Here is a 55,243-nt window from a genome sequence, read left to right as displayed (position 1 = left end):
CTAAAGAACAAAGAAGGCCACACACATGTATAGGGCTGTGTGCAGGCCGGGGGAGACCTGAATTCCCACAGCTTTTTTTTTTTTTTTTCTTTTTAAGTAGGAGCCCAGCACAGGGCTTGAACTCACAACCCTGAGATCAAGACCTGAACTAAGAACAAGAGTCAAATACTTAATAGACTGAGCCACCCCAGCACCCTGAATTCCCTCAGTTTTTACCTCTATATGACCAAGAGGATCTACACAAGCCTCCCTGGCATGCCCAAGGCGCATGCGCGGACACACACAAACACACACACACACACACACACACCCTTGGCAAAGACAGGGAGACTTACTGGTCCAAGTGTTTAAGGAAATCTGTTCCAGTCATTAGTTGACCACTAAGCTAAGAGCAGAGACTTCAGTGGCCACACACATCAAAGAATATAAACTTTACAGAATTATTTCAGGAAAGTCTAATCAATGACAACAATAAACCTTGGAGAGGATAGAGTATCTGGTTTCCAAAGTTGCCCCAACATAGTATTACATTTTTCCAGTTTTCAGCATAAATTATGGGACATGCAAAGAAAAAAGAAAGTATGGCCCTTGGAGGGAAAAGGAAATCAGAAGAAACCATCCCTGAGGAAGCCCAGGCATTGGTCTTATTGCACAAAAACTTTAATTCAGCTATTTAAATGTTTAAAGAACCTTTTAAAAGAATGATGAGAACGGTGTCACCAGAGAGAATATCATTAAAGAGATATAAATTGTTTATATAATTTATATATCTATGTCTATAAAAATAGAACCAAGTAAGAATTTTGGATTTTAAAAGTACCGTAATGCAAATGAAAAATTCAGTAGAGGGCATGTAGGTGGCTCAGTTAGTTAAGAGTCTGCCTTCGGCTCAGGTCATGATCCCAGAGTCCTGGGATTGAGCCCTGCAAGTTGTTGGGCTCTGTGCTTAGCCTAGAGCCTGCTTCTCCCTCTGCCACTCCCCGTACTTGTGCCATCTCTCTCTCTCTCTGTCAAAAAAGTAAAATATTTTGGCGGGGTGCCTGGGTGGCTCAGTGGGTTAAAGCCTCTGCCTTCGGCTTGGGTCATGATCCCAGGGTCATGATCCCAGGGTCCTGGGATCCAGCCCCGCATCAGGCTCTCTGCTCAGCAGGGAGCCTGCTTCTTCCTCTCTCTCTGCCTGCCTCTCTGCCTACTTGTGGTCTGTCAAATAAATTTTCAAAATCTTTTTAAAAAAAGGATTATAGGGGAATCCTATGAACAATTTTATGCCAACAAATTAGATAACCTGCCCCAAAAGGGCACATTCCTAGAACGACACGAAATTGATGAACCTGACTCAAGATACAGAAAATCTGAACAGACATAAAAAATGGATTGAAGTAAAGACCAAAAAATCTTTTCATAGGATAAAGTCCAGCATCTATAGCTTCACTGCTAAATTCTACCAAATGTTAAAAATGTAATGTAGCCAGACAATGCATTTTTCTTCAGCCATGAAAGAAAAGAAGTACTGAAACTTGCTGTAACATGGAGGAACCTTGAAAGCAGTGGAGAGATAGAGAGGATGATCCGTTCAGAACTTGTGCTCTGAAGAGGATTCTTCGTAGTTGAAGAGGGACAAGGAATCAGTGAGTTGTTTTTGTATTGTTCTGTTTAACAGCTTTTCCAGCAAATTTGTAAGCTGATGGAAATGGTTGCTCCAACAATAATCCCCTTATTCTCTTGCCTTCAAAGAGTTCCTGACTTGGGGGAGGGGGGACGAAGGAAGAGTTTTCCTTTGAAGGAGCAGAGACATGATAAAACAGGAGGAGGCAAAATGTAGGATGCAGGCGCGCCCATCTCTTTAGGTTTAACGGTGTCAGCATTGAATAGAAACAGAAGATAACTTTTAAAAGTGATACAGGAGTAAGAACTACCAGCTGACCTAGGTAGAGGTAAGACTGACAGAAGGGATAGATTCCCAAGGGGTAGGAGGACACTTTTAGGAGTGGTGGATTAATTCATTACCTTAATTATGGTGATGGCTCCACCGGTGTATACATGGATCAAAACCTATCCACGTGCACACTCTAAACGTGTGGTTTACTTCAAGCCAATTATGCCACAATACAGAATACAACTGTTAAATATACACCCAAAGGATGAAGTTGAAAAACATGTGCCGACATTCCTTGATAAACCCATATCCTGGGGGGAGAAGCGATTCATAGGACTCGCACAAACTCCAAGGATCTTAAGGCTGGAAGTCTCCTCCTCCTGAAGCCTCAGGAATCCGGTCTAGATGGGGGGAGGGGGGGGGCTAGCGAAGACAGACCACCTCTTCACCATCGCAGGCCAGCTTTCACGACTTAAGAGCTGGGTGGTGACAGCGGTCGGTCTGGTTCCCAACTTCTGCTTTTTTCCACAAGTCAGGGTCAGCATCAGGCATCAGCTTCGGAAAGTGATCATGGGAAACAGGAGGGGACGGAATCTCTGAAGACCACTCTCCTCCGGGCCTAATTCACTGCGCGAATAAACATTAAACTCGACGAACCCGGCGCAGAGCTGGCGTGAAGCGGTTCTCGGCCCTCCGTCGGCGGAGCGGGGAACAGGTGGGACCGCCGCGCTCTGGCTCCGTATAGTTCCAGACCGGCCCATTCACTCTGTGGTGTAGGTTTCAGGTCGACCCTGTAAAATCGAAGGGCCAAAGTCCGGCGGAACCGGAGGAACTACATTTCCCAGCAGGCCGTGGGCGCCGGGGTGCCTGCCCTTCTTCCCGGCGCGTGCAGAGCGGTCTCTGGCTGTGGGTGTGCTGGCGGACGCATGGATCCGGGCGGACGCATGGAACCAGCCGGCCGGTGGCAGAATCTGCCCAGCGGGCCTAGCCTAAAGCACTTAACTGACCCGTCTTATGGGATCCCGCGGGAGCAGCAAAAGCCAGCGTTGCAGGAACTGACGCGGGCGCATGTGGAGTCCTTCAACTACGCTGTGCGCGAGGGGCTCAGCCACGCGGTGCAGGTGAGCCCGGTGTCCTCGGCTCCTGTCCGCTCTGCGTTGCCTGGCGCCGCTTGCCCCTGTGCGTCCCGCGACGGGGCGAAGCTCGAGGCGGGCAGAGGAGAGGGGCCCCACGGGCCTGGAGGAGGGAGGCGGGTGGCTGGGTGCGTGTGTGGCTCTGGGGGAGTGGGAGATGAGGGGGGGGAGAGGGGAAGGGGAGTGGGACCTGGGTGGAGTGGGGCACTGGCCTCGGGTAGGGGTCCTAGATAGATGGCTTGGAGGTCCCGATATAATCCCAAATAGTTGTACCCCTCGATCGCGCCAGACCCCGCGCGGGGCCTGGCATTTGTAATCGACTTGACTAGGGGAATACTAGATGTGTTTGTCACTGCTGGATTTCTTTGTGACTGGAACCCGTAGTGTTTTGTGGGACAGGTCCAGCGTGCGGTGACAGCCATGCACAACGCTCGCGCTTTCATATCACTGGGAGTTTTCACTTCTCCGAGAAACTTCCCTGAAAAGGTTCTGAGCCCGTTCACCCAAAGATCGTACTGTGGGAGGTCGTCCTTCCACGGTTTTCTTCGCTCACAGCTTTAAAGGGAGAAACTGCTGGACATCTGTTCTGAATTAGGTGGGTGTTGAGGAAGATACAGATGAGGCGTAGAAACGAGATTGGGTAGCCCTAATACTTGCTCAGCGTTAAGTGATTGATCTAAAGGATAAGGTAGGAGAGTTCAAGTGAGGGTGGTGGTGGGAGGTCGAGTCTCCTTTAGTCAGCATAACTACTGTCTCCAGGTGCTACGCTCTGAGGGTCAGGAGGAGGCAGCCCTGTATGAAACACAGTTCTTCCTTTTGAGGCCTTGGTATCACGTGTTGCGAGTGGAATGGAGGAAAGGGACACATGGAAGCAGTCAGTGCCAGTACTCTGGAAAACTGCTCTGCCAAGCAGTATGGTAGGGTATTTGAGGAGCACATAGGAGGCAAGGCTAATCCAGGTGCTTGAGACAAGGCTGGGTCAGGAGAATTGAAGGGGGGAGGAGAGTGCGCTCCCTCCAGGGGAAGCGGAAGAGCACAACTCAGGAGACACTGCTGTGTGGGTTTATTGGGTAGGATTTGTGTCCTGAGAAGTAGGGGTAGTATATTTGCCAGTTTCTGATACTTGAACTCTCCAAATAACACATGAGCACTGAAGTTTCTTTGAAGATTAATTAATACTCCTTCACCTTTTGGCAACAGGTAAGGCTGATGAGAAATATTTGTGTCATATCTCTGAGAAAAACCATATCTAATTAAAGGTTAATGAGCATTGGGGTTTATTGAGACAGTGAAAAAAAGAGGCCAAGATTCAGATGATCGAGGAAGACTTGCTCTAAAATAAAAATGCACGTATACACAAGACTTTTTAGGAGGAGTCATAGATAGACTGGCGGTTCTTGAACTTTTTGGTCCCAGAACAACCTCCCCCTGAAAATTCTTGAGGGAGCGTTAAGAGCTTTTGTTTATCAGTATTTACTCTGTTAGAAATTGAGGTTGAGAAGTTTTTAGAACACTAATTCATTTAAAAGATAAACCAATTAGATATTAACATTTTTAATAAAAATATTTTGGTGAAGGATGAAGGTGGTGGTTGCCAGGGTGTAGGTCCTGGGAGTCTGATGGCTGCAAAGGGCAGCTGGGACCATGGTGCTGTTGGGTACACAGACAGCCTCCCACAGTACCAAGGACTTGCTCTTGGGGCTGTATCCCAGGAACCCTGTCCCAAGACCCCAGAAAAACCGGCCACTGCTGCCAAGAAGTATAGTATGGGGGTGGAAGACTACCAGCCATACTCAGATGACAGACAACATGGGGTGCAGCAACTACCAGAAGCTCCCTGACCACTCTTGGCAGGAGAGGGATCCATGGTATGACTGGGACCGCCCAGGCCTGAGGTTGAACTGGGATGAACAGATGTACTGGAACCTTGACATGTACTTCGGGAGCCTTGTGGACACATCTCCTTTGCCTGTTTCCTGAAATCTCATGTGTAAGCACCTCTTGGGCTTTGTGGCCTTCATGGTGTTCATGTTTCGGGGTAGGGAAACTTAGGCCACCTACCAGCCCATGGGGTCAAAGCGGTGTCCTTAAAATGATCTGTACCTGGAACAAGGCAGTGATCCCACTGAAAAGCCCAAGCTGGTGGTTCTTTATGAGATCTGAGGAGACTCCATCAGCTTTGTGGCCCCTAAGGGACTCCCCTATTTCTAAGATTTAACTTTAATGAAATCCCTGATAAAACTTAGTGCTATGGTTTAAAAAAATTTTTTTTCTAAAGCAGAAAAAATTAAAGGTTAATGATATTTTTGCACATTTTTAAAATGTCTGGCTTATTAGAAGACAGCTGGATTCCCATTTCTGCTTCTGTATTCAATGTCTTGCAATATGTTGTTTTAATTAAGAGTACATGTAGAAAATGTAGCCTGCCCAGATAATGATGCTGCACCATAGCTGGTACCGTGAGACTAGGAGAAAATGTTGTTGCAGAAAACACAGTAAAGTAAATGACTAACAGAATCCAGGGAAGAATAACCTTTGTCATATTTTTGTTTGTTTAGAGTTTCGCCCAATTTGGGGATGGCGGGGGATGGATTCCTTCATTCTCTAAGTCCAAATTAATACATCACAGTCATCTTTTCAGAATACAGTCGATTCTCATTTTTCAGGAATTCATATTTATTAATTGCCTACTCACTAAAATTTATTTGTAACCCCCAAGTCAATATTCACCATGTGCAGGGGCACCTGAGTGACTCAGTTTAGGTTAAGCCTCTGTCTTTGGCTCAGGTCATAATCTCAGGGTTCTGGGATGAAGCCCCACTTTGGGCTCTCAGCAGGGAGCCTGCTTCCCCCTCTCTGCCTACTTGGGATCTCTCTCTGTCAAATAAATAAATAAACTCTTAAAATATTCACCACATGCAGAGTGGTGAAAAATTTGAATTGCCCAGCAGCCATCATCCCAACTGAGGCCCAAGGAGGTCATGCTCCGCTTTCTTGTTTCAAGCTCTCGTACTATAAATAAGTATCCTTCTCGAAGTCTGTCCAGTTTTTCTCATTCTGTGCTTTTTATTGGTGATTTCACTGTTTAAGATGGTCCTCAAGCACAGTGCTATCTAATGTTCCAAGGGCAGAAAGGCTGTGACGTACCCCTTGGGAGAAAATCTGTGTTAGATAACCTTTGTTCAGTCATGAGTTAGTGCTGTTGGCTGTGGGTTCAGTGTTAATGAATCAACATATATATTGAATAAGGTATCCTTAAAACAAGGTTATCTATTGATCAGTTGACGAAATGTGGTCGGGGACCCACAGGAACCTAATTTTGTCTTTCCCTTCAGAACGGTGGTTCAGTATTCACTAATCCAGTGTTTGTCAACTTTATAGACCATAGCTATCTCAAGTAATGAGATCGTATTGAGATACAGATAGTGCAGCTATGGCTTGAAAAAGTGAATCTTCTCCCTTTTAAAAATTAATGCTTAATTTTAATCCTTAAACAGGACAGATTAAAATTTTGTTTTAGAATAAATTATTAAATTCTAAAGCAATGCCAGCTTTAGATAAAATTGTAAAATTTAGAAAAGGTCTTGGGGTTTTTCAGTGGCTCAGTGGGTTAAAGCCTCTGCCTTCAGCTCAGGTCATGGTCCTTGGGTCCTGGGCTCGAGCCCCACATCGGGCTCTCTGCTCGGCAGGAAGCCTGCTTCCTCCTCTCTCTCTCTCTCTCTGCCTACTTGTGATCTCTATCTGTCAAATAAATAAATAAAAATCTTTAAAAAAAAAAAAGAAAAGGTCAACTGAACTGACATGAGGAGGAGAATCTTTATTTTCTTGGCCCCACTTTTGGCATTCTTGTTCTAACGCTAAGGCTTGGGGTTTGTTCATAATTGATTGTAGGGGAGCTCAGTGATGCCCTTTCCTCAGAAGAGCAGAGCTTCCCCAGGGAGCAGTGCAGAGAAGCAGCTGTTGTGGCAGAGGAAGAACCATGGCCCCCACCTGTGGCTCTGGCTTCAGAACGAGGCCATCATGGAATGAAATGTACAGATATCAAAGAAGGGCATTAGAGTGTCCGGTCCTAAATCAGCGGTGTTTCCATATCCTTGCCTGTTAGGCACAGTCCCATTTGTGTGGCTACGTACTTAGCAGACACCAAGTATAACAGAGAAGGCAGACACTTGGTTCAGAGAACAGCTTTGTTCTGTACATAACTGTCCCTCGAGCCTGCTACGAATCTGACTTGTAGTAGACCGTCATGATCTGAAGTAGTACATCATCGTTTTAGGGACTTGGGGTGTGAGTACAGTGGATGTAGCTTTAACCCTCTTCCTAGATGGGTCACCTGCAGCATGGTAGGCATCAGTGCATGTAGAATGTGTGGGGTTTGGAAGAACCCTAGAGAAAGAGGGTCTTGGAGAAATGCAAGCAGTTAATAGCATGGATTATATTTCAGGCTATCCCTCCCTTTGAATTCGCTTTCAAAGATGAGCGCATCTCCCTTACCATTGTGGACGCTGTCATCAGCCCGCCCATGGTTCCGAAAGGGAACATCTGCAAAGAGCTCAACATTTATCCAGCCGAATGCCGGGGCCGGAGGAGCACCTACCGGGGCAAGCTGACGGTCAGTACAAGTGACAGCATGCGACCCTCACACGGTGCGTTTGTGAGACTACAGCTGGCGCCTCATAAAGCGTATACCAGAATTCTGCTTTCTTAGCACGGTCGTCCAAGAGATTCCATCTTCTAAATTGAAAGCATATGCTCATTTACTTTCCGGCCTTCCTCCTTACTCTCTTAAAATACTTGTTCTTGTAGATGCATGCAGTTTCTTTTTCTTAAGTATTTTTTTTCTCTCCTTTTCCTTTAGGCTGATATCAGCTGGGCAGTGAATGGAATCTCAAGAGGAATCATTAAACAGTTTCTTGGCTACGTTCCCATCATGGTGAAGTCTAAGCTTTGCAACTTACACGACCTTCCTCCCAAAGCCCTCATTGAGCACCATGAGGAAGCAGAGGTAACTGCGGGCGCCTGTATGCTGCAGGGCCGGGCGATGCTAGAGAAGGCCCGAGGTGGGGGCGAGAAGATCTGACACTCATCAGTGGGAGTCAGGTTTTCCTTTTCTGCTTCTGTTTCTGGTTAGGTTAAAGGGGGCTGGCTCCCTTGTGTGCATCTTGTGTTGGGCTCAGAATGAGGCTCAGAGACAGTGTATGAGAAGTGGCCGTACAGTTAGAGAACATTATTATTGTGGGGGAAGATTTCACAGGCTTTTCCCGAATTTTCCAGAGGATACACATTTAGAGATGTTCTGTTTTACCAGCAGTAAGACTGTGTGAGCATATTAAACGCTTCCCTTACCTTCCCTTTGGCGTCTCTTTCAGCCACGTTAGGTGGCTTTGCAGTATTGAGTTGGAGTGATCAGGAGCACAGACTCTGCCTGGGGTGGGGAGACTGTAACATGTAACGTGCCGGGATGAGCGTGATGGTGTCAGATCTGGGTTTGACATGCAGATGCTCCACTTAACCACTTATGTGGGTTTGGGCACATTCCATCTTTCTGAGCCTCCATTCCCTCTGCTGGGCAGAACAACTGTGCTCTCATTATTACGAGGATTAAATGGGATGGTAACATAGAACTCCTAGCATGCTTACACCTGCTTCAGAGTGGGGCTGCCACTGTAGTAGTTTTTGGGTTTTTTTGTTTTTTTTTTTTTACAGAAATGAGATACTAGAACTGTGAAAAAATAGTTTCCTCTTTAGCTAATCTGAATATCTGGTTTTCAGAGGGTTTTGTTTTGTTTTTTTTTTTAAGATTTTATTTATTTATTTAACAGACAGAGATCACAAGTAGGCAGAGAGGCAGGCAGAGAGAGAGAGGAGGAAGCAGGCTCCCTGCTGAGCAGAGAGCCCCACTCAGGGCTCCATCCCAGGACCCTGGGATCATGACCTGAGCCGAAGGCAGAGGCTTAACCCACTGAGCCACCCAGGCGCCCCATCCAGAGTTTTTGTACAAAGTTTTTTTTTAACTTATTTGGGAAACTTTATTTGCCTGGAAGCAGATGGCTATTGTTTTCATCTCTTTACAGTAAGGTTTTTTTGTTTTTGTTTTGTTTTTTAAATATCATATGAAGACAAATCATTTTAGGGGACAAAAGGGCAAGTTTGGTCGAGCCTGTCCAGTGGAAGAAAGTACCCTGATTTTCTTCCATACTTTTCTCCCAGGTCCCCAGAACCTTTTTAATGTACTTGAGAAGACTGTTGGTTCACACACTGACAGATTCCATACAGTTTCCAAGGGATCTGTAGACCCTTTCGCCTCCATGTGCACCTGGCACTATATCTGGCAGGTAGTTTCATGTTTATAACTAATGTATCTTATTTTTTTAAATTAACATAAAATGTATTATTTGCTTCAGGGGTACAGGTCTGTGAATCATCAGTTTTACACAACTCACAGCTCTCACTATAGTGCATACCCTTTCCCAGTGTCCATTACGATTAATGTATCTTTGTTTAACAAATTATAATTCATCTCTTCGGCAGGAAATGGGAGGCTATTTTATAATAAATGGCATTGAAAAAGTCATCCGAATGTTGATTATGCCTCGGAGGAATTTCCCCATTGCAATGATCAGACCAAAATGGAAAACCAGAGGGCCTGGCTATACTCAGTATGGTAAGTTGTAGTGACTTTTGGAATGTTCTTTTAGAAAAGTTTTGTTTTTCTGGGGCGCCTGGTTGGCTCAGTGGGTTGGGCCTCTGCCTTTGGCTCAGGTCATGATCTTGGGGTCCTGGGATCAAGCCCCACATCAGGCTCTCTGCTCGGCGGGGAGCCTGCTTCCTCCTCTACCTGCCTCTCTGCCTACTTGTGATCTCTCTCTCTGTTAAATAAATAAAATCTTAAAAAAAAAAAAAAAAAAGGAGAAGTTTTGTTTTTCTAGTATTCATTTCTGTGCTAAGAATTTATAGTGAAAAACCCTACTTTCTATTATGTGTCCCTTTTTTTCACATTGAAAGAGCACATGTATTTATGGTATTGCTTACAAAGATGGAGGTTGGCCTGACTTTACCAGAGGTTAGTATGGGTCTCAGAAGTCTCCTGGAGCAGGCTGCCATGGCATTCCTCTTGGGGTCCCTGGCAGACAGCCACCTGGACTCTGAGCACTCTCTGTGACCAGGCCTGGCTTCTAAGACAACATTTTACATTCTTGGGCAGCCCTGCAGTTAAATAATTGAGCTAAAAATCAGCCTCTAATGATAGCCCGACGTACTGGGTCTAGAATAACAGCAACTCTGCAAGTCACAATGTCTAGTCATTTATCCTTTTGCATCACTGATGCAGAGTGTCTCAGTGATCTTTGCTTAATGCAAACAAACTTAAAATCTAAAATTCTGCTTTTCTCCATTTGAACTCTTTGATCAAGCCATCATCTCTTGATTGGATTCCACAGGGTATGAGGGATATAAAGTGCTATGTGAGCAGGCTTCACAGGGTGCCAGTGATACAACGTGTTATAAGACACGGACCCTGCTCTGGAAGGAAACTTTGGAGTTGGATTAAATTTCTGTAGCTTCGGTTTTCATCCAGGGAGGTTTTGCACCCTAGTGGACATTCGGCAAAGTCTGGAGACGTTTTTGGTTGCCAGTCTTTGCTGACCTTCGTGATTTGGCTCTATTTTTAAGAGGGTAAATAGGGGCGCCTGGGTGGCTCAGTGGGTTAAGCCCCTGCCTTCGGCTCAGATCATGATCTCAGGGTCCTGGGATCGATCCCCGCATCGGGCTCTCTGCTCAGTGGGGAACCTGCTTCCCCTCCTCTCTCTGCCTGCTGCTCTGCCTACTTGTGGTCTCTTTCTCTCTGTCAAATAAATAAATAAAATCTTTAAAAAATTTTATTTAAGAGGGTAAACGTTATTCAGAAGAAAAAACGACAGAAGCAATTACGATATTACTGAGTTTTTGACTTCTTGCTTTGTTTCAATAGGAGTCTCAATGCACTGTGTGAGGGAGGAACATTCTGCAGTCAATATGAACCTTCACTACTTGGAAAATGGCACGGTTATGTTGAACTTTATTTATCGGAAAGAACTATTTTTTCTTCCTTTGGGATTTGCACTTAAGGTGTGACTTCATGAATATATTTCTTTTGCTATGAAGACCTTCACTGGGGGGTCACATTCTGTGCAGAATGGATGGATAGGGTCTCCTTAGCGGTATTCATGCTGTACCAGCTGTGCACTGCTCCATAACAAATTCTCCAAAATTTGGTGGCTTAAACCATCCATAAACATTTCCCTCTTACTATTTCTGTGGCCGGGAGCTTGGAAGTGGCTGGGACTGGGGGACACGTCTGCCTTGGGATGTCAGGAGGTTGCAGTGAGATGTAGGGACTGCGGTCATTTAAAAGGCTTGACCAGGGGCAAAGGGTCCACATCCAGGGAGGTCGCTCACAGCTGGCCCATCATTATGGGCTATTGGTGGGAGGTCCCAGTTCCTCCGCATGGGCTTTTGGACTGGCTGCTTGAGTTAGCAAGGCTGTACCTGCAGTCCCTTCTATGACCTGTCCTTGAGAGTCACACATCCACCTTTCCACTGTATTGTCTTGGTCACACGGGCCAGTGCTGACTTAGTTTGGGAGGAGGCTGCATAAAGCTGTGAATACCAGAAGGCGAGGCTCACTGGGGCCCTCTTGCCGTCTTATCATATAGCCTCTAATGAGAGCCCTACCTACCGTATCTAGAATAACAGCATCTCAGCAAGTCACAATGTCTAGGCATTTATTCTTTTGCGTCACTGATGCAGAATGTCTTAGCAATCTCTGTTTAACGCCGAAACAAACTTAAAATCTTATCTCGGAGAGTTCATTTCGATTCACCCATATTGGAGTGTTAATTTTTCTTGGATATTAGAAAAATAGAGAATTGTTACTAAACGGGTAAAATGGTTTAGTTATTATGAGTAATTCAAAAGAAAACCTTTTTTTTTTTTTTCTAGGCGCTTGTCAGCTTTTCCGATTATCAGATTTTTCAGGAGCTCATGAAAGGCAAAGAGGAGGACTCTTTCTTTAGGAACTCCGTTTCTCAGATGTTAAGGATCGTCATGGAAGAGGGTTGTTCCACACAAAAGCAGGTTCTTAACTATCTAGGTGAACGCTTCAGAGTCAAGCTCAGTCTTCCTGACTGGTGTCCAAATGAACAAGCTGCAGAGTTTCTGTTTAAGTATGTGTGGTTTTGCTTAAACTGCATTTTCTTTTTTCGTGGGGCGGAAGGTGTCAGTGTTGTAGTTGGTTGTAGTTAGTGCTGGTGCGTCATCTGGGACTCAGAGTGGACCTGTGGGTAGGATTCTGGTCTAAGGAAGTAGGGGCTAGCCCTGTGTTTCCATGGCCATCCTCACCTTTTCCTTTTATGGTAGTTTCATTTTATTTTATTGTACTTTTACACTTTTACTTTGAAACAACTTCGGACTTCTGGAATCGCTGCAAAAATAGTATGGTGGACACTTCCATTCGCTAGTCAGTATCATTTTGACTACATTTGCTTTCGTAATTTCTCTGCACGTGACAAACGTGTTTCTTTGTGCTTTGTGCAACATTTGAAAGTTGTAGGCAGGACGTCCCTTTGTTTCCCCAAGGCAGGGACTCTGGGTTCTGTGACCACTGTCTAGTTCTTAGCACCATCCAGTATGTAGCCACAGGACCCATCAGAAGCCCTTGAATGGCCAGTGCAACTGAGAAACTGAATTCTTAAGTTTATTTAATAATTTTAATTAATTTGGGGTATGGGGTCGGTCAGTGGGTTAAAGCCTCTACCTTCAGCTCAGGTCATGATCTCAGGGTCCTGGGATTGAGCCCCACATTGGGCTCTCTGCTCAGCAGGGAGTCTGCTTCACCCCCCCCTTCCTGCCTCTCTGCCTACTTGTGATCTCTGTCAAATAAATAAATAAAATCGTTTAAAAAATAATTTTAATTAATATAAATGTAAATGGCCACATAGTGGCCATTTACACACCGTGTTGTCCAGCACAGCTCTGGACCTTGTGACAATGTGCTGTCCTTTTGCTTATGTTGCCAGTGAAGATGAAAAGCAATTTTTTGAAAATGAGTAAGCTTTTCTAGGTAAAGAGGAATCAGGCCCCTTGGTCAGTAGATCATCAAGGACTAGTAGCAACAAAATGGTTTTTTAAGCTTTGCTTTCTCTTTTGACAGCCAGTGCATCTGTATCCACCTGAAATCCAATACGGAAAAGTTTTATATGCTTTGTCTCATGACCCGGAAGCTCTTTGCATTAGCCAAAGGAGAGTGCATGGAGGACAGTCCGGATAGTTTAGTGAATCAGGAAGTCCTGACGCCCGGTCAGCTCTTCCTCATGTTTCTGAAGGTAAGCGCCTGCTGCTCTCGCCCTGGCCAGCTGCCCTTCTCGTGGAATACTGTGGCAGTTTCCGGCAGTATTGTTTCCTGCATGGTTATGATTTGTAGTTTGGGTGTGTTACATAGTCCGCCTTTTCTTTTTGTGTGTTTGCTGAGCAGTAAGGGACTTGATCAAAGATCTTAGTTTATACCAAATTCAGAAATGTCCTTCATGGGGCGCCTGGGTGGCTCAGTGAGTTAGGCCTCTGCCTTCAGCTCAGGTCATGGTCTCAGGGTCCTGGGATCGAGTCTCCCATCGGGCTCTCTGCTTGGCAGGGAGCCTGCTTCCTTGCTCTCTCTCTGCCTTTTCTGCCTGCCTCTCTGCCTACTTGTGATCTCTCTCTCTCTGTGTCAAATAAATAGATAAAATCTTAAAAAAAAAAAAAAAGTCCTTCATGTTTCTTAGTGGCTAAGTGAAGACAATAGCAGATCTTGGTTGTAACATTAATGACCCCGAGTGACTGGCCTAACCATGTATCATTTCCTTTTGCACCATTTTTGTTATAAGCTTCTAAACCTCTGAATGTGGGACACAGTAAGAATCTTCAGGAAGGTACACGACAGTGACCTAATCTGAATCACAGCCTTGCATTGGCCATTTCACTGAGTGTTGCTGCAGAGATTGAAGTGTCTGTCATTTCTGTGCTTGGTTCTGAGGGCTAGGGCTTCTCAACCGTGAGGGAGCAAGAGCGAGTGCTGCCGGGCTGCCCTTGCTGAACTTGAGAACAGATCAGGTGGGCGCCGTGCCTCACCATCTGTGACGTCTCCCTTCCCTGCCCTTGGCACCGTCTGCTCAGCCTCATACGCCTCAACCTTTTAGCGGAAAGGCTGGTGAACCTCCCAGGAAGGCTCCCGAGAGGCCTCTCTGGCTTCTCTTGCTGGTGTGTGCAGCCTTTACATATAAGTCCCCAGTCAGCTGGGGACTCACACCCAGTCCCAAAAAGTGCGAGAACCTAAAAGAACGCAATTTGGCAGGAAAAACTGACCTGCAGTGCAGGGGGCTATTTATAATTCTTACTGATTCTACTTAGTGTGACAGTTTGTATGTTTCACTGTAGAACTGTGTTTGATTACAATTCAGTGCCTCAGTCTTTATCAGAGGTGTTAGGTTTGTGCGCCTGCTACCTTTCTAGAGTCTGGAAAAAAAAATTTTTTTTTTTTTTTTTTTTAAGATTTAATTTATTTGTTTGACAGAGATCGCAAGTGGGCAGAGAGGCAGGCACAGAGAGAGGGAAGCAGGCTCCCTGCTGAGCAGAGAGCCCAATGCAGGGCTTGATCCCAGGACCCTGAGATCATGACCTGAGCCGAAGGCAGAGGCGTAACCCACTGAGCCACCCAGGTGCCCTAGAGTCTGGAAAATTCTTAATACTGAAATATGTTTGGCCCAAGTGGTCTTGTGATGCACTGCTTCTTGAGGAAAAGTTTGTTGTGAGGCTTAAGTAAATATGCCAAGGGCCAGCATACAGTACGTGCCCAAGAAATGCTGCTTGCTCACTTAGCAAGTTAACGACAAAGTGACAGGAGGCAAACGTGTGACCAGGGAGCGAGGTTAGCTCCTCATTCCCCCAGTCTCCTCCTGTCTTGGGTTGCAGAGCTGCTCCCCATGTCTCTTGATCCTCGCTTGCGTGACTTTCTCTTCTCTTTTCTTTCTTTTCTATTTTCCATTGTGTTTCAGATTTCTGGGAGAAGAGTCAGTCTTTCCTACTAGTTTGTGAGCCATCTTGTATTTTGGGTGTCATTTGGAGACTTTGACCTCCTTTTAGTTGTTCTAATTGGTAGGACAACAGGCTGCTGCTTGGTCTTAAAGCTTTGTTTTTGTTGCCTGTTTCTCCCTGTAGAAGCTGTTCTGACTGCTTGATAAAAGCCCTTTTTTTGGTTGTTTAAATATTTTATTTACTTATTTGACAGAGACACAGCAAGAGAGGGAACACAAACAGTGGAGTGGGAGAGAAGAAGGAGGCTTCCTGCTGAGCAGGGAATCTGATGTGGGGTTTGATCCCAGGACCCTGGGATCATGACCTGAGCTGAAGGCAGACATTTAATGAGTCACCCAGGCGCCTCCGATAAGAGCATCTTTTTTTCTTTTTTTTAAAGGTTTTTTTTTTTTTTAACTTTATTTATTTGACTGAGCCACCTAGGCACCCCCGATAAGAGCATCTTAATGAAAACACTCTAACGCCAGAGCAAACCACTAGTATTGAGAGTGTTGACTGGCAGTTTTGCCCCACTCCAGGGGACATTTTACGGTGCCCAGAGACAGTTCTGGTTGTCACGGCTTGGGGGATGCTACAGGCCTCCAGTGGGTTAGGGCCAGGGACGCTGCTGGACATCCTACACGCATGCTGGGCCCCTCACCGTGAAGAACTATCCAGCCAAAATATCAGTAGTGCTGAGGTGGAGAAACTCTCATCTACAGGCGTTTATAGATTCTATCTTAATAATACCTGACCTGGGGTGCCTGGGTGGCTCAGCGGGTTAAGCCTCTGCCTTCAGCTCAGGTCATGGTCTCAGGGTCCTGGGATCGATCCCTGCATCGGGCTCTCTGCTCCTCAGAGAGCCTTCTTCCTCCTCTCTCTCTGCCTGCCTCTCTGCCTACTTGTGATTTCTCTCTCTCTGTAAAATAAATATATAAAATCTTTAAAAAAAAAAGAATACCTGACCTATAATAGTGCATGGTTTTCAGGTTTATAGGCCAGACATTTTCCATGTCAAATGTATAAATTAGTGGGCCTTTGTTGCAAACGTACAGATTACATGGGAGTAAATACAAAACGTGAATAATTTGAATGTAATGGCTTAAATTTTATTTCAGGAAAAAATGGAATCTTGGTTAGTATCTATTAAAATAGCTCTAGATAAGAGGGCTCAGAAGACGAATGTGTCCATAAACACTGAAAATTTGATGAAGATTTTTAATCTGGGAACAGACCTTACAAAGCCGTTTGAGTATCTTCTTGCTACTGGAAATCTGCGTTCTAAAACAGGTAAAACTAAACGGATTGGCTTTGTTTTAGTTGCACTGCGTTTGCTCAGTGTAGATTTATATATTGCTAAGAGAGGTTCTTTTTGAAAGTGATCTTGTCCCTTTCAGTAAAGACCGATTTCATGTTGTAAATATGACAAATGTGTTTCGGTCTGAAGGACTTGAGACAAGGCATCCATGGAGCTTAAATCTACTTCTCGCTATCACGTGCATCTCTGTGGCTCTTTCCAGAATACTAAAGACAGCGTAGATCTGTGAGGAGCAGTCACCAGGACAGATAGTCTGGGAGGATTGTAGATGTGTTTCTGTCCCTAAACCAGGTGCTTTAGAAAGGCCTGGAAGACTTATGTGGTCATTGAGAACCCAGAAATATGCTGGTTTTGTTTTTTGTGGGTTTTTTTTTTTTTTCCAAACAGATGGTACTAATGCAGTTTTTTTTTTTTTTTGAAGATTTTATTTATTTATTTGACAGGCAGAGAGGCAGGCAGAGAGAAAGAGGGAAGCAGGGTCCCCGCTGAGCAGAGAGCCTGATGTGGGGCTCAATCCCAGGACCCTGAGATCATGACCTGAGCCGAAGGCAGAGGCTTTAACTGGCTGAGCCACCCAGGCACCCCCAGTGCAGATTGTTCTTAAGGATAACAACTTCTTACACATTCTCCCTGCCTCAATGATGGGTCCCATTTAGTTACTTGCTGTTTCATATTCATTTAACATTTCCCCCTAAGGAGGTAGTCATAGAGGAGAGAGAGAACCAGGAGACTGCTATAATTTGGAAGTCTGGGGGGTTTTACTGCCTTTTTTTGTAAACTCTTCCCACTCAGGAGAGCTAATAAACTTTCTAATAACTCACTGTGTAATTTATAGCGTGCCCTGAGGTGCTTGTCCTCAGAGCCTCAAATCAAAAGAGACTTGTGTTTTTATTTTAATTTTAATTTAATTTAATTTTTTTTTTTAGGTTTTTTTTTGTTTATTTGACAGACAGAGATCACAAGTAGGCAGAGAGAGAGGAAGGGAAGCAGGAAGCAGGCTCCCCACTGAGCAGAGAGCCTGATGTGGGGTTCGATCCCAGGACTCTGGGATCATGATCTGAGCTGAAGGGAGAGGCTTTTTAACCCACTGAGCCACCCAGGTGCCCCGAGACTTGTGTTTTTAAGTTGAGCCTGTTTCTGAATGATTTTTGTTTTATGAAGGTCTTGGCTTCCTGCAAGATTCTGGCCTTTGTGTTGTGGCTGATAAGCTGAACTTCGTACGCTATCTCTCCCATTTCCGCTGTGTGCACAGAGGGGCCGATTTTGCCAAGATGAGGACCACCACGGTACGAAGGCTTCTGCCGGAGTCCTGGGGCTTCCTGTGTCCTGTGCACACCCCAGACGGGGAGCCCTGCGGCCTCATGAACCACTTGACTGCTGTGTGCGAGGTCGTTACACAGTTTGCGTACACGGCATCTGTTCCCGCTCTGCTGTGCAGCTTGGGTATGTGGGGTGTGGCCAGAAGCCGTCTTGTTTGGGTATGTGGGTTTTAACAAGTGAAAACTATTAAGGTTTGCTTCTTTGGAGGCTGAGCAGAGAATTCCTGTAAGAATTGTTTGTTCTTCTATGCTGGAGTTGGTCTGATCTCTTGGCTCTTCTGTAGGACAGGTACATTTTTTTTGTTTTAAATGAGTGAAGGAGGAATTAAATATGGTTTCGTTCACACACACACACACACACACACACATATACACACACCCCTCCCCAATCCCCAACCAAAAAAGAGATGTCAAAGCATTTGAAATAAAGCAGCATTCAGCACTGAATATCAGAAATAACGTTTTGGGTCACTCTCTGTGCATCTGATGGCTTGACCGCTACATCTCGAAGTATGGAACCCTGTCATTTTTCAGGAAGACAGTTGAAAAGGAGTAATCTACTCTGTACCATCAGAGACATAGTCTTTTTTCCTGGGGATCTTCTGGCTGCTCTCTCTGCTTTGGCTGAATGTCCTGGAACGCCCACAAAGCAAATACATTTTAACAAGTAGGCAAATTCACAAGTGTGGAATCCACAAATAATGAGGGTCACGTGTAGTTAGGCTTTGGGGGAAAAGTTCATCTGTTTCCATGGTTCAGATCAAAATATAGAAGGTATACATACACCCTTGTCCCCCAGCTGCTCTCCCCCCCAGACAGAGTCACTAGCTGCTCATGTGTCCTTGCTGCAGTGACTTAGAAACACTAAAGCAATAAAAAAATGTGGTTTAGAGACAAGAAAACTAGCTGTCTAAAATGACGAAGCGGTTGCTGAGCCCATCTGGAGGGACTTCTGGCTGTAGGGAAAAAGCATTCCAATGTGAGCTTTCTGTGTGTTTTTTTCACCAGGGGTCACTCCAGTTGACGGAACTCCACACCGACCGTACAGCGAGTGCTACCCTGTCCTGCTGGATGGCGTCATGCTCGGCTGGGTGGATAAGGAACTCGCTCCTAGCATTGCAGATTCCCTCCGACATTATAAGGTGATCTTGCCTCTTGGTGAATTATTCTATGTCTTGATCTTCATTGTCAGTCTTTTTCTCATTGTTGAGGTAGCCGCAGGACTGTCTGGGGTGGTCAGAGGGTCTGGAGATCAGAAGCTAATTCCTAAAATGCCTGGGTGGCTCAGTGGGTTAAGCCTTTGCCTTAGGCTCCAGTCATGGTCATGATTTCAGGGTCCTGGGATTGAGTCCCGCATCGGGCTCTCTGCTCGGCGGGGAGCCTGCTTCCCCTCTCTTTCTGCCTACTTGTCATCTCTCTCTCTCTGTGTCAAACAAATAAATAAAAATCTTTAAAAAAAAAAAAAATGATACAAAGGTGCCCGTACATCCCTGTAGTCACAGAGTCTTGTCTTGTGCTGGCCTCGTAGGTTGGGGTCAGTGACAGATACTTCGACCTGAAAGCATTTTTTTTTGGTAGTTTCCTTAAGGCCCTACTCTAACAAATTTTAACTTTTTTTGTTTTGTAAATACTAATGGCCTATAGGGGGCCTCAAAATAGCTTCTTTGTATTTCAAGTAATATTAAAGATAGGCAAGATACAAGTCATGTCCTGTTGGCTTCTGGATCTTGAAAGTATATTTTTAAAAAATCAAATAGAATGACATCTTTTAACTAACTTACTTGGAATGTTCCTAACGAGAGTGTCGTTACGAGATGACGAGCATTGAAGAATTGTTCTTTGGCAACAGGATGGGTTGTAGTTCGTGCTCTGGTCTATTTGGTTTAGTTTTGGTTTTTTAGTTTTTAAAATTGTTTTACTTTGGTATAATTGTAAATGTAAAGATGTTTGAACAGCAGGAAGAGCTCCCATGTACCCATTCCCTGGTTCCACCAGTTGTTACGTTTTGTTCCACGTGGTATATCCATTTGTACGCTCTTTATAAACAGGTACATAGTTTTTTCTTCTGAACCATTCGAGGGTGGTAGACAGATAAGATGCCTTTTCCACAAAAATTGCAGAGCATTCTTTCTCAGAACAAGGAGTTTCTCTCCTTAGTAGTCATAGCACGCATTTTTTTTTTTTAAAGATTTTATTTATTTGACAGAGAGATCAAGGAGGCAGAGAGAGGCAGGCAGAGAGAGGGAAGCAGGCTCCGCACTGAGCAGAGAGCCCAATGTGGGCCTCCATCCCAGGACCCTGAGATCATGACCTGAGCCAAAGGCAGACACTAAGCCCACTGAGCCACCCAGGCGCCCCACTGTACACTTTTTAGCATCAGGGTAGTGGAATGTGCCCCTGAAACTCAGATGATACCAGTTGTCTCAGTCAGGTCCTTTATGGCATTGTCCTTTATGGCGGTGTTTTCGCCATCCTGGGCTGGGCCCTGGGCAGCATCGTGTATTACATATAGTTATCATGTTGCTTTCATCTCCTTTACTCTGGAACAGTCCCTCAGCCTTTCAGGTCTTAACTTTAAAAAAACAAAACAAAGGGACGCCTGGGTGGCTCAGTTGGTTAAGCAGCTGCCTTCGGCTCAGGTCATGATCCCAGCGTCCTGGGATCGAGTCCCACATCGGGCTCCTTGCTCGGCAGGGAGCCTGCTTCTCCCTCTGCCTCTGCCTGCCTCTCTGTCTGCCTGTGCTCACTCTCTCTCTGACAAATAAATAAAAAAATAAAAATAAACAAAACAAAACCTATAGGCCAGTTATTCGATATTCTTTAATTTATGTGGTCATGGAGCTTTCTGGTGATGTGATTCAGGATATGCTTTCAAGAGGCACATGAGGCTGGCCTGTCCCGAAGCTGGCTGTGTTAAATATGATCACTCTCAGGTTGTAGTCTCTAGGTTGACCCCCTGCACCGTTACCAGTTTCTGTGTAATTAGTAACTTGTGGAGAGAGATTTAGAAGCTAGATGAATGCCCTTGCCCTCATTAGAGTTTCCCCCACGAACTGGAGATTTCTTTGCAGAATTATTACTATTCTGGGGCATCTGGGTGGCTCAGTCAGTTAAGTGTCTGCCTTCGGCTTGGGTTATGATCCCTGGGTCCTGGGATCGAGCCCCACATCGGGCTCCCTGCTCTGCGGGGGACCTGCTTCTTCCTCTCCCTCTTCCCCTGCTTGTGTTCCCTCTCTTGCTGTCTCTCTGTCAAGTGAGTGAATAAAATCTTAAAAAAAAAAAAAAAAAAACGAAAAACTACTCTTCTATTGAGGATTCTTTGCTGAGTTTGTTACTACTGTGATGGCTGCCAAATGGTTTCCTAACTCTATTGTTCCTTCGGCATTTATGAGTTGCTGTTCTGTAAGTAGAGTTTTCCCTTCTCCATTTGTTTGTTTATTCGCATCAGCATTGATTTATAAGATGCTTGTTTCATTTCATGAGGATTCCATTGCTGCTGCTCATTTTGATGCTCAAACTGGATCTGTTTCCACCCTCTTCAGAAGTCCCTGTCCTTTGGTTTTGTTTATAAATTTACATAATAAAATTTACCATTATAACCATTTTAAGTTCTGTGCCATTAAGCACATTCATACTGTTGTGCAACCATCACCCTGTCCCATCTATGGAAGGTTTTTGTCATCCCAGACTGAAACCCTGCCCGTTCCACAGGAACTCCTCATTTCCCCCTTCCCTGATTCCTGGGACCGCTATTCCACTTTTCTTCGTGAACTTTGACTTTGCTAGGTACCTCATGTCAGTGGAATCATACAATATTTGTCCCTTCCTGTCCGGCTTATTGCACTCTGCATAATGTTTTCCAAGTTCATCCATGTCGTAGCATGGGTCAGAATCGCATTCCTATTTTATTTTATTTATTATTATTTTTTTAAAGTAGAAGCTTCTCTAAGCCTTTTCTTTTCTTTCTTTTTTTTTAAAAGATTGTATTTATTTATTTGATAGAGAAGACACAGTGAGAGAGGGAGCACAAGCAAGGGGAGTGGGAGAGGGAGAAGCAGGCTCCCCGATGAGCAGGGAGCCTGATGCGGGGCTTAATCCCAGGATCCTAGGATCTTGACCTGAGCCGAAGGCAGAAGCTTAATGACTGAGCCACCCAGGCACCCCCACATTCCTTTTTTAAACAAAAGAGTGTCCCGTTGTATATACCACATTTTGTTGAGCCATTCATTCATTGGTGGACGCTTGGGTTGCTTCCACCGTTTGGCTGTTGTGAATACGGCCGCTATGAACCCGGGTGTCCAAGTACCTTTTCAAATCCTTGCTTTTAGAACTTTTGGGTGTCTGCCTCCCATCGGAACCATTGGATCATACGGTAATTCCGTGCTTCGTTCTTGGGTCTGTTTGGGGACAAATCTGTAATATTTTCCCTTAGATGGGTACTGGGTGTATTATATTAATTTATTCCCTAATAATCATCATTCTCTAGTCATAGTGATGAATAATGAATCCTAAATTCCTGGAATAAATCTCACTTGGTCTTGGTGGATTTTTTTCTTCATTGACATGAGTATCTGCTTTATAAAAAGAATTAGAAAGTTTTCCTTTGGGGCATCTGGGTGGCTCAGTGGGTTAAAGCCTCTGCCTTCAGCTCAGGTCATGATCCCAGGATCCTGGGATCGAGCCCTGCATCGGGCTCTCTGCTCAGCAGGGAGCCTGCTTCCTCCTCTCTCTCTGCCTGCCTCTCTGCCTACTTGTGATCTCTGTCTGTCAAATGAATAAATAAGATCTTAAAAAAAAAAAAGAAAGAAAGAAAGTTTTCCTTTGTTTTCAGTGCCCTGGAACAGTTTGTGGAGCATTGGGTTATCTGGGTCTAAGTCTGCTAAAATTCCCCTCTGAAACCATCTGGCTAGTGCTTTCTTAGGGGGTAGTTTCTGGATACCTTTATTTCTAATATGGAAATTGATCACCTTTTAAAAGGTTTTCTACCTCTCTTGAGGTCTGTTTTGGTAAACTGCATTTTATCCATTTCATCTTGATTTCTTATAGGTATGCAGAGTATACCCATGATTTTAAAATTTAGTTTTAATGTTTTTTTTCCTGTTGTTATTTCCTACTCAGCACATTTGTGTGTTTGTGTCCCCTTTTCTTCTTTTTAGGTTAAGTGAGGGATATTTTTTTTTTTTCTTTTTAAGAACCAAGAATTTTGATTTGTTGTTTTGAATCTTTTTCATACTATACCTCATTAATTGTAGGTTCTATCTTTGTTAACTTGTAGGGAGTTTGTGTGTTTTTGTGTCTCTGTTGGCTTTTTTTTTTAGCTTTTGCATTAAGATTTTAATCCATCTATTTTTTTTGATGACTTAATTAGCTGTGACTGCTTTTAAGTTCTGATATATAGATTTCATTATTTTTTCACATTTCTGTAATGTAGGTTCATATTTACCCAGAGTTTTGTTATTTTTAAATTCCAGGTAGAAGGGCCTTTTCATTGAGTACAGTTTATAGGTTTTTGTTTTGTTTTGTTTTGTTTTAAAGATTTTATTTATTTGACAGAAAGATAAAGCGAGAGAGGGAACACAAGCAAGGGGAGTGGGAGAGGGAGAAGCAGGCTCCCCGCTGAGTAGGCAGCGTGATGCAGGGCTTGATCCCAGGACCCTGGGATCGTGACCTGAGCCGAAGGCGGAGGCCTAACAACTGAGCCACCCAGGCACCCTCAATTGAATAACAGGTTTAAAATAAAACCAGTAACGTACTATATTCTAGACATCAGAGGACAAACTTTTGCTTAGTGTGTTCATTCACACACACCTTCTTGGTTTACCTTTCCCTGAGTCTTCCCCATTACCAGTTTGTCACATAGTAGGGCTGTGCCCCCCCCAGAAAGTAGGGCTTTTGCCAGCTCTGGATACTGGGTGAGTGGCATTCTGGGCGGTGATGAGATTGGCAGGGCACTAGGAAGTTACTGGCATAACTAATTTCCTCATACTGCTTTTTATATCTGACCTCCTTCCCCATTCTGCCCACCTCCTGAGTGGCAGGACATAGATATAAAACACGTCGCTCCTTAATTGAACTTTCTTTTTGTTGAAAACAGGTGTTGAGAGAAAAAAGAATTCCTCCCTGGTTGGAAGTGGCCCTTATCCCCATGACAGGAAAACCGAGTCTGTACCCAGGATTGTTCCTGTTTACCACTCCTTGTAGACTGGTGCGTCCGGTGCAGAACTTGGAATTAGGCAAAGAAGAACTAATTGGAACTATGGAGCAGGTACGTAGAACATTGTGATTGGTACCTGTGTGTGCTCGTGTAGTGTACAACTTCAGGAAACGTAATAACGACTGTGGTGTTTTTTTGTTTTTTTTTTTAATTTTTTATGAAGATTTTATTTATTTATTTGAGAGACAGAACACAAGCATGGGGAGCAGCAGAGGGAGAGGGAGAAGCAGGCTTTCCACTGAGCAGGGAGCCCGATGTGGGGCTTCAATCTCAAGACCATGAGATCATGACCTGAGCCGAAGGCAGAGGCTTAAGCCACTGAGCCACCCAGGTGCCCCTAACCACTATTTTTTTTTAAAAGTGTTATCAGGGTGCTTGGGTGGCTCAGTCCCACTCTTGATTTTGGTTCAGGTCATGGGATCAACCCCTATGTCAGGCTTCCATGTTCAGTGGAAGTCAGCTTCAGATTCTTTCTCTCTCTCTCTCTCTCTCTGCCCCTCCCCCTGCTTGTGCGCTCTCTCTCTCTCTCTCTCAAAATAACAACAACAACAAAAAAAACCAAAACAACAAAAAAAAAAAAACCAACAAAAACAAAACTTTTTATAAAGTGTTGTCATTGTTTAGTAATGATTGGGCATTTGTAAGAAAATCAGAACTTACCTTCTGCCTCCTCTGTGACCTCTCATCGCGAGAGAGGATTAGTGGTCACATCACCTGCCTGCCCATCCTGCCCCGCTCCTTTGCACCTGGCTCTGCCTCAGGTGCTGAGGTGGGAACATTCCATCAGACTTACAGTATTTGCCTACATCTTCGCAGTTGCAAAACTGTGAGCTTTGTCCTGCTTCAAAGTATCTTTGTTCCCCTCCTTTCCAGTTGGACCAGGGCGGATTTAGAATGAAAAGCATCAGGCAAACAGTTTTTCTGACCCGAAGCTTTCCTCTGCTTCCCAGTGGATCCCATCAGTGTTCATGATGCTCAGTGGGGAAGGTTTTCGATTCCAGTCTTTGAGTCCCACACTCTGAGAGAGAGGGAGGGTTAATATGTTAGCAGTCAGGTGCTCTGTGCCTTGAACTTCCTTGTCCTTCCTCCTTTCCAGATCTTCATGAACATTGCCATCTTTGAGGATGAGGTTTTGGCGGGTGTTACCACTCACCAGGAGCTCTTCCCCCACAGCCTCCTGAGTGTGATCGCCAACTTCATCCCTTTCTCCGATCACAACCAGAGTCCCCGGAACATGTACCAGTGCCAGATGGGTAAGATGGAGTGGAGAGTGGTGGTATTCACAAAGAAAGGCGCTTGTAACTTTTTCATTGTGAAACAATTTCAAACTCAGAGAAGTGTTGCGAGCACAGCACAAACTCCCATAAGCCCTTTATGTAGATTCTGTTAACATGTTGTCCCATGTGTACCGTTTTCCATTTGGAGGTAAGCTGCAGACCGATGCCGCTTCACCCTGAAGAATTTCGTTGTGTATTTCCTACCAGTAAGGATGTCCCCTTGCATATTACAGGGCAAGGATTAACATCAGGAAGTGTACCACTGACGTCATTATACTGCTTTATAGTCCTTACTCAGATTTTGACGTATCTTCCCAAAAACATGGTTTATGGCAGATTTTTTTCTATGTAGCACTTAGTCCTCAATCACACGTAGCATTTAGTTGTTGAATCTCTTTAGTCATTTAAATTAGATCCTTAGCCTTTGTCATCTCTGACACTGATGTTTTTGAACAGAAAGGTCATTTTGTGGAATGTTTGTCGATTTGGATTTGTCTGAGATCTTGTGATTGGATTTTTGAAGAACCCAAGCCGTCGTTTTTCCCCATATCTCACCACTGCCAACGCCCTGCCTGCCCACCCAGTGATTCCGGTTTCCACTGAGTGTCGTATCCCTTGAGCCTGGAAGCCTTCCTTTAGTGCTTATTTTTGTAGGTTAGGTTGCTGGCTACAAATCCTCTTAGTTTTTATTCCTCTGGAAATGTCTATATTTGATCTTTACCTGGAACTGGATGTACAGTTCTGGTTGAACAGTTACAGTTTTTCAGCACTTAAGAGATATTACTGGGTCTCTTCTTGGTCTTTGTCATTTGTGTTAGAAGTCAGTGGTTATACGTGTCATTGTTTGCTTGTATGTAATGTGTTATTTTCTCCTGTCTGTAAGATTTTCTCTTCATATCTCATTGGTAGCTGATTGTGATATGCCCACATATGATGGTCTTTGTGCTTGGGGTTTACTGGTCTTCTAAAATCCGTTTTAAAAGATGTCATCAAATTTGCACTTTTCTGCCATTATTTCTAGAAACCCTGATTCTGCCCTATTCTCTCACACCTCCTCTGAGATTTCAGTATATGTGTCATCTATGTTAAACCTTTTGATATTGCCCTATAAGCCATGGGGTCTCTGTTCTTTTCTTTTTTTTTCCCCCCAGTCTTTTTTTTTTTTCTTTCTCTTCAGACTGGATTTTTTTTTTTTTTTAAGATTTTATTTATTTATTTGACAGAAAGAGAGTACAAGCAGGGAGAACAGCAGAGGGAGAGCTAGAAGCAGGCTCCCTGTTGAGCAAGGAGCCCGAAGCGGGGCTTGATCCCAGGACCCTGGGATCATGACCTGAGCTAAAGACAGATGCTTAACCAACTGAGCCACCCAGGCACCCCCAGATTGGATCATTTTTACTGATCTATCATTATCCTCACTGACTTTTTATTCTATTTCGGATATTTAATGTTTCAGCCCTTTGTTTCCATTTATTTTTTATAGTTTCTGTTTTCTCAGAGATTGTGGTCTTCTTTGAATTGTTTTCCTTTGTTTTTTTTTAAAGATTTTATTTATTTATTTGACAGAGAGAAATCACAAGTAGATGGAGAGGCAGGCAGAGAGAGAAGAGAGGGAAGCAGGCTCCCTGCTGAGCAGAGAGCCCGATATGGGACTCAATCCCAGGACCCTGAGATCATGACCTGAGCCGAAGGCAGCGGCTTAACCCACTGAGCCACCCAGGCGCCTGTTTTCCTTTGTTTTTGAGCATAGTTGTAACAAGTCTTTAAAAACTGTTATCTGCTGATTACAACATCCATTTTTTTTTCTTTTTAAGATTTATTATTGTATTTTTTAGGGAGAGGGAGAAGCAGACGCCCTGCTGCAGGGAGCCTGATTGAGGCTCGATCCCAGGACCTTGGCATCATGACCAGAGCCACCCAGGTGTCCCGCTAATTCCAACATTGGGTCACCTCGGGATCTAGTCTCCATTGATTACTTTTTTTTTTCTTGAGCATGGGTTCTGTTTTCCTGTTTCTTTATATTTCTAGAACTATCAGCTCATATCGGGAATGTTGTAAATGATAGGTTTTAAAACTCTGGGTTCTAGGGTCGCCTTCGTGGCTCAGTGGTTAAGGCCTCTGCCTTTGGCTCGGGTCGTGATCTCAGGGTCCTGGGATCGAGCCCCGCATTGGGCCCTCTGCTCAGCGGGGACCCTGCTTCTTCCTCTCTCTCTGCCTGCCTCTCTGTCTACTTGTGATCTCTGTCTGTCAAATAGGTAGTTAAAATCTTTAAAAAAAAAAAAAAAAAAAGACTGGGTTCTATTACATTCCTTTGAAGAGGATTGGTTTTTAGATTTAACTGATAGATAGCTGAACATAGCAGTTGTATGTTCTTCTAGCCTTAGGTGGGCTTCTTAGATCTGTCCCATGCATGCACAGCTCAGCCCACTGAGATCTGGACTCAGTTTATACGTAGAATTTAAGGCCCTCCCTTTATGTTTCTTCCCTTTCTAAAACGTGCCCCCTGACTTTCCAGTTGCCATTGTATTCTGAACTCTATTCCTTGGCTCTTTACGCCAGTAAAACGGTAGGTTTCTGTTTGGGTTATAGCCGCTTTGGTGACTGGACAGCCAGGCCAAAACAAAAACATTAAAACCTGAAAAACGTTAGTAGTTTACTCAGTCCCATTTCTTTCATCCGAGTGTATATTCTTTTCCAGTTCCTCACTGCTTCTGGTTCCTCTCCCGTGCTTTCAGGTTGTATGTGTGTGTGTTTGTGTGCCTGTATAGTGTTTTTGTTTTGTATTGTTCTGGATCTTATGTGTGGAGTGTGGTCTTGTAGGAGTACCCTTCTATTACTGGAAGCCAGAAGTCTCCTTTTCTGTATTTTAAAATTCCATATATAGAGAGAGAGAGACAGAGACAGAGAGAGAGAGAGAATGTGTCATATAGTCTTAAAAATCATATTGTTTCAAATTGATTCTCTATAATATAAAGTAGAAAGAAGTCTTACTTTCCTACCCTGGGAATTAACAAATACTGACTTATAATGTAATTATAAATAATTATAATTAAAAATATAATTATGAAATAATTAACAAATATTGACATTTTGCTCTGTGTAAGAAAGCAGATAAGTTACTATCCCGTTTTCACCCCTTCTCTTCCCCCACTAGTAATACCTTATATTTATATATATCCTTTATTTTCCCTTTTTATTCTTTTCTTACATCATACATGTGTTCATAAACTAGGTATGGAATCGTCTGGGATGTGTAGCAAATACACATAAATCCTATAATATTAACTGTCATTCTGTGCTTTTTCCCCCTCAGCGTTGTCTTCATGGTCTGGTTACGCAGCTACATGTGGTTCTGCTTCATTTTGATGCTGTGTGTTAGTGTATAGTGAGCAGAACCACCACGATTAATTTTTTCATTCCCCTATGATGAATGTTTTGTTGTTTCCTGTTTTATTTTATTCTTTAAAATATTTTATTTGGGGCGCCTGGGTGGCTCAGTGGGTTGAGCCGCTGCCTTCGGCTCAGGTCATGATCTCAGGGTCCTGGGATCGAGTCCCGCATCGGGCTCTCTGCTCAGCAGGGAGCCTGCTTCCTCCTCTCTCTCTCTGCCTGCCTCTCTGCCTACTTGTAATCTCTCTCTGTCAAATAAATAAATAAAATCTTAAAAATATATATATATATATATTTTATTTGTTTGAGCGAGAGAGTGAGGCAGAGCACAAGAGTGGAGTGAGAGGCAGAGAGAGAAGCAGACACCCCACTGAGCAGGGAGTCTGACGCAGGGCTCGATCCCAGGACTCCGAGATCATGACCTGAGCTGAAGGCAGATGCTTAACTGACTGAGCCACCCAGGCACCCCTCCAATTTTATATATGACCTTTATAATCAGGGGGAAAAAGATGCTAAAGTTTTTTTCCCCCCTTTGTAGGGAAGCAAACCATGGGCTTTCCACTTCTCACTTACCAAGCTCGATCAGATAATAAACTGTATCGTCTTCAGACTCCACAAAGCCCTTTAGTGAGACCATACATGTATGATTATTATGACATGGATAACTATCCAATTGGGACAAATGCCATCGTTGCTGTTATTTCTTATACTGGCTACGATATGGAAGATGCCATGGTAAGTTCTCCCAGGAGATGTCGTTCCATTCCTTTTACTTTTTAACTTTTTTGTTTACTGTGTTTCTACATCCTGGTGCATGAGTGTTCTGTTAAATGATGAATTGCTAGTCTCCATGAAAGTGGCAAGCCCTAAGGGATATTCACTAAATATTCAGATATGCATGTATGGTGCATATTTGAGTACATAGTATAAGGTGTTGAATGAGTATAGTCTTGGGAATATCTACCTTTTATATTTATGCATGATTAGGTTTTAAGCCATAGTGTAGGTGGCTTGGAAAATGTGTTTTGTTTTGTTTAAGATTTTATTTATTTGAGCGAGAGGGCACAAGCAGAGGGAGGGGCAAAGGGAGAGGGAGAAGCAGGCTCCCTGGGATCACGACCTGAGCCGAAGGCAGATACTTAACTGACTGAGCCACATAGGTGTTCCAGAAAATCTGGAGTTTTTATTTTATTTTATTTTTTTAATATTTATTTATTTGTCAGAAAGAGAGAGCACACAAGCAGGCAGAGTAGCAGGCAGAGGCAGAGAGAGAAGCAGTCTCCCCACTGAGTAAGGAGCCTGATGCAGGACTTGATCCCAGGACCCTGGGATCATGACCTGAGCCAAAAGCAGACGCTTAACTGATTGAGCCACCCAGGCATCCCTGGAGTTTTTTAAATAGAATGTCAGTTATCCTAAACCATGTATTTTCATTCTAACCATTTTTATTGTAAAAATCCCCATTTAGCCTCAGTGTCTTAAATTAACAATTCTTTGACCTCATAGATTGTGAATAAGGCCTCCTGGGAACGAGGCTTTGCCCATGGAAGTGTCTACAAGTCTGAGTTCATAGATCTGTCTGAGAAAATTAAACAAGGAGATGATAGTCTGGTGTTTGGAGTCAAACCTGGTGACCCGCGGATTCTGCAAAAGTTAGACGACGATGGCTTGCCGTTCATCGGAGCCCAGCTACAGTATGGAGACCCATATTATGGCTACCTGAACCTCAACACCGGAGAAAGCTTTGTGATGTACTATAAGTAAGTTCGGGTACCCAGTGCTATTTTTAAAAGGCTGTTTCTCCCTGAAGTTGCTGAGGTCAGTGAAATTTACCTTGTAAGAGGTGAATTTTGGAGAAGATAACTGAATTGACATTTCTTTTCTTTCTTTCTCTCTTTTTTTTTTTTTTTTAAAGATTTATTTATTTATTTGACGGAGAGAGAGAGATCACAAGGAGGGGGAGGGGGAGGCAGGCTCTCCACTGAGCAGAGAGCCCGATGTGGGGCTCGATCCCAGGACCCTGAGATCATGACCTGAGCCGAAGGCAGAGGCTTTAACCCACTGAGCCACCCAGGCGCCCCTGAATTGGCATTTCTTAAATGAGATAAAGTTTGGTGTGTGCTGTTCGGCCTTTGTTTTTCTGCTTCTCTTGCCAGTGTGTTAGGATTTGACAAGTTGCCTGCGACTTCTTTTAGAACTAGGCTATTCAAACATAATCTCTCTCAGGTTGTAGTTAGGGATTTTCCTAGCTAAAAATGTCAAGTTCATGATGCCTCTTGCTAAAATTAAAAATGTTTAGCTTATTTTACATCTATGAAATGGTTTCAGCTGTAGGTCTTTGTAGGTAGTCTCTGTTGCTGTTCTTTTGGGTGAGCAGAGTTCCGTAGCGAACCGAATCAGCAGCCCTGTTCACAAGTGTTTTTAGGGATACCAGCTCTCTTTGTGCTGGAGAAGAGATGTGAGAATAAATTGTGCAGATATCCTTTATGAAGCACTAATTATGTCAATTAAAACTTAGAGGTGTCTTGGTGTGCCTGGGTGGCTCAGTGGGTTAAAGCCTCTGCCTTCGGCTCAGGTCAGGATCCCAGGGTTCTGGGATCGAGCCCCGCATCGGGCTCTCTGCTCAGCAGGGAGCCTGCTTCTTCCTCTCTCTCTGACTGCCTCTCTGCCTACTTGTGATCTCTGTCTGTCAAATAAATAAATAAAATCTTAAAAAAAAAAAACAACAACTTAGAGGTGTCTTTGTCAGCGTAAAGAGAAGAGTTAGACTTTGTCTGCTTTTTTTCCCAGGAGTAAAGAAAATTGCATCGTGGATAACATCAAAGTGTGTAGTAATGACACCGGCAATGGGAAGTTCAAGTGTATCTGCATCACGATGAGAGTCCCTCGGAACCCGACCATTGGAGACAAATTCGCCAGTCGCCACGGGCAGAAGGGCATCCTGAGCAGGCTGTGGCCAGTAGAGGACATGCCGTTCACCGAGAGTGGGATGGTTCCAGACATTCTGTTCAATCCTCACGGTTTTCCATCCCGCATGACCATCGGGATGTTAATTGAAAGTATGGCAGGGAAGTCCGCTGCCCTGCACGGTCTCTGCCATGATGCGACACCCTTTACCTTTTCAGAGGAGAACTCGGCCTTGGAGTACTTCGGGGAGCTGTTAAAAGCCGGTGGCTACAACTTCTATGGCACCGAGAGGTTGTACAGCGGCATCAGTGGACTAGAACTGGAAGCAGACATTTTCATAGGTGTGGTTTATTACCAGCGTTTGCGCCACATGGTCTCAGACAAGTTCCAGGTTAGGACCACGGGAGCCAGAGACAAAGTCACCAATCAGCCTATTGGGGGAAGGAATGTCCAGGGTGGAATCCGTTTTGGGGAAATGGAGCGGGATGCTCTTTTAGCTCATGGTACATCTTTTCTCCTGCATGACCGCCTCTTCAACTGTTCGGATCGCTCGGTAGCACACGTGTGCATTAAGTGTGGCAGTTTACTGTCTCCGCTGCTGGAGAAGCCACCCCCTTCCTGGTCTGCCACGCGCAACAGAAAATACAACTGTACGTTATGTGATCGAAGTGACACCATCGACACTGTTTCTGTGCCTTACGTTTTCCGGTATTTTGTAGCTGAACTGGCAGCCATGAACATTAAGGTGAAATTGGATGTCATTTAACTTGATGGCGCCTTTCGGGTTAGGAGAACGATCGCATTAAAACAAACTCTAACTTGGGTTCAGTGAAGAGATGACTCAGTTCCTCTGGAGTTTTTCTCAGGGGTGTTCGGGTTTTCCACCAAGACTGGGCAACTAAGAATTCAGGATTTCTGAGTCTCATCAGGATAAATACTGAAGCTGATTTGCAGTGTATTTGTTCAAAAGTTCCACAAGCATCTTTAAAAATGATACACGGAAAAAAAAATGATACACGGATAAGTCCAAGGATATACAGGGAAGTCTTTCCAACCCCGGAGTCCCTGTACCCTACTTTCTCCGGGCAGTGACCATCAAACGTTTCTCCATCTAGAACAAAGCAACCCAGTACAAATACTATTGCAAGCCATATATTTCATTTTGTATTTGCTTATATCCAGATTAAAGTAAAAACCAAAGGTACTTCTATTGAAGTGTAATTGTTAAACAAAACTGTGCATGTTTAACGTGTACAATTAGACGGGTTTGAGCATATGCATACACCTGTGAAATGATCACCGCAATCGAGGTAAGAAACACCACCTCCAAAAGATTCCTTGTGCCCTTTGGGGGTGTGTGTGTGTGTGTGTGTTTGGTTAAAAAACACTGAATTTGACTTCTACCCTCTTAACACATGTTTAGGTGTACAGTAGAATATTGTTAACTAGAGGCAGAACTCACTCATTTTGTAGCGACGGAGCTGTACACCCACTCGACACCAACTCCCTGTTTCCCTCCCACCAGCTCCTGCTAGCCATCATTCTAGTCTGACTCTTTCAGATCCCTCATATAAGTGAGATCATGCAGTATTTGTGGTTCTGTGACAGGCTTATTTTATTTAGTGTAATGGCCTTGAGGTTTATCCATGTTGCACATGGCAGGATTTCCTTTTTTAGAGCTGAATAATATTCCATTGTATGTATAGCATGTTTTCTTTATTCATCTTTTTTTTTTTTAAGATTTTATTTATTTATTTGAGAAAGTGAGAGAAAGCACCAGCAATGGGGAGTTGGGGGTGGGGGAGAAGCAGGCTCTCTGCCAAACAGGGAGCCCAATATGGGACTCGATTCTGGACCTCGGGATCATGACCTGACCTGAAGGCAGACACTCAACTGACTGAGCCACGCAGGCGCCCCTCTTTGTTCCTCTCTTGATGGAGATTTAGGTTGCTTCCATATCTTAGAAATAATGTTCATATGCTATATTTTGTTTAATGTAATACAGCCAAAATGCCATTTCCACGGGTAATAAATATAATTTATGGAGATAGTTTACATTGTTTTTCCATATTAACCTCTAAAATCCAGTGGCTGTTTTTTTGTGTACAATATTTCATTGTTTGGACGTATTGTTCCCTGCTGGGGCGTATTTGGGCAGTTTCATTCTTTGGGCACTATAAATGGTGCTGGTAGTAGATGACCTTGTATTCACTTGTGAATACATGCTCTTTGATATTAAACTTTACTAAAATAATTCTTGAGTCTGGCTTTAGGTGTCTCTTGGTAATAATAAGGCAGATGGAGCTAGACTGAGAAAACTAGTATATCCTGGCTTTGCTTCATTAAACTGTTGGGAAAAAGAAATAAGGAAAGATGCCTCAAATCTATTGGCTGATACTTGCATTACTGTTAGTAGACTCCCAGATGAACTTTACCACCCCATTCCAGTCTCTGTCTCTCTCACAAGCCCATAGCTGAGGTATGTGGTTCCAAGTCTCCCAATTTTTTTAGGAGCACTAAAAATGGTAACAAATAAAGTTTGTTTTATCTTTTGTTTTTTATTTAAATTCCAGTTAATATATAGTGTAATACTAGTTTTAGGAGTAGAATTTAGAGATTCATCACTTCCATATACCATGCAGTGCTCATCATTAAGTGCCCTCCTTAACCCCCTTCACTCACTTACCCCTTCCCCCTAGCTGTCTCCCTTCCAGCAACCCTGTTTGTTCTCTAGAGTTAAGAGTCTTTTATGGTTTGTCTCTCTTCATCCCGTCCCTCGCTGTGTTGATCTGTTTTATTTCTTAAATTCCACAGAGTAAAATCATATGTCTTATCTCTTATTTGCTTATCTTTTTTAAATTTATAGATTCACAAAATTGACATTGGGACAATTCCCAGAGTTTAGTCCTGTTTCACCGGTTTTACATGCACTCCTTTGTGTGTATTGTTTGGATCAGTCATACCACGTGTAGACTGATGTAATGAACATAATCAAGACACAGGACTACAAACCATAAGTGATGTTATCATAGGAAAAAAACATGAGATTGCTGGAGGGGAATGGGGTAAGTGGGTGATAGACATTAAGGAGGAAAAGTGATACAGTGAACACTAGGTATTATATAAGACTGATGAATCACTGATCTCTGCCTCTGAAAGTAATAATATACCATATGTTAACTGAATTTATATGGCAGGCAAGAATTCTACCACTGAACCACCAATGCTGAATTTATATGGAAAAAAAAAAGACACACAACTATTCCACACCACAAGGCTCAGCCATGATTTTTTCCCTTCATAGCTGTCCCCAGCCCTATCCCCCATCTTTAACCCCTGGCAACCACTAATCTATTCTCTATAATCTTGTTATTTCAAGAATATTATATAAATGGAATCATATAGTAGTAACCTTTTGAAATTGGCCTTTTTCACTCTGCAGTTCCCGAGATCCACTCAGGTTCTTGCATGTGTCAGTAACTTATTCCTTCTTACTGCCACTCAGCACTCCATGAGAGGGTGCAGTTTTTATCATTTGGGTTTGGTTTTTGGTAGATCATGCTTTTGGTGTCCTGTCCTAAGAACTCCTTAAGCCCAGGGGTGCCTGTGTGGCTCAGTGGGTTAAAGCCTTCAGCTCAGATCATGATCTCAGGGTCCTGGTATTGAGCCCCACATCAGGCTCTCTGCTCAGCAGGGAGCCTGCCTCCCCATCTCTCTCTCTCTCTGCCTGCCTCTCTGCCTACTCGGGATCTCTGTCTGTCAAATAAATAAATAAATCTTTAAAAAAAAAAAAAAAAACTCTTCAAGCCCAAAGATTTTATATATTCTAAGCGTTTATAATTTTATGCTGTACACTTAAGTCTAGGATCCGTGTATCCCTTTTGAGTTTTTTTTAAAGATTTGTCCATTTATTAGAGTGTGTGAGTGGAGGGGGTGAGGACAGGCAGACAGAATCTCGAGCAGACCCTGCTGAGCGGGGAGCCCGACAACACAGGAATCAGTTACAGGACCCTGAGATCACCACCTGAGCCAAAATCAAGAGCTGGGTGCCCAACTGACTTAACCACCCAGGGGCCCCTTGAGTAATTTTTCTATAAGGTGTGAGGTTCAGCTCAAGATTCCTCTTGTTTTTTGTTTTGTTTTGTTTTTTTGCCAGAGGACTGAATATATTATGTATCTCTTTGCTGTGTTGGTATAACACAAATTAGTGTATGCAGTGAATGGATATAGGTGTAGAAAAGATAACATATTTATACAAATGGAATTGTTGTTGTGAAACAAATGTCTCCAAGGAAAGGATGGAGCTGTATGTAAAACTGAATGTTACTTATGTCTATGAATGGAATATTGGATAACATTAATATTTTAAGGAAATAAATACAAAATTGAATGATGGGTTAATTATCCAAATAGTATATGGGTAGATTAAAAACTGCAGTAGAATAGGGCTGTCAGCTTCTGTATTTATAAAAGCGAGTTTCCTAATGAAAGAACAGAACTATACACAAGATGGAATAAATAAGTTGTCTCTGTTAAGAATGCTGATACAACAAAAATGAATTGCCCCACTGTGGTCCTTGAAATGAACCGGTTTTATTTGATGGACACGCCATACACCCAAGTGGTTGTAACAGGTACTGCAAGCTGTATTATAAGAACAGATGTTTCAAGTGTGTGTGGTACTTCTTTTGATGGGAAGAAGTGTTCCCACAGTGATCCACAGTGAGGCAGATCCACAGTGAGGATGATGCCAACAGGCCGAGGACCTCTGTAAGACCCAGCAGGCGCCCCAGCCCCGCGCCGCCATGTAGGGGAGACAGCACAGGCTGTGGGGAAGAGCCTACAGCACTGATGGAAGAGCTGGTCTGAGCAGGCTTCCTGCAGGCTGTCCACACTGCCCTCCCCCTCTGACCTGCTAGTCCCAGTAAGCCTTTTCAACTGCAGGCGTTACGATGGTATATGGTGCAGCCTGGGGCAAAGGGATGTAGGCAGAAGCGTCCCCGGGAGTTTTGGTGTTGTGTCCTTGTAAGAGGACAGCACACAGAGAAGGTGATGTGAGTGGAGGCAGAGATAGGAGTAATGTGTCTACCAGCCAAGGAATGCTAAGGACTGCCTGTAACCACCGCAAGCTGGGGAACAGGCATGGAACGGATTCTCCTTCAGGGCCTCCAGCAGGAATCTGCTGCCAGCACCTTGATTTTGGACTTCCTGCTTCCTGAATGGTGAAAATGCATGTCTGTTCTTTTAAGCTACCCAGCCTGTGGCAGTTTGTTACAGCAACCTCAGGAAGCCAATCCCACGGAGGCTCAGCTCCCTACGGAACACATACTTGTGTGGGTTCTAAATGAGCGATGCCTCCGTGTGGACAGAAGGTAATATTGAGACTGGTGAGGAGGCCCAGACTGGCTGTAAGGGAAACAAACCACTTAATTAACCTTTCCCACACTTCCTTTTCCTTCTCAAGGAGAGCTGTGTTCTAGCTGAAACATCAAATACCACTTCTTGGAGGCAAAGCCAAGAAGTGAGGCATTGTCCTCTATCTGGGACCAGTTTCTGCACACCTCCCTTTCAGCCTGTGGCCCCCAGCCTCCAAGGACCTGGAAGAGATCAGCACTGGGACCCGCTCATCAGCAGCAGCATCTGAATCTGCATCTCTTACACCTCAAACCCCGAGAACCTAGAGTGGATGAGGAAGGTACGTGCAGTGCCGAGGAGGTAGCCAGGCCCACTGGGAACCCCAGCCCCAGGCAAGCCGCCCAGTGAGGAGGAAAGGAATTGCCCTGGGTGAGTGGTCAAGGTCTTGCCTAAGACCCGTTCCCAGGGGGCAGAACAGAGCCGAGCCGACCTCACCACAAGGGCACACCCTCGGTTCTGCTGCCTCACACCCATCATCACGTAGGAAGACTGTGAAGCTGGTGTTTGTCAGTTTCTCTAGGACAGAGCCATGGCCTTGACCTCCCAAGCCCTCCCACGCCCAGCACCAGAGGGAAGACAGCACACTTAATCCAGGCCTGTGTGGATAGCATGGCAGGAACCAACATGTGGATCCTTTGCCAAGCCTCACTCACCCCTGCCTAGACTAACAAACGGCTGGAATCCAGAAGCAGGAGGCAGGAACAGTGCACTGCAGTTCCCAAGGAATCCTAAGGCTTTGAGATCTTGGGGAACAAATCTGGGAGGCAAAGGATCCAGGAGACCCCAGTGAGAAAATGGAAGTTAAGCTTTGAGCAAAGTGTTCATTTTACTCAGTCTTTTTTTTTTTTTTTAAACTAAGGACCTTAATAAGGAGAAACAAATAAGAGCTGGGAGACCCCCCTCCAAGTTACAGTATATGGTTTCCTCTTAACAATTTTCTGTGCCACTGTTTCCAGAGGAGGGGTGGTCCTGAAGCTCTAGATCACTAGCCCGCGGCTAGTGATGACAGATGGAATGTGGCAGGAAAAGCATGTTCACTGCCATCCTCAGCTTGGAGATTTTACATGTATTGAGCTCGTCAGGATTTGCCTCCCACCCATCATATCCTATAAACTTAAGACCAAGAGGGAGCACTTCTAGAAAAGAAAAACCCAGGAGATGAAGGTGGCAATGAAGCCACCCGAGGGGAGAGGAGCCCTCAGGACTCCAGGAGACCCTGTCCTCGTCAATAGCGTTCTTCTCATAATACCATTAGGAAATCACCAACACACCCAGGCACCATCCCTTCCTGCCACAGGGCCCCTTCAGGGGATCAAGGGTCAGGACTCATGTTGTACCTCACAAATCATCCGGTCAAAGTTGTGTTTGTGTTGCCATTTGTGGCAGCTCTCAGTCTGGCCAGGGATTGAAGCACTGGACCACTCCCTCCGGATCCCATTCTACAAGTGCACCCTCCCACCCAACCCCCCCCCATCATACTCCCTGCCCTTCATCAGATCTGACATGCCCCACCTGGAGGACTATATGCTCCGTGAAGCACACAGACAAATATCACATGACCTCACATATGTGGAATCTAAGCTGGACTCGTGGAAACAGAATGGTGGTTGGCAGGCCTGGGGTGTGGGGGGAAATGGGGAGATGTTGGTCAAAGGGTATAAACTCTATTCAGTAAGTTCTGGAGACCTAATGTATAGCATTAGTTAATACTAACATATTGTATACTTGACATTTGCTAAGAGACTGGATCTCAAATGTCCTCATCACACATTAAAAATGTTAACTATGTGAACTGACGGATATTACTGTGGTAATCATTTCACATTATCTATGTATACCAAAACATCACACTGTATACCCTTTTTTAGCAGTATGAATTTTGGTCTTTTACTCCCTGCTGGGGAAACAGTTCCTGGCACACAGACAGCACTTAATAAGTATCATACAAGTCAACGAGTGGCTCATTTTATCCTCATGCAATCCTGCAAGCAGATGGTTTTATTCATTCCATTATTATTCTGTCAGACCCCATGCTATGGAGGGGATCCAGCGGTGACATGAGACAGATACAAGGCCCCTTCCCTTGTGGGTCTTGAAGTAGGCAGAACATATGCAAAGAAATACAGTAACAAATTCTGATAAGGCTAGAAAGGGAAAGTACACAGTGCTCAACACCATGTGCTCAGCAGGTGTCATTTCAGTCTCTGCTCACAAGGGCTCCTTAAGCAGCCATTATGGAGGAAACTGAAACCCAGAGAGCAGATTCTGTCCAAGATTCCAGATTCAAACCCAGGTCTGCTTCACTCCATAAGCCTACCTTGCATTTGATCCCTAAGAGGAAGTTAGTCAGACTCTTGAGCTACAGGCCAAAAACAACCTAGAAGCTTAGAAGCACAAGTGTCACACTTCCGGAGGGGGGGGGTGCTGTCTCCTTTTGGGGTCTTCATCATATCTACTAATGAGCTCACATGTTTGAACCCCTTCCCTTGAAGGAGCACGTTACAGGGACTTTGAGGTAAGACTCATGAAGTGGCAAGGGACAGGTTAAGATTTCACTTTCCCAGGAGAGAAAAATATGAGGATTCAGTCCACATTTGCATCCAAAGTGTTCTCTGCCACTGAGGGTGTTCCTTCCCCTCTTCTCCCATCAAAAATGCACTTGGGGGACGCCTGGGTGGCGCAGTTGGTTGGACGACTGCCTTCGGCTCAGGGCGTGATCCTGGAGTCCCGGGATCGAGTCCCACATCAGGCTCCCAGCTCCATGGGGAGTCTGCTTCGCTCTCTGACCTTCTCCTCGCTCATGCTCTCTCTCACTGTCTCTCTCAAATAAATAAATAAATAAAATCTTAAAAAAAAAAAATCATAAAAAAAAAAAAATGCACTTGGAAGTTTTTGCAAGGAAGGATAGGAGGCCTTGGGTAAAAAGCTTTCCTTCGGTGCACACAGCTCCAAACCTACTCCTATCATCCAAGGCAGGTTCGGATGGTCAGTGGGACAATCATGTGTCCAGGGTCAACCAGGGCAGCTCACAGTAACAGTCTCCAGTAACAGTGCTCACTTCTCCAGAAATTCTGAGGGTCCAGGCTCTGCCCTAACTGTCAACATGCACTATGCCCTGTGTAGAGGACCTCACCGTTATCCTCCCCATTTACAGATGAGCACACCCATACTCCAAGTAGCTGTCACTTGCTCACAAATAGCTCTTGCTCCTCGACACTATGATGAAGAGCATTTTATGTTCATTTTGGCTGGAGTCTGGGGAAGACATCCACATATTTGTTGGTGGCGCTGATGCTTAGACTCCCTCTGATCTCGGGATACTCGCACCCACCCTCACAGATGAGAAAACGTACCCCCGGGTCTCACACTGGAGGACAGACCAATAGGTGGAAATGATACCCCTCCAGGAGGAATTAGAATTACACATGCCCATAATCGCGTGGAGCCAATATTAACACTCAAGTCCAGCCTGGACCCAGGGCTTATGCCAAGAAGAAGGGGGCCTGGTCTGAGTCCCCCAGGCTGAGCCGATGGCAGCTCCAGGCCGGCTGGTCCCACTCCTGCGGTGACCCCCTTCCCGCGGCTCCGCGCGCGCGCGCGCACGCACCAACATCCGGAGAGGACCCGGAGCGCCCGCGCAAGACGGAAGGTGGCACTGCGTCGGTAGGCGTCAGGGTCCCGGTCCCCACGCCCAGGAGTCCGCAGCCACGGCGCCCAACCTGGCCACCAACGGCACCACATCGAGTGGGCAGAGCAGCCGCTCGCGCCCAGATCCCGGAGGGTAGCTAGGAGAGAAGCGCACGCGCGGCCTCTCCCGTATTTCCGGCGCGGCCACGGCCAGCCGGATGTAGAAAGCTCAGAGCCACCGAGTCGCAGAGCGGCCCGCGACAGCTGCGCAGGCGCCGCCAATACAGGCGGGGCCGGAAGGAGAGACAGAGCGCCGCCATGACAGGTTGGGCCTAAAGGGAACAGAATGGGCCACTTGCCGGCTCTGCGACCGGAAAAAACGAGGCAAGGACAGCCGAGTTGGGCGCCGCCATGACAACCTGACCGGAAAAGGCGGAGCTCTCCTCCCGGACTGATTTCCTATCCACACCGGCCTGGAGATGTGAGTAGCGGGAGCGCCTACCCTGGATCTGCCGCCGCACCCTCTCTTCCGTGATCTGGACCTAGGCCAGCACTCCGGGAGGAAGGGTTGGCGTCTTTGTTCCTCGAAGATCCGACCCTTAGGATTCAGCGCAGTCCATTACAAGTCTCGTCCCTCCGCGTGTCTAGGCCCCGCCCCCTGAGCGTTTAGACTCCGCCCCTCTACTTCGGGTAACTGGGAACTTGTCAGGTCCACCCTTAACACCCACCCAACCGTGTCCCTAGGACCCCAGGCACGGTCCACCACCTTGCAACCCTAGGACTGCAGAATTGTCACGGCACCTCTGCGATTCTTAGACCCGTTCTTTCATCCCCCTAGATCACTAAACTATATCTTCTGAACCTTCGGATCAGCGCATCATCACAGACCTAGCCTGTAATGCCCACAGACTTGTTCCCAGACCACCCGTGCCGCTCTAGATTTCCAGATCTTTTTCTCAAGAGCTTACTTGTAGGAACATCCAGATCTATCCCAGAGCTCCAGCCTCACCCAGTGCTTCCACATCATGCCCCTAGAACTCTGAGACCCACCCCAGGGCTTCAAGTCTCACCTCCAGTACCTCTGTCCTCAGACTTAATCGCTAAGACTCTGGTCAATGGACCCTTCCCCAGGACCCAAGACCTTCCCACCTGGACTTCTGAACCTCTTTTTAGGACTTCCGAACCCCTTTATGGCTCCCAGATTTTCTCCTAGAACTCAAGATCTTACTTCTAAGGCCCTATCGAGGGATGCCTGAAGGACCCCAAGGCTTGCCTTTGAATGATTAGACTTTTTTTGGAAAAGTTCTCCATCATTTTCCCAGAAGCCCCCACCCTGTTTCACAATCCCCAGGGCTTGTGCTTTCCCTCCCTGTCCATCTCCCTGGCTCTATCCCAGGATACCTTCAGACTCCTAGATCTACCCAGGATACCTAGTGTTGTTCCCCGCTCCATCTCCCTACTGAGATCAGAACTCCCTTTCTGGTCTGTTGCCTGAAATTACCCTCAGCCCACCATGTCCCACAGGCAGGCGGCCCTGGAGGTCACGGCTCGCTACTGTGGCCGGGAGCTGGAGCAATATGGCCAGTGTGTGGCAGCCAAGCCTGAGTCATGGCAACGGGACTGTTACCACCTTAAGATGAGTATTGCTCAATGCACATCCTCCCAGTGAGTGTGGGCAAGAATGGGACGGGGTGGGGGCAGGGGCGGGCAGTGGAGTGGAAGTGTGAATGCTTGAAATGTCCTTCCTCCACAGCCCAATCATCCGTCAGATCCGCCAGGCCTGTGCTGAACCTTTTGAGGCCTTTGAGGAGTGCCTTCGACAGAATGAGGCAGCTGTGGGCAACTGTGCAGAGCACATGCGCCGCTTCCTGCAGTGTGCTGAGCAGGTGCAGCCACCGCGCTCACCCTCAACTGTGGAGGTGAAGCCGCCACGATCACCCTCAACTGTGGAGGTGAGGCAGGAGCAGGGACTCGTCACTACTTAACCCCCTTTGTCCTTGTAGTTGCTCAAAATAAAGACCTGGGAGTTATCCTCAACTGCCCTGCCATAGGCCTGTGTGAGCATCCGGGATCCAGAACATGATCACCTCTTGCCCCTTCCCATAGCCCCTGCTTCAGTCCAGACCCCTCTCTGACCTCTCCACCTCCAGAATCCCTGCCCCAGCCTTTTCCCTGACTCTCTGAATCCCCTCTCACTTGCCCTCCCCACAGTGGCCACAGAGAGCATTTAGAAACTGAAAACTCATCTGGTACATATTTGCTTAGATCTCTTCAATAGCTTCCCATTCGCTCTGAGAACAAAATCCAGGTCCTTGCTGGTTCTCTGTGTTCTTCCCCGGGCTGACCTCATCCACCTCCTTCCTTACCTGCTCTCTTGTTCCCTTCCTCACTACCCCTCTGCTGTACTCGGTGAGGGGATGAGGAGCGAGCAAATGAGTCTTACTCTTTTTAATGATGTGTACGTACATAAACAGATATGCAGTATAACAATGGTATTATGATTTCATGGATGGCTGCAATTTTTAAAAGCGGTCTTAAAAGATTGCTTGGGGAGGCTGCCTGGGTGGTGGCTCAGATGTTTGGGCATCTGCCTTCAGCTCTGGTCATGATCCCCAGGTCCTGGGATCGAGTCCCGCATTGGGTTCCCTGCTCGGTGGGGAGCCTGCTTCCCCCTCTGCCTCTGTGTGTGTGTGTCTCATGAATGAATAAATAAGATCTTTAAAAAAAAAAAAAAAGATGTCATTAAAGACCCCTTGGGGAGCTGTAATAAAAATGAAATTGAGAAATGCCCCTTTAGAAGTTAACCACCTCCCCTCACTGGACTGTGCCCTCCTAAGGCAAAAGTCACATCTTGAACCACCTCCCTCTTAACGTTCTCTTATTTGAGCCTCTGTGTTCTGTATTACCGCTTTCAGTCCATTCTCTGTGATGGTCCCAGAGCAGTCCCAGAGGAAATCTGATCATATTCTGCTTCACTTATATATTTTATTTTATTTATTTATTTTTTTTGAGAGAGAAAGTGCAAGTGGGGAGAGGGGTAGAGAGAGTGAAAGAGAGGGAATCCTAAGCAGGCTCCACACTGACTCGGGGCTCGTTCTCAAAACCCTGAGATCATGACCTGAGCCCAAATCAAGAGTTGGTGCATGCTTAATCAACCACCCAGACACCCCATGTCCTGTTTCACTTGAAAACCTTTCAGTTAAGTGTCTGCCTTCAGCTCAAGTCGTCATCCCGGGACCCTGGGATTGAGCCCCAGGTCAGTGTCCCTGCTGGGCGAGGAACCTGCTGCTCCCCTGCTTGTGTGCTCTCTCTCTGTCAAATAAATAAGTAAGATCTTTAAAACAAAAACAAAAACAAAAACAAAAACAAAGCTTTCCGTGGCTTCTCACCTCCATCCACCAAATCTGAATTCCAGCACAGCCTATAGGGCCCCCCCACCCACCCCGCTCCCTCCTTTCTACATCATACTCTGTTCCAGCCATAGTGAGCCTGCAGTTACTCAGGTGCATGTCTCTCCTGTTGGCAGGCTTTTATCCAGCTATTTCCTTCTGCCTGGACTGTCCTTCCTGGGCCACTTGGCTACTTGCTATTCTGGCTTATATATCGCTGCCTCTGAAAACATCCCTAGCAGGCACATCCCCATCTCCAGGCTCCCAGGGTGTCTGAGCTCCCTCCATCATGGCTTATATCTCACTGCCTTGTAACTGCTTCATTCCCATTGGCTGTCTCAGAGGGGATCTTGGCTAAATATGGGGGAGATGCCCTTTACCAGGCCCTGTAGTCCTTGTTTTGTTTTAATAAGGCAGTAATAAGTGAAAGGTTCAGGCCCTAGGAGTGGACACCAGCAGGAAAGACTTTTATTTATTTATTTTTTGAGATTTTATTTATTGGGGTACCTGGCTAGCTCAGTGGGTTAAGCCTCTTCCTTAGGCTCAGGTCATGATCTCAGGGTCCTGGGATTGAGCCCCGAATTGGGCTCTCTGCTCAGCAGGGAGTCTGCTTTCCCTTCTCTCTCTGCCTACCTCTCTACCTACTTGTGATCTCTCTCTACCTCTCTGTCAAATAAATAAATAAAATCCTTAAAAAAAAAAAAAAAGATTTTATTTATTTATTTGACACAGAGAGAGAGAGAGATCACAAGTAGGCAGAGTAGGCATAGTTCGTCATTCCTGCCCTGGTTAAGCAATCAGCCTCTCCTGGTCTTCCTCTGGCCATCCTGCCCCTAAATCAGCTCTCCTCTGGCAGCCAGAGGACCTTGTAAAAATGGAAATGAGATCATATCTCTTCCTTTACAGCCTGTTGTGGTTCCTGAGTGCACTCAGAGTGATTACTACCACACCTGCTTCCTCTATTGCCCTGTAACAATGCCAGGACACAGCAGATGCTCAGTAAATATAGCAAATGGTGACTTCTCTCCTCCCAGTGACAGTTCACTGTGTCAGATGTGTTCACATGACAGATGGCCAAGGTCATCACCTGATACCTTCTCCCTCCAGACTCTGGACTTGGCAAAGGCAGCCTCTGCTGTGTCTACATAATCTCCCCAGTGGTCACAAAAGAGGTGCTAGTAGATGGTCATGTTTTTTTTCCACAGGCAAAGCCACTTCCTGCCTCCTGAGGACTCGGAACCATGGAAAAACTGGACACGAGTGACTGGCTCCTTGATGCCCCCAGCCCTGAAGAGTGGCCAGGTGGAGTCCTGAGGGGCCTGGACCTGAGTCTGGCTTCTCTGGACAGCAGGACTCACAATAAATAAAGACTCTGTATACCAGGCTCTGCCTTCTGCCTTCAGCAGCTGAGGGGGAAACCCTGCTCCTCTGTTCCCCAGCTTCGCACCGTGTGCCAAGAAAGGGCCTGCTCACCAGAGTTAAGATGACCCTTCTTCCCTCGTTAACTCTGCCAACAGCCACTTCCAGTCTCCTGCTGCACAGATGTGGGAAAGGCTCTTTCTCCCATCCACTCCAGTGTTTACCCACTCTTTACAGAGCGTTTCCTTGAAGTTTAGGGGGCAATAATATCACACTTCTTTTCCTCCTGTGTTTTGAAGCAATCTTGTGATAGACAGGGGCACTAGACAGTGGGAATGAAAATACTGGCTTTATTATTGAGAACAGTGAAACCAAGGGGTATGGCTTAGCGTGTGCTGTCCTGGACTTCTGTTCTGTCTTGGTTTGTGTCATTCCAGAATTCAACCCTGAGAATTAGAGTGCAGATAGTATATTTAGAATGTGATTCCAGAAACATTTGGAAGTGAGTGGAGAGGTGAGATGGAGAGGAAGGCAGCCGACAAAAGGTGCGTTATCAAGCCAGTTACCACAATGGACAATGGACTCAATCTAAGGGGCAAGGAGGTTGGGGTATAGATCACCAACTGCCCGTCTGTCATTGGGGGCAGGTGTCATGGGCACTGATGGTTTTGCACTCCTTCCTGCCCTGTGTGGTCCTGTGCCCTGCCATCAAACAGGCCCTGAGTGGAGAGTAACCAGGAATCAAGTGAGCAGCGTTCAGCGCCCAGAAGAGGGCTGAGTGGATCTGGGCAGGGACCAACAGGGGCTGCTGCAGCTTCTCAGTTTCTCCTCAGAAGTACATGTTCTGTGAGCTCAGCTGGATGAGCACGAGCTCCCCAGCGGGGGCAGGTCCTAAAGGGCAGAGGGCAGACAGGACTGATGGGGGAGAGAGAGCACGGCATGCCCCGCTGAGTGTGCCCAGTGCCTGCACCCAGATTCACCATTCAGACAAGCCACCTCCCCCTGGAGGTGACTCCAGACTTCCAGAAATTAGAAGTGACTGGCCAGTGCTGATAGATTGGCCACTGGAAGCCCAAGGCTTGTGCTCTGGCTTGGAAAAATGAGCCAGGGTGTCTCCTGGGGATTTGATCTTTAAGACGAAGTCGTCAGTTTGCTTGGGAGCAGTCAGGGTTGCCAGAGCTGCCAAAAGCCATGTGGTGCAAACCAGAGAAAACCCAGGTAGAGAAGGGAATGTGATCGTTTTTGTGGTTCCTGAACGGGCTGCTTGGGTCCTGATGGCTTTCTGTCCCCAGCTTTAGTTTCCTTGGGCTATGGATTGAGTCCTCAGAACTTTTTGTATGTTTTCAGCCAAACCCACTTTGCTTGAGTGGGCTTCTGCTCCATGTAATTATAAGGAGGGTAACAAGGGGGCGCCTCGGTGGCTCAGTTGGTTAAGCACCGGATCCTTGATTTTGGCTTAGGTCATCATCTGGGTCATGGGATCAAGCCCCATGCCAGGCTCAATGTTCAGTGGGGATTCTGCTTGAAATTCTCCCTCTCCCCTGCCCTTCCCCCTTCTCTCTCTCAATTAAATAAAAAAGAAAAGAAGTGATAAGAACAAACAAAACAGGTTGATTAATCTTTTCACAGAATATTTTGGGGAAGATTTTATTTATTTATTTGAGAGAGCAGGTAAGAGAGAGCATGAGAGGGGAGGAGGTCAGTGAAAGAAGCAGACTCCATGCAGCTGGGAGCCCAACGCGGGACTTGATCCCAGGACTCCAGGATCATGACTTGAGCTGAAGGCAGTCGCCCAACCAGTGAGCACCCAGGTGCCCCTCTTTTCACAGAATTTACTTTTGGCTTTACTAGTGTTCTTTGCATATTTGTTTTTAATTTATCTTCTTTACCTTTTTTGGATTTATTTTTTTTTCTTTTTAAAATGAATGTTTAGCTCAATGATTCTTAGCCTTTTTTCTTTTCTAACGTACACACTTTAATTTCCCACAAAGCAAGCCTTTCTATTTTGCATTTTTCATTGACCCCAGATTATTTAGAAGTTTAAAACTGTATTTTTAAATTTCTGAACATATGGGGATTTTTCTCATTATCTTGCCTAATTGCAATTGGACTAGGAACACATTTTCTATGGTTTCAGTCTTTAGAAATATGTTGAGACTTTCACGGCTTGGCATAGGGTTGGCTTTTGTTAATGTGCCATCTGCGCTTGCATCCTAATCCTTGGTTCATGATGCACTATCTTAGGTCGGGTTCCCCCAGAAACAGATTTTGAGGCAGCGCTTTGGAAGATGGCCCCAGAAAGCACTGGTAGGGCAGGGGGAAGTGAGACAGGAAGAGAAAGCAGCACATCAAGGCTGCATTATCAAGCAAGTTACCACTGGCCAACAGCTTAACTCTTTGGGGAACTCTGGGAAACAGTGGAGAACATATACTTCCCACTCAAGGGGGATCTAACTAACCCCCACCAGTCATTTTCCCTGATCCTTCCTGTGTGCCAGACACACAGGCAAAGTGGGCGCTGGTGGAGAGAAAACTCCAGTAAAGAGCAGCAGCTTCAGGGCAGTTCACTCAGTGGTAGCCACTCTGTGGCCATTCATTGCAACATGACCCACGGCCACCACCACCATTGTCGCAGCCTGTCATGGCGGCCTCACAGTAGCCCTCATCATCTCAAATCCCTTTGGTGCCCGTCACTGCTGCCTCCCATGCCTGCATCACACCACAACTACCATTGGTGGAGGTTTTACAATAACACAAATGCTTTCAAAATGCTTGGCTCTGTTCACAAAGGATGGCTGCCTTCAACCAAGGAGGTCAGCTGGAAGTGGTGGGCATGAAGGCCGAGGGAGTATTGAGAACAGTATGGGGAAGGGACAGGGGTCAGTCTAGGGGGAACGTGTGCAGATGTTGAAGTGATCGAGTGAGCTGATGACCCTCAGGATTCTGAGAAGGCAGAATATGCCTGTCAAGGGAGTGCAGAGGTGAGGAGGTAGGGTATGTTAACCCGAAAGAGTATGTCATCGAGAGTCTCCATTTCACCTGTGGTGGTTGAACTGAGCATTTGTGCTTGCCATAGAATATACTGACTTTGTTGATAAAGATAATCAGAATAAGGATGCTAAATATTTCAGTCAGCACTCCCTTGAGTATGTAAGCACCTGGTTTATGCTATGAAAATCTTTTGGACAGAATCTGTACAAACAGAAGCCAGATTCTCTAAGGAAATTCATTATCCTGAAATAAGCTGGCAGGGCACATGGCTGGCACAGTGAGTAGAACATGTGACTCTTGATCTCATGGCTGTGAGTTCGAGCCCTATGTTGGGTAGAGAGTTTACTTTAAAATCTAAAATCTAGGGCGCCTGGGTGGCTCAGTGGGTTAAGCCACTGCTTTCAGCTCGGGTCATGATCTCAGGGTCCTGGGATCAAGCCCCACATTGGGCTCTCTGCTCAGCAGGGAGACTGCTTCTCCCTCTCTCTCTGCCTGCCTCTCTGCCTACTTGTGATCTCTCTCTGTCAAATAAATAAATAAAATCTTAAAAAAAATAAAATCTAAAATCTAAAAAACTGTATGTATACATATATATATATATCCGATTTAAAAATCTATTTCAGGGGGCACCTGGGTGGCTCAGTGGGTTAAAGCCTCTGCCTTCGGCTCGGGTCATGATCCCAGGATCCTGGGATTGAGCCCCGCATCGGGCTCTCTGCTCAGCGGGGAGCCTGCTTCCTCCTCTCTCTCTCTGCCTGCCTCTCTGCCTACTTGTGATCTCCATCTGTCAAATAAATAAATAAAATCTTTTTTTAAAAAATCGATTTCAGTATGCAGACAAGGCTGAGAACCACTGTCCTAGTGGAATTTCTCAATTTTGATTGTCTTCTATAATATTAACACACTTGGAATTAAGGTTTGAAAGTTTTGGAAACCACTTTGAAGCTCGTGACGTTAACAGAGGTTTCAGAGTCCAGGGAGTCAGTGTGTGTCACAATAGTATTTTAACTCAGTAAATATTAACAGTGAGGTAGTGACATGTGAGACAAGGTCAGACCCAAATAATTCGAATCCTTTCCTTTTTCTCTGATGGTCCAGAAATTATGGAATGCGTGGAGTGTTGGGTCAGCTGAACAGAGGAAAGAATGTCTCTCTGAAAAGTATTAAGAAGCAGCAAAATTGCCAAGGACACAGACAAGTGTGTGTAACGAAGGGACTTGCGCTCCTGAGGTTCTCAAGGGCAGATGCCTGGACACTGTCCCTGGAGCTGCCTTTGCTGCAGAGCGTGGGCAGATAGGCAGGTCTCATGCTTCCCAGGATAAGCCACTGGGGATAACACCATGACTGTGGTGCAGCAGTACAAGGGACTGGTGAAGAAAAGAGAGACATGCAGATCAGAAAAATGAAGAAGCAGAACGACCCCAAGGCATCTAGCCCCAGCAGGGCACCAGCCCCAGGGAACTGGGTCCAGGCAAGCATGTATATTAAGCTACATAAGTGTAAGACTTTTAAAGAGCAGAATGTAAACCCAGGAGTACTAATTAAAAAGCAAATTACCTCTATTGAATAAAAACAGCTACTTACTTTTTCTGTCTAACACAGTAAGAGTTTTTCTTTTTCTTTCTTTTTTTTTTTTTAAGGATTTTATTTATTTATTTGTCAGAGAGCGAGCACAAGCAGGGGAGCAGCAGACAGAAGGAAAAGCAGGTTCCCTGGTGAGCAAGGAACCTGACATGGGACTTGATCCCAGAACCCTGGGATCATGACCTGAACTGAATGAAGGCAGATGCTTAACCAACTGAGCCACCCAGGCATTCTGAGTTTTGCTTTTTCTATTTCCTTTTCCAGTAATTATTCTCCAAACTGCCCGCATTCTTGAGGATGCCCTTCTCTTCTCTTAGGTGGTGGTAAGACTGAAAATCCTTTCTTCCACGGTCCATGATTTTGTCAAGAGGGTAGTGAGCTTGATGGCGTCACATCAGACTGACCCCAGGAATCAGATGTAGGCTTGCTGAGCTGAAAGTCAAAGCAAATTTTATGTAATTAAGTAAAAGAGAGCAAGTAAAATATTTCATTAAGTGCTCCTGAACATTTTGAGGAAATGGAAACGTGACTAAAATGCACATTATGAATGCCTCAGTATCATAGGTAAGTAAATCACAACTCCGTATTAGCAGGGTTGTACGTTAGATGTCCAGGACACCTACCAAGAAACATCTTTTCGTTTTTCTTTGTAAGAAACAGACTGAGCGGGATGGGCCGAAATTTACATTTGCACGGCCTGCCAAATATGCAAATAAATAAGAAAAACCTAGTTTGTCTTTGGATAAAAGATCAGCAATCTTTTATGTTTTCTGTGATTTCATTACAGTCATAGAAATTAAGGAGATGATTGAAACTCCATTTTTCAAACCAAAGTACCTAAGAGCTAGGGGACACATTTCTCATTGCAGCCTTGCTTCAGTGGACTACAGGATGAAGAACACTAGCACAAATAACTATAGGAAGATCTGATAGAATCGGGTTTGTGCCTTAAGGGGCCAACCCTTCTGTAATCAGGATTTGCCCTTTGGTTAGCCCGCTGGACATATGAGTTGCAGTATCTCAACCGGGGAATGGAAGGTGCTCGGTTTCACAGAGCAGTTAAGGAAACAATACAATACGATGAGGTCTGCGTGTTGAAGTGGTGCGCCCAAGCCAGTTCAGTGGCTGCTAGTTTCTACTGAACATCGGTGTCTTTCAGGGAGACAAAAACCCCTGCATTATTGGTAGATTTAGAAGTATTGAAGTACTCGCCTGTCTTGAACTTGTGAGCTTCCGTCTCCCTGTGTGCTTGCCTGTACCTCTCTGCACATGTGCAAGCAGACATTCCTTTCTGTGCAATGTGCGGTGTGATCTCTTCCGATTACTTCCCCACTCCAGTTACACGCGTCCTCCCATTTGTGATGAAACTACATTAATCATTTAGTCTGTGTTTCCAGTGAAGTCTGGGTCATGCTGGCATTGTAACCATTCTCATTGGAGTTATTCAGATGCCTAGAAAATATAGTCATGATACTCACAATGTTAAAAATTAGAGGGGCGTCTGGGTGCCGCAGTTGGTTAAGCCTCCGACTCTTAATTTCTGCTCAGGTAATGATCTCAGGGTGGTGGGACCAAGCCCCACCATGGGCTCCATGCTCAGCTCGGAGTCTGCTTCAGATTCTGTCTCCCTCTCCTGCCCCTTCCCAACCCCCCAAATAAATAAATCTTTTATAAAAATTAGACTAGGATTGTCTCCCTACAGAGCACAACAGTTAATCCACATTCGAAGACAGATTGTTAACACACTCCAGTGTTCTTAAGCGGCACACATAAGTCACATCATTCAGGATAACGTGGCCAGGCATGTTTCATTATTCTGAATCACACAGTGTAGACCCGGGTGGTGGAGGGGTGGGGAAGCGGAACAGCAAAATCAGCTATAGAAGATAGTCAACTTCTGAAGGGTTTTTGTTTTGTTTTGTTTTGTTTTGTTTTTTAAGATTCTATTTATTTCAGAGAGAGAGCACCTGACCAAGCATGGGGGGAAGGGACAGAGGGAGAAGCAGACTCCCTGCTGAGCAGGGAGCCCATTGCGGGGCTCAATGCCAGGACCCTGGGATCATGACCTGAGCAGAAGGCAGACGCTTAACCAACTGAGCCACCCAGGTGCCCCAACTTCAGGAAGTTTAATCTCCACTCAGACTTCTTTCCCAAACTCCAGACTTGCAATCAGCTGCCTACCCAACATCTCCATTTTGTTGGCTTGAAACGTCTCAGTCTTCCCAGGCTCAGACCTGAGCCCCTGACCCTGCTCCCAGAAACCCCCCTCCACCCTCAGTCTTCCCTAACTCAGATGGTTCCATTCTTCCCACTGTTCCACCCAAAGACCTCGGAGCCTCCTAGACCCCTGTTTCCTCAGGACCCGGTGCACTGGGAGATCCTTTTGGCTCCATCTTCAAAATAGATCCATACCTCCTATCACCAAATCCAGCACAAGCCACTGTCACTCCCCAATCTCCCGGTTTCCACTTCCCTCCTACCCCTGGGTGGGTTCTCAGTACAACAGCCAAAGGGATCCCTTGTAATACATAAGTCAGAACACATGTCACTTCTCTGTCTAAAACTGTGCACGGGCACATCATCTCACTCAGAGCAAAAGTCAAAGTCCTTACAGTCACCTCCGAAGCCCTGTGTGATCTGGACACCCTCCTCATCACTACTTCTCCGACCTCATTTTTTTCCACGTTCCCAGCTACATGGCCTTCTTCCTGCCCTTTGAACGCCCCAGGCTTGGCCCTGCCTCGGGGCCTTTGCATAACTGTTTTGCTAGAAAACTTCTTCTCCCAGATAAACATGCGACTGTCACCTCTAGGTCTTTTCTCAAAGGCCACCTTATTTCCGCCCTTCATCGCATAGCCACCTACTCCTTACCTTTCACTTCTGGTGACCTGTTCCTACCCTATCCCTTCTTTTCATGTAAGGTACTTATTTATCAGGCTTTTTGTTTATTATCTGTCTTACCCACCAGAATGCGGCAAGGATTTTTGTTTTATTTGTTCCCTGATATATTCAATGCATTGAGAATAGTGTCTAGTACATAGTAGGTACTCAGTAAATAGTTTAGAAGGAGTGAAGGAGGTGGTCACATGCCACGTTCAGGTTACAGCCTGGGAAGTATGGCTGTAGCTGTCTTGAGGTACGGGGTCCCCAGAATGATGGTGAGTGGTGGGCTGAGGTCAGAGGCCCAGGGGTCGGCTGCTGCTTCCTCTTACCTCCCCCACTAAGAGGCTTTAGCCAGGCTGATGAAGGTAGCACCACTGTCTGGGGTGGAAGGTTCATGGGGAATACAAGTATCCGCCAAGTATCTGTCTGCGGAAGACAGCCAGATCCCTCAAATGTATTTGGCACTACTGCCAACAGCCACAACTCAGCCCTACCTAAGCGCAAAGGGTGCCGGGAAATGTGGGCCTATCTGTGTGCTCCGGAGGAAATGTGAGTGAGCAGGGCATCGTCTCTGACGCACTAGAGATCTTGCACAATTTGGGGTGAAGACCCAATGTAAAATGCACAGAGCAACAGGCAAACACTGCTGTGGGTAGAGATGTGTGGCCTAGCATAGCCTTTCCGGAAGGCAATGTGGAACGATCTCATTCCCTCTGTTGGCTTTTATGCTACAGAAACGTATGTATGGGCAGGTATTGACAGGATACACCCTGCCGTAGAGTTTAGAATAATGAATAGTTGGAAGCAATGGTTTGTCTATAAAATGGCATGCATACAATGATCTGAAAATGAAGCTCTTTCTCCTTATATTGTCATATGTGTCTGACAAAATGCGAATTATAATATTATCTCAGAAAGAATATTCATATACTAATTTCTTTTAAAAAAGTCAAACTGATAGCTTTGCGCAGTGGCAGTATCGTAGCCAATGAGGTTTATCCGAGGCGCGATTATTGCTAATTGAAAAAAGTCAAACTGACAAAATGCTAAATTATTCATTATTCTATCTTCCTCCCATGATAAATATATATATTTACATTAACAAAACAAAAAATGTATAAAGCTATGGCTAGAGATGATAAAATTTGGCAACATTTTAAAAAATATTTTATTTATTTATTGAGAGAGAGAAAGTGCTTGAGCAGGGGGGAGGGGCAGAGGCAGAGAGAGAAGCAGGCTCCCCGCTGAGCAGGGAGCACGATGCAGGACTTGATCCCAGGACCCTGGGATCATTAATGCAGATGCTTAACCAACTAATCCACCCAGGCACCTGAAGGTTGAAAACATTTTATTTTTATTTTTTAAAGATTTTATTTATTTATTTGACAGACAATGATCACAAGTAGGCAGAGAGGCAGGCAGAGAGAGAAGAGGAAGCAAGCTCCCCACGGAGCAGAGAGCCTGATATGGGTCTCAATCCTAGGACCCTGGGATCATGACCTGAGTTGAAGGCAGAGGCTTTAACCCACTGATCTACCCAGGTGTCCCAGTTGAAAACATTTTAAAGGTGACTACATTTAATATTTATTGCTCATGTCTGGGTAATTGATAATGGTTGGGTGAGTAATAAAATAAAGACAAGCAGAATTCAGAATTACTAAATATTTATTACATTAAATTTTTTTGCTTTATTTCTGCAAAATCACTTATTAAAAATCAAGATTTTTATTTAATTTGAGAAGAAGCAAGAAAGTGGGTGCTCAGTGAGTGCTTTTCACTACCGTGAAATATGAAATTTGTCATTACGCAAGAACCGGTGGTATTCATGATGTCATACATTTCTGGTGGGAATGTAAAATGGTGCCAGTTAAACATGGAGTTACCATATGACCCAGTAATTCCCCTCCTAGGTGTGTTTCACCCAAGAGAGTTAAAAACACGTATTCACACAAAAATTTTCGCAATAATGCTCACAGCAACATTATTCAGAATAGCCCAACATCAGAAATCATATTTATCAACTGAGGAATGAACAGGATGTACTAACTCCATACAATGGAATATTATTCAGCCGTAAGAAGGGGTGACGTACTGTATATGCTACAGCATGGATGAACCTTGAAAACATTATGTTGAGTAAAAAGAGACAGTCACAAAGGACTATATGCTCTATGATTCCCTTTATATAAAATGGCCAGGACTGACAAATCCAGAGACAAGAAAGTGGATTCGTCGGTTGTCAGGGACTAGGGAGAGGGAGGAACAGGGAGTCAGTGCTCATGAGCACAGGGTTTCTTCCTTTGTTTCTGCTTTTTTCTTTTTCTAAAATTAATTAATTAGTTTGTTTTTTAATGTTTCAAGTTGTTATTTAAGTTCTAGTTAGTCAAAGGGCACCTGGGTGGCTTAATCGGTTAAGAGGTTCGACTCTTGGTTTCAGCTTAGGTCGTGAGATTGAGCCCTGTGTCAGACAGGCTCTGTGC

At 45.2% G+C, this 55,243-nt stretch overlaps 2 protein-coding genes and 2 pseudogenes across 5 annotated transcripts; all 4 read left to right on the top strand.

Annotated features, from left to right (window-relative positions):
* Positions 1-2,756: 2,756 nt before the first annotated feature.
* POLR1B (RNA polymerase I subunit B) lies at positions 2,757-32,719 on the top strand. Of its 3 annotated transcripts, none has more exons than XM_044261610.1 (15): positions 2,757-2,997; positions 7,454-7,621; positions 7,868-8,014; positions 9,541-9,673; positions 10,979-11,115; positions 11,989-12,212; positions 13,199-13,370; positions 16,212-16,383; positions 17,573-17,854; positions 18,739-18,872; positions 23,825-23,995; positions 25,041-25,197; positions 29,147-29,343; positions 30,115-30,368; positions 31,399-32,719. In XM_044261610.1, the coding sequence occupies exons 1-15, from the start codon at positions 2,803-2,805 to the stop codon at positions 32,279-32,281; spliced, it is 3,426 nt and encodes a 1,141-aa protein (XP_044117545.1). In that variant the 5' UTR covers positions 2,757-2,802; the 3' UTR covers positions 32,282-32,719. The 3 variants fall into 3 exon arrangements, with proteins under 3 accessions (XP_044117545.1, XP_044117546.1, XP_044117547.1); XM_044261611.1 differs by lacking the exon at positions 2,757-2,997 and adding an exon at positions 3,518-3,604; XM_044261612.1 differs by lacking the exon at positions 2,757-2,997 and adding an exon at positions 4,123-4,209.
* LOC122915838 lies at positions 3,875-5,172 on the top strand (annotated as a pseudogene).
* Positions 32,720-40,856: 8,137 nt separating the features above from the next.
* Positions 40,857-45,330, top strand: CHCHD5 (coiled-coil-helix-coiled-coil-helix domain containing 5). Of its 2 annotated transcripts, none has more exons than XM_044261609.1 (4): positions 40,857-41,038; positions 42,082-42,222; positions 42,311-42,476; positions 45,152-45,330. In XM_044261609.1, coding segments are annotated over exons 1-4 (333 nt in total). In that variant the 5' UTR covers positions 40,857-41,036; the 3' UTR covers positions 45,176-45,330. The 2 variants fall into 2 exon arrangements, with proteins under 2 accessions (XP_044117544.1, XP_044117543.1); XM_044261608.1 differs by having other exon boundaries at positions 42,311-42,509.
* Positions 45,331-53,722: 8,392 nt separating this feature from the next.
* On the top strand, positions 53,723-53,880 carry LOC122916580 (annotated as a pseudogene).
* Positions 53,881-55,243: the final 1,363 nt, after the last annotated feature.

The sequence above is a fragment of the Neovison vison genome, chromosome 8 (assembly GCF_020171115.1).
Source record: "Neovison vison isolate M4711 chromosome 8, ASM_NN_V1, whole genome shotgun sequence".
Lineage (NCBI taxonomy): Eukaryota > Metazoa > Chordata > Mammalia > Carnivora > Mustelidae > Neogale > Neogale vison.
This window is presented reverse-complemented; position numbering and strand designations above follow the sequence as displayed.

Coding starts and splice junctions, on each gene's coding strand:
- CHCHD5 (XM_044261608.1), top strand. Junction 42,223..42,310: donor GCTCAATGCACATCCTCCCA/GTGAGTGTGGGC, acceptor CTTCCTCCACAG/CCCAATCATCCGTCAGATCC. Junction 42,510..45,151: donor GATCACCCTCAACTGTGGAG/GTGAGGCAGGAG, acceptor TTTTTTCCACAG/GCAAAGCCACTTCCTGCCTC.
- POLR1B (XM_044261610.1), top strand. CDS start 2,803: ATGGATCCGGGCGGACGCATGGAACCAGCCGGCCGGTGGCAGAATCTG. Junction 11,116..11,988: donor CTTTGGGATTTGCACTTAAG/GTGTGACTTCAT, acceptor TTTTTTTTCTAG/GCGCTTGTCAGCTTTTCCGA. Junction 17,855..18,738: donor CGCTCTGCTGTGCAGCTTGG/GTATGTGGGGTG, acceptor TTTTTTCACCAG/GGGTCACTCCAGTTGACGGA.